General features: G+C 41.3%; 1 protein-coding gene across 2 annotated transcripts; it reads right to left on the reverse strand.

Moving 5' to 3' along the window:
- Positions 1-36,969: 36,969 nt before the first annotated feature.
- On the reverse strand, positions 36,970-49,981 carry RBM24 (RNA binding motif protein 24). 2 transcript variants are annotated; one of them, XM_072729073.1, is made up of 5 exons: positions 49,242-49,981; positions 48,003-48,126; positions 47,746-47,835; positions 46,535-46,589; positions 36,970-39,865 (listed from the first exon to the last, which is right to left on the reverse strand). In XM_072729073.1, the coding sequence occupies exons 1-5, from the start codon at positions 49,407-49,409 to the stop codon at positions 39,502-39,504; spliced, it is 801 nt and encodes a 266-aa protein (XP_072585174.1). In that variant the 5' UTR covers positions 49,410-49,981; the 3' UTR covers positions 36,970-39,501. The 2 variants fall into 2 exon arrangements, with proteins under 2 accessions (XP_072585174.1, XP_072585175.1); XM_072729074.1 differs by lacking the exon at positions 47,746-47,835 and having other exon boundaries at positions 49,242-49,933.
- Positions 49,982-72,089: the final 22,108 nt, after the last annotated feature.

The raw sequence follows: 72,089 nt of genomic DNA on the forward strand, positions 1-72,089 counted from the left end.
AAGGAATTTTTACATGTTAAAGTAAACTTACAGGATCGTGGGGAGTGGACAAGATTGTCTTTTGCCTTAGCAAAGTATTAACATCGAGGCAGCTGAGTTCCTAGAGGAAGGTCACTCCGCCTGTTTCAAGGACTTGTCAATGAGCTGTAGGTAATAAGGAAATTTAATTTTTCTCTTGCCTTTGTTTCCACATTACTTACTCAGAGGAAACCACTGTGAAATTGATGTGCATCCTTCTAGATGCTTTTACAGTGTTTACACATACATGCATTAATATACATACATTCTTTCTTAAATATATATTGGGTGGTGCTTTATATTACTTCATTTAATAAAATACCTGAGGATCTTCCATGATGGTACACATTCTCCTTAATGGCTTCAAAAATAGTCCTCAATTTACTACTTCTCTATTGTTGGATATTTAGGTTGTTGCCAAATCTTTGCTTTAATATACAATGCTGCTATGAATATTCTTTTATCTTTAGGCAGATGAGAAATAAATCATGTAATGGAGACTCCTAGAAATGGAATCGCTATCTTAAAAAGCAGGCAGTCTTTAAAATCCTACCAAATACTACACATTTTCTCCAATTTCTATTTCTTTCCAGAGTATCTTATAGTATTCTACAGTCTAACAATGCAAAATCTGGTCCTACAACAAGCAAAATTTGGCTGGCCTGGAAACAGTTTGGAAACATAGACTCTCAGGCCCCATCCAGTCACACTGAATCAGAATCCACCGTTTAACCAGATTCCCAGTTGATTCACATGGTCATTGAAGTCTGAAAAGCACTGTCCTTTCTAGTCTTTTCCTCACTAAAATAAGATATCATCAATCTACTTAATTTGTACCTATCCTTCAGGTACTTTAAAAATATTCTCTACAATTTTGTCTGGGATCTTTACTCGATGCAAAATTGATAATTCACAGAATACATCCTTTATCAATATGAAAATAATATTTTCTCCCTCTCTAATCTTTTGGCATGTTGTTCATTCTCTAAGACTTCTTAAGGACAATTGACAGTTATTTAAAAAATTCATCTGCTGCTTGCCTCTGTTTTCTGGGGCAATATGGATCCAGGTGTGAAGACCTAAGTTTACTTAGAGCAGTGAGGTGCACACTGTGTTTAGGGAAGTAAGTTCACAGACCATCTAGAGGATATTTAAGAGCCATTGGAGCTCCTGGCTGGCTGGCTGACTCAGTTGGAGCATGCGACTCTTGTTCTCAGAGTCATGAGTTCAAGAGCCATTGGAAATAGTGTGCCACCCTTGAGAACTACTGCTTCAGGGGAGCCTTTAACAAATACTCGTGGAACTGCTACCTTCCTTCCGTTGATTGGTTCTTTGGAGGGGAGGGGTTGCCCTCTCTGCCTTCTACCTCCCTCCAGTTCTCAAGGCAAAGAGCTCGACTCCCTTCCAGTCTTCTGGGGGAGGGAAGACAGAGCTGGGCTGACTGGAATGGATTGTTCCTGGATTATTGCCTAAACTGACCTTGCATATACCACCTTTTGAGTCCATCTTTGACCTTCATGCTGCTAATAAGTGTTCATTGAATGCCTACTGCACCCCAAATACCATGCCTTACACACATCAATTTCCTTAGTCCTCAAAGCAGCCCTCTGAGATAGATACCAATATTAGTCATTTTCCAGAATGGGAATTTGGAGATTGACCAAACAACAGTAAATGGTAGAATTTAACTTGACTCTTTATACCACTCATACCTCCTGCAGGTGACAGACAAAACTGGTCAGAAAAGGAGTCAGCAGGAGTGAGCATCTTTCATGCAAAGCATCACTTCGATATTAAATAGTTTTATACAAAGTGTTACCATCTATGGTATTAGTGACTCTGACAATAAAACAAGATTGCTTGATAAACATAAGGAGCATTCTTGGGTCTATTTGTTCCTATAAATACTCTGTTTCCTGGGGAGCTTAAGGATCAGAGTTGACAACAGTTCCTATTTCTAGATTTCTTGAAAGAGTAAGTTAAAGAAAAATAATAAAACTCTCAATTGTCAACCCTTGTAGAGATTGCTGTGGCTACAAGGGGTGCCGGGTTCACCATTATGGGTACCTAACCTCCACAGTTGTCCTTGAGTCCCTCCCTTCTATGTCCGTTTAGTTGTAGGTTCCATCAAACCAGTTTTAAATTGAATATAGAATAAAGATAGATAGTGATAGAATAAAGTTCTGTCACTACAAATGGCTGGTCTTCTGTTTTTGATATTCAAATATTACAGACATGCCTAAAAAGTGCTGCTCATTTCAAGGATGTGATTTCAATTTTAAAGGAAGTCTCAGTTTGAAATCAACTTCAATGAAAAACTCATATTTCCTTCTCAGCACTTTTGGGATGAGGGCATATGAATGTGTGGTTATCATAATATATAAGACCTTTTTAAATTATTGCTAAAAGATCTGTGATACTCATTTATTGAAAGATTTCCTGAAAGCTAGAGATTCTATTCTCTCAAACACTCAATATACTCTCGGCATTAATTTAGACACCAAGAGAATCTGAAAGTAATGCATGCATTACTTAAAAGCCTCCTTGGAGGCATTTCTTGAATTTGAGCCTCATCATAAGCATACTTTCCACATAAATATTAGGTAGGTGTACACTGTTGGCTTGAATGGCTTAGATATTATAAAATAAAGAGTGAAAAGGAAGGATAGCAATGATATATAAGTATACATTAAAAATTATCCCCAGGGCACCTGAGTGGCTCAGACCATTGAGGGGCAGACACTTGATTTCGGCTCAGGTGGTGATCTCAGGGTCCTGGGGTGGAGCCCTGTGTTGTTGGGCTGTGTGCTCAGTGTGGAGTCTGCTTGTTGCTCCCACTCTGCTCTTCACCCCTGCTTGTGTGCACACTCTCTCTCTTTATCTTTCTCTCAAATAAATACATAATACATACATAAATAAATAGAATCGTTTTTAAAAAAAGATTTATTTATTCATGAGAAACACACAGAGAGAGGCAGAGATGCGGGCAGAGGGAGAAGCAGGCTCCCCACAGGTTGCCCACCGGGGGACTGGATCTTGGATCCTGGGATCACGCCCTGAGCCGAAGGCAGATGCTCAAGGACTGAGCCAATCAGGTGTCCCTAAATAACTAAAATCTTAAATAAATAAATTAAATAAATAAAAATTAACCCCAAAAAGGAGAGGAAAAATAATGGAAAGTTATTTCACTAATCAAATGCCATATGTTCCCTCTTTGATGAGTTTTCCTGACTTGAAGCCCCAAGGAAATCTGTGAGGGAAACATTTATAAGAGAAACAAAAGATCTTACAAAACTATGCAAAAAAAAAAAAAAGTTTACTTGAAAGGTAAGGATGATGAACAGAGCTGAGGGAAATAATATATTTCCATATTTTGTTCTTGGGAAAGAGAACACAGAGATACTCTTGCAAAGTCAAATGATGGCTTGGGTAATTTAAAAAATCAATTAAACTGGAATATGCAGAAGTTTCTTAAATTTCTCAAAATAATTTTCATAAAATGTAAAATCATGACTTTTGTATATATGTATACAAAATATACATTGTAAAATGAGTGTCAAAAAGTTTAATTTTTTAATTAATAAGGGAACAGATTAAGATGTTACAACCAGTTTCAAGAAGAATTTTAAAAGTGGAGGCTTACATAGACCGAACTGGCTCTTTCTGCTGGTATGAGAGAGAGCAATTGTCTCTCCCTTAACAGAATTTATTTGTAAGTCTATTAACAAAAAATACTTCCATTGGGATGCCTGGATGGCTCAGCGGTTGGGCTCTGCTTTTGGCTCAGGGCATGATCCTGGAGTTCAGGGATCGAGTCCCACATCCTGCTTCCTAAGGGTAGCCTGCTTCTCCTCCCTCTGCCTATCTCTCTGCCTCTCTGTGTGTCTCTCATGAATCAATAAATAAAATCTTAAAAAAAAAAAATACTTCATTGTGTTTGTTATCTCCAACTCATTGAGTTGTAAAATAGCTCAAAGATAGTAAAAGACACAAGCCCCAGAGACCCCTACAGATAACCCAAAAGAATGTGCTTTAAGCAGAACATAGCTTTCCATTGGAAACACCCTGTAAACTCTTGGTACAGTTCAAAGTCTTTAACAATTTTTTCTCACACAGATGATGTAGAATCAAACATAATTATCCTCATTCTTGGGGCACCTGGGTGCCTCAGTCAGTGAAGCATCTGTATTGGGCTCAGGTCATGACCCCAGGGTCCTAGGATGGAGCCTTGGGTTGGGATCCCTGCTGGGGGGTCGGCTGGGGGGGGGTTAAGTAGTTGGGGGATGGAGTCTGCTTCTCCTTCTCCCTCTGCTGCTCCCCTGCTTGTGCTCTCTCTCAAGTGGATAAATAAAATCTTAACAAAAAAAAATTATCCCTATTCTTGTCCAAAGTCCTTAGTATTTCTGATGTAGAATGTAGCCTTGTCAGATTCGTCGTCATTCCAAATAGAGCAATGGTATACATACAGCTATTTTTGAGTGGTGAAGACTCATCTTTTATTTGCAGAAGCAGAAGATTAAAATGGCCTTTGAGAGCTCAGATTCCCTCTGAAAGTGTGCATCTCATGTGGTATTATAATGAGATCATACTAGATGGAAGTGGAGATATGGAGATGAGGGAATGTCAGAAGCAGAGAGATGGAAATGGGGGACAGCAGACTGAATCCTTGGTGGGTCTAGCCTCTGGGGTCATCAATGAAATACCAAGAAACCCTTCAAAGATTTTCAGTATTTCTGGAAATTTGTCTGTAAATTCTTCTACACCTTGGGAAATGGTATCTTTTTTTTCCCCTTTTATCAGATCATCAGATTAATTTGTGTTTCTCAGAGGAGCCATTAATTTTCTGAGTTATTCTCTTTTGACGGCTCCAAGAGTTGCATATAGGTGGCATAAACCTCCTCCCTTCATGGATTCTCTCTAATTTTTTCATCCTGAAGTTCAAATTGCCTGCCTACCACCGATAATAACGGTAAAGCACCTTCAGATATAGCTCTCATATTCTGATCAAAGCTATTTCTCTCAAGGTGATTCATATTCTCAGGCTCTCAAAACAGTGCAAACATTTATGTAGTTGCTAATTTACCAGCAGAGCTTCAGCTGTACCCAAGGCCAGAAATAAAATTAGAGCGGTGAACTAATTAGCATTGTATGTACTAAGAGAAATTGGCAGTTTTTCTATTTACCACTTGAGAAAGGAAGGGTGGGGTCTGTCAAGTTTAAAACCCAAAGCAGGGACAAGTTTCCCCTCAAATCTTGAAATTCAAATAGTATTACCCCTGGCAGCATGCAATATCATCTTAAAGAAGTACGAAAATTGTCACCAGAGAGCCAATTGCTCTGCATCTGGGAGAAGGAATTGAGTGTATTTTGGCTTTTGAGCTTTTCAGAGCAACCAAATTGCTTCTCCTCTGACTGAGAAGCTATAATTGTAGCTCTGGTAAAAAAAAAAATTTTTTTCTTGAGACAATTTCTTCTTTTGAGAAGTCTTGATTAGATTGTTTACCTTTCACTTAACGTTGTGCACACCAGTGAAGCTTTGCACAAAAGCACGTTAGCGTCTGTACTGTTTTATTGCAGGATTTAAAAGCTAATGCTCTTTGGGCTGTCGCTTCTCCTCTTGGTTGAAGTGAATTCACTCTGCAGAGGAATTTATCACTTAGGACCGTTTGGTCTGACTGCCTTTCAGAAAGCTTTGTAGAGGCGATTGAGAATGAGCATGGTGGAGTGGAATAGAAGTGGCTCTAGAGGCATTTTGTCATCTATTTTTTCTCTTCTTTCTCATTTTTTTTTTCACATGCTAATGCTGGTGACTAAAAGCATCTTTCATTCCTTATGCCTAGCAACTGATTTACTTCAGGAAAAGACAATTGTGTTGCAGTAAAGGAGAGGAATTTTGATTCTCATCAGAGGTTAGCATGGATTCTTAAGCTACAACAGTCTGGGTTTGAATCCAGCTTGGTCTTTAACAGCTGTGTGACCTGGGATGAGTCACTTCACCTTGTTCTGCTTCCTCATCTGGAAAACAGGGGTGATGACATTCGTGCCTAGCTCAAAGGGTTATTTTAGAGATGCAATGAGTTGAGTTTTGTAAAGTGCTTAGATCACAGCTTGGAACTTGGTACGTGTTATATATTTTGAATTAATTAATAAAGTTAAAATAAATGCTTTCAATTGTGAAGTCTGGAAAACAAGCTAAATGCCCATCAGTAGGATGCTGGTTAAATCATATACCACTTTCATATAGGAGTATAAATGAAAGCACCAAAAAACATGGCAAGTTCCCTTGTCTAATACGGGAAAATCTCCAAGGAAAAACACATACAAATAATATGTACATAAGAATATGAGTTCTGAAAGCACACACAAGTAACCATAACCAACAACTATTCCTGAGTGGCAAAGAGAGACTTGGAAATCCAGAAGGCTTCTAATTTATTATATACCCTTTGTTCTACTAAATATATTTAATCCAGTTTTGGTTATTACTTTTTCAATAAAAATGTAGTAATTTATAATTTTCTTCAAGAGAAAAAGAATAATTGTGAAAGAACTTAATGTAAACTTAAATTTGTTACTTGAAAGAATAAAGACAAAGACAAATATTCTAGACTACTATGCTGGTTTTATTTGTGTTAAACACATTTTGCATTAGACACAAGTATTTTCTTTGGGGACTGGAAGTTGACGCTGGCAATCCTCAACCCTCCTCCTCTTCTCGAAGGCATGACTTGGGGCTATGATGAAGTGAATAACTCACTATAATTGAGGTGCATTTTATTACTTATAAGTATGGCATTGAACATACTTCAATCTATCTTCCCTTGGGAGTTTTGTTCATTTTTACAAGGGGTGGATCCTTGTTAAGAGGGTAACAGCAGAACCAGAAAATGAATTGCTGCGAGGAAAACACAGAAAGTTAGTGGTTTTTTATAAACTAATAGCCTGCTCACCCCAGACGTTTTCCCCATTAGTCTACTGCAAGACCTATAATTCTTGTCAACAGTCACTCCTCAGGGTTAAGGCATAGACCCTATAGACAAGGTTTTTAATGAAGAGCAAACCTGGGATGCTTGGGTGGCTCAGTGGTTGAGCATCTGATTTCAGCTCAGGGCCTGATCCCAGGGTCCTGAGATCGAATCTCCCATCAGGCTCCTTGCAGGGAGCCTGCTTCTCCCTCTGCCTATATCTCTGCCTCTATCTCTGTGTCTCTCATGAATAAATAGATAAAATCTTTGAAAAAAAAAGAGCAAACCTTTATGCATAGAAGGCAAGAGGTGAAGAAATTGAAGTGGAGGAGGTTTGGGGAGCTACTGTGAGTATGGATTTCAGAGATACCATCAAGCATTCACGTGGTTAGAGTTAGGTTTGGATCTTGGCTGTGATACATGTTCACCTTGGGAATTTTTTTAAAGATTTTATTTATTTATTTATTTATTTATTTATTTATTTATTTATTTATTTATGAGAGACACAGAGAGAGAGAGGCAGAGACACAGACAGAGGGAGAAGCAGGCTCCATGCAGGGACCCCAATGTGGGACTCGATCCCAGGATTCCAGGATCACGCCCTGGGCTGAGGGGAGGAGCTAAATCACTGAGCCACCTAGTCCCTACTTTGGGAATTAGCTCACATACTTAAGCCCCATTTTCTACTCAGCAAAATGAGGATGATAATACTTGGATGTATGATAATGCAAAATACCTTGCTTTGGTATATTTTCCCAGAGTCTAGAAGAGCACCTGGCATATAGGTGTTCAATAAATGTTTGTTGAATAAACAAATGAGGTAATATAAAGCTACTCAAATGTAGAAGGTGACAAGTGTAGATTAGGTTTCTTTTTTGGCTCCTGCAGGGCATTTGACAAGGTTCTTTGTGATCCGTTCCCCATGAAGATAGAGGATTATGGGCTGGAGGCAAGGATTGGTAGCTTCCTCACTGGCTGTGATCAAGGGTAGATGAACGGGTTACTGCCAGTTTGGCGATGGGTTTCAAGATTTACCATGGGACTTTGCCCTTTCCACCCTATTAAACATTTTTGTCATTTACTTGAATAAGAGTATAAATGGTGTGGTTCATCATATATTTAGACAACTCCAAGCTGTAAGAAAGGATATATTGGAGAAGAGAATCAAGAAATTTTGATTGATTAACTTGAGGAACAGAATTAAATGGGATTGAAAAAAGGATATATTTAAGGTCTTGCATTTGGGTCCCAAAAACCTTTAAACACATGGACATGATGTAGGAGAGTGTTTAATAACTATGTATGTGGACAAGCCACAAAAGTCTACGTATCAGTAGACTTGATACGTATCAACTTCAAATATTGTTTGTATCAAACAAGTCCTGCCATGTTGAATTGCATTAATGGAAGCACAGTATCAACTCAAGTTAGGCATGGTTCCAATTTACTCTGGGATTCCTGTAAGGCCACATTTGACTCTCACAATCCCGGGTCAAAAACAACATAGAAAAATTAATTTGAAATTAGAGATGAGTGATCATGACCGTGAAGGGGATTTGGCAGTATGTGTACGAGGTCTGATTGAAGAAATGGAAAATTTAGCCTGAAGGGAAAAAAATGAGGATATTTTAGGCTGTCATATAAGGAAAGAAATTAGATTTGATCTACAAGGTACCAATAGGTAAACTATCCTGTTTGTTTGTTTGTTTATTTATTTAGATTTAATTATTTATGGGATGCCTGGGTGGCTCAGTGGTTGAGCGTCTGCCTTCAGCTCAGGGCATGATCCTAGGATCCTGGGATAGAGTTCCTTATCCAGCTTCCTGTAGGGAGCCTGCTTTTCACTCTGCCTATGTCTCTGCCTTTTTCTCTGTGTCTCTCATGGGTAAATAAATAAAAGAAAAATATTTATTTATTTGAGAGAGAGAGAGAGTGTGTATGTGTGTATATGCAGGAGCTGGGGGAGGGGCTGAGGAGGAGGGAGGAATCCAACCTCCCTGCTGAGCAGGAGCCCAACAGCAGGCTGGGGCTGCATCCCAGGACCCTGAGATGAAATTTGAGTTGAAATCAAGAGTAGCATGCTTAACCAACTGAGCCATTCAGGCGCCCCCCAGGTAAACTATCTTTAATGGAGAGATTTAACAGAGAGATTAGATTTTTCTCTTACCAGAATAAAGATGAATTTTGATGAGTCAAAACTGATGGTATAAATAATAGTGGCTTTTTTCACTACAAAAAGAATGCATGTGCTTTTAAAAATTCAGAAAACAAAAAATGTTGGAATATAAACGTTGTTAATATTTTTAAACCTCACCATCTGTTTAAACTCAAGCATGCTAGTACATTGTTGAAAAAAGTTTTGAGTTTAAGAGTTCACTAAACTTGGCAGATATTCATACAGCAGTTGGTCCAGGGGTCTGCAGTGAAGTTACAGACAGGCTGGCACTTGGTTAAATAACATTTCGGGTTCTTTTAAAATCTGAGAGCCTTATATCTTATTATCTTGTAAGTGCGAGAAGCATCAATTCTATTGAGATCCTAGCTCTGTCACTGACCTTGGCTCGACCGCCTGTGAATATGTGAGTGTTAGCAGGCTTTATCCACTGCTGGTTAACTAGAATGGAAAGCTGATGTAGTTGCCAAGCAACCCAGATTTGGAGAAATATGCCTCCTTTTTCTAGTATACCAGATAAGTGGATAAACAAACATTCTTTTGAAATGACTCAATCTTCTCCAATGAGTATACCTATAAAATGAATGAAAGAACCAAGGCAGATCTTTAGGTAATTCAGGACAAAATTTTCTATGAATAAACAATCTAATAATTTAAAACCCCAATGGCTATACCGATGTGAATCATTTCCTCTATCTTACATCCTAATGTGTGAGTAGTATAGTATCTCGGCAGCTCTGTGTTTGTCCGTGAGCACTCAGTATGCAGCGTAGCAACAGACATATAGAAAGAAGACAATAGAATCAGTAGTTAAGTGTGCAACTGTATTTATTCTATAATTTGGAGTTGATTTGTGAGTTGGAATGTCTTTTTTTAGAATCTTGGACCACAGTCAGTAGCTGCTAGCAAGACAATGAGGTCAGTTTCTGGCAGCAATGAAATGGTTGCTTCCCCAACTAGACTGTGAGCTCTTTGAGGGCATTTATTTTTGTATTGCACAATGTCCAGAAAGCATAGAATACTAGACCTTAATTTATTATGGTTACAGATTAAATGTCCTTGCCATAATGTATACTCACATTTTCCAAGTTTATGGGGGACAAATATATATGTAATACTAAATAGATATAATAAAACATGAACCAATCAAGTTACCTGAAATGATGCAAGTGAATCCTCTGAATATATTTACTACTCTGGTGATACTTTAAAGCTTAAGCTGGGATAAGCATTCTCATGGAACAGTGGTAAAATACTGATATTCATTCATCCAACCTTTTTTCAACAATTCACTGCCACACTTGCATTTAAAAGATGGCGGTGTTTCAAAATATTAAGTGTTTATATCCTGACATTTTTCTTTTTCTGTTAAAAATGACATACATTCTTTCGCAATGAAGACAACCATCATTATTTTTATAATTTAAGAAAATCAAGGAAGACTGCAACTATTTCCAGTAGAGAGAAGAACATCATTCTCAGTGGTGCTAACCCAGCCTCCATTAGTACCCACAGGGCAGGGGGTGAAAGGGGAGGGAGAATGGAGCGAAATCCTGAGCACTGGGGCTGACATCACCTGTTCTAGAGGTGGCCTGGAGTAAAAAGCTGGCAGCTATCCCTGGGTCATGGATGAGGAGCCTGGGGTGGTTGTAGTTACAACTTTCCCCCTCCGTCTCCATGCCACACAACCTGCTGAGCCATCCCAACTCCCGCCCCCAACCCACACCCCACTCTCAGTGATTTCTAAGGGTTTTGCATTGCTAACAGCTTTGGGAGTCACTGGATCCAAGAGACACAAGAGGAAGGGAATGGAGGAAAGTTTTCTCATCTCTGAGCAGGGCAACCTGTTTGAGGGGGAAAAACTAGTTGGGCTCTTTAAGAGCAAGATCCTGTCTCTTTTGCATCCTTAGCACCCCATATAGTGCCTGAACTCAGCTGAGGGGGAGGACTGTGGCCTATTCTCTCCATAAAAGGGTGTGAGGGATTTTCAAGCTTATCAGGATCAGGGATGTAATTTTACTTCTGCCACTAGTTTACGGTCTTGGAAAAGTGAGCTAATCTGTGCCGCGATTCTCCGTGACACACATAAGTAGGTTGAGTTGTGTGTTCTTTACAGTGCTTTGCCCTTAACCTTTTGCGTCCACAGGAAAGCTTATGTTTCCATGGAGAAGAGCAGCATTCTACTGGAATATTCTGTTCATATCATCGGTAGCACCTGTCAGCACTTTCAAAGCTCAAACCTAAGACTCATAATTTCCCATGTTAGAGGAACCTCGTGTGCTCACAATAAGAAATTAAGGAAAGCACGCAGAAAACGAGGTAGCACTGTAATAATCCTGGGAACTCTGAAATCAACTTTTAGGTGAAAGTAGCTATTTACTATAATTTGGTGGAAGCCAGCCTGGAGGCCTACTAACAAGGATATAATGGGACTCTGTAATATATAATAAGTAGCTTTCTCTTAGGAAGAGGATCCTTTATCATGTTTAAAGGCTTCTACTTACTTACGGAGGTGTGAAAACATTGACTTTAAAGAATGTATAGGTTTCTTTTAGGAAGAAGTGCCAAGGAAAAATGAGAAGCACAATACCAGTATGGTTTGTTTGTGTGCACATACAGGAGAATTTTTGAAGTCCAATTAATTCTTAATTCAAGGCGTTGTCTTAGTAACCCCTATTTCAAGATGCTCAGAGCTTGCAACATAATTCATAGCTTCACCAAGGCAGGAGAAAAATAGAAAAAGACAGAACCTTAAAATACCTTTGCCAATTAAATCCTGAATTATTTTTGACTCTGAGAATAGTCAGTCATTTTATTTAAGCAGTTAAGGATGATAAAGAACACATTGATTCCTCATGCTTCCATACGTTCCCATTACTTCACAATCTTCAATGTGTTTTAGGGTTTCACCTAATCTCCTTTTACCTCCAAACCCAAGATGTTAAAAAGAGATACAAAGACCAGCTTGATATTGGATCTATACCCTGAAGGCTAATGCCAACATAATGGAGTTCATGACCCAAGTCACCAAATTCCCATAAATCCCAGGATAATCTCAAGCAATATATAAGATATGAAGAGCAAATGATATGGTACAGTCATAAACCATGCACCCAAACCACCCAATACTTCCTTGTTCGTTCTCTGTAATGAGAAGTTGATTGTTGAGGGCACAAAGATCAAGATGACTGCATAGGTTCAGAGCAACCTCAAAGGCTTATTCAACATTCCAAAATCCACCTTTAAGTAAGCCTTTGCTTATATGGTAGGCTCTTTTTTTTTTTTTTTTTTTAAGATTGTATTATTTATTTGAGAGAGAGAGAGGGAGAAAGAGCATGAGCTGGGTGAGGGGCAAAGGGAGAAGCAGGCTCCCCACTAAGCAGGGAGCCCAATGTGGGGCTCAATCCCAGGTTTCTAGGATGATGAGCCAAAAGGCAGATGCTTAACCAACTGAGCCACCCAGGTGCCCCTTTTTGGTAGGTTCTTCTGGAAGGTTCTGTTCATTGGTTATTAAAAAGTTATTCCTAACTCACTTTTCCTGGACATCTCCACTACAGAGGCTTAAAAGCTAAACATTTGCTTTTTGTGGCTTTTTGTCTAGCTAGGGATTTGTCATAGCCCAGGGCCCATGTGAAAAGCAGAATTCTGCTGGCATTTCTAGGTGAACTTGCTGTTTATTCTTTTAAAGAATAGATGTCCTAGCAAGACCTTTCTTCTTTACCCCTCATTGCTGTCTTGAATGCAGGCATGATGTCTGGACCTTGATAACTTATGTGGTCACCACAAGGCCATAATCATAAGAAAAGACCAAGAAACTTTCAACAACACATGCCACTGGATGAATGCCAGCAGCCACCTACTTCCAGAATTTTATTATTAAAAAAAAAAGCCCTTATTCGTTTAAGGTACTATAAATTGGGTTTTATATTGTTTGCAACCAAAGCATCCTTACCTGATAGTGTTTTATATGTGCCTTTTGTAATTCCTACAACAGTCTGCAAGGAAACCTTTACTATCCCTATTTTATAAATAAGAAAACTTAGGCACAAACAGTTTAAATTGCTTGTCCAAGACTACACAATGGTCTCATCACTTTGCTAGTGTTTCCAACTGTTTACATAGGTTTCATTTGCTGGCTACACATGAATGCTTCATTCACTTATAATGTTCTCTCTCCCCTCCTCTGTGTTGTATTATTCCTACCAGAAAATTTCAGTTCTAGCCTACTTCTACTACAGCCTGCCTTCAAGGACTCTCCTCCATTCTGTTTCCTCTTCTGTAAAATCATGGGCTAGCTTAGAGTTTGAAAGTCTCTTCAAGACCTAAAGTCCAGGGATGCTCTCATGTCCACATAAGACTGTGAGCTACACAACACCAGGGTTTGTGTCTTTGTTCATTTTCAAGCCCAGAGTGCTCTGCCCCATGGCAGATAGGCAGTCATTGTTCTGAGTACGAACGGTTTAATTAAATTCCTCTCTACAGACCAATAAAAGAAGCATAAAAAGAATGGTCTAAAGTACCATGGGGAAATGTTATGAGGAAATATTAATTCAAGCTCATAAACAGGAGACTGGAAACAATACTTCTTAGAAGAAAGATACCATACAAGGGCAAGATTCATTCATCTTCTCGAGGGATGTTTGTTGCATATCTCTCATGTGTCTGGTCTCTTATGAGCATGGAGCTAGTTGGGATTTTATAAGAAGTCGGCATTACAGTTGGGAGGATGTGCATAAAAAGTTACAGTGCAGCACAGTGAGTGTGATGATACAAGGACATATTGGGGGAGAGAAAAGACCCAGGCAGCTCCAAAATGGAAGGTGATAGCTAAGCTACGTTTTGAAGGATGATTACAGATTTCAATAGCAAGCAAGAGAGATGGGGGCAAGGATGACTGGCTGAGGAAATATGTCCAAAGCCACCCAGGCACATAACATGTTTGAGAACTGTAGAATGCTGAAATATAAGAGCAAGGGTGGGGTGTTTGCGGAACAGTTTGGAGAACAAAGATGGTGCCTAGTTATAAAGGATGGCATAGCCAGGCTAGGGGGAATGAACTTATTTTGGTAGGCAATGTGGAGCCAGAGATATGATCAGATTTGAAACTTTAGAAAGTTCATTTCGCAATATGAATTTTGGAAAATGGCCAAGGCACAGTAGCTTCCCTGTTATTTGATGTCCATAAAATGATTTATATTTATCTAGTCCATGACCAAGAGTGATAGAAGGTGACGGAAGACCTAAAAGGAGAATGTGGAAAGTTCTAGGGATAAGATGGTGAACTAAGTCATGGTGATGGATATAGAAGGGACAATCATAAGTGATGTCAAGGAGATAGAAGATAATACTTGATAACCGATTGAGTGATAAGGCAGAGAAGATGATGAACAAGAGTATAATTTTGGGAAGCTAAGCACAAGGAGGAAATTTTGTCAAACCATATGATTAGATTTGCTTTGGATGTGTTACATTTAGAATGCCATGCCATATCTGAGGGCGAGATGTTTAGTAGAACATTGGACAAATACAAGTCTGGTGCTTAGAGTACAGAGATCCATGAGGACTTAGGAAAGTCATTCTCAACCCTTTGAAAACCATCATCTCCTTTATATAATTAGTAGTGATGCCCCTACAATAAATATGCCCAACCGACTTAGCCACCCAGGCGCCCCATCCAGGAAGGTCACTGTGGTAGGAGCTGCAGAGGGAAGAGGAGAGTTTGATAAAAAGATAATGAGATCTGCTTTGATGCATTCTTCCTGAAAATGTTGATGTACAATAAATATATAGTATACTTACATATATTTTTTTTAAGAATCCAAATAACAGGGACGTCTGAGTGGCTCAATAGTTGAGCATCTGCTTTGGCTCAGGATGTGATCTGGGGGTACTGGGATTGAGTCCTACATTAGGCTTGATCCTGCTTCTTCTCCCTCTGCTTATGTCTTTGCCTCTCTCTCTATGTCTCTCATGAATAAATAAATAAATAAATAAATAAATAAATAAATAAAATCTTAAAAAAAAAAAAGAATCCAAATAACAAGATCACATGGGTGGCTCAGTCAGTTGAGCATCTGACTCGGTTTCAGCTCACATCATAATCTCAGTTTCATGGGACTGAGCCCCATGTGAGTCTCTGCGTTCAGTGGGGAGTCTACTTCTCCCTTCCCCCCTCTCCCCCTCCCCCTGCTCATGCAGACTCTCTCTAAAATAAATCGATCTTAAAAAAAAGAACCCAAAATAACACCAGGTAAAAGAGAAATAAAAGGAAATCAGTTTATTTTTTGAAATAAAAATGTAATATTTACAGAATCAGGCATGACTACCTTTACAGTGAACATATATATAATATGTATATACGATTAGTTCCTGCAGACCACATTCATTTGTTCATTCATTTAATAGCTATTGATGGGATGTCTTCTATGTCACAAGTACAGTTTTAGGTACTGAGAAAACAGCAGTGAAACAAAGAGATGCAATCTTGTTCTCATGGAATTTACATTCTCTCACAGGGCAAGACAGACAAACAAATATGTAAGTAAATAATAATACGTTTTTTCTTTAAGAGAGAGAGTGGATGAAGGGAGGGGCAGGGGGAGAGAGACAATCTTAAGCAGACTCCAAGCCCAGCATGGAGCCCAACATGGGGCTCAATCCCACAACCCTGAGATCATGACCTGAGCTGAAACTGAGTCAGATGCTTAACTGATTGAGCCACCCAGGCACCCCAATAATAATATGATTTCTTGCGGTGATGAGAGCTATGAGGGAATAACAAACTCCTGGGAGGAAGGGTGATTGGTGGAGGAGGAGGGCTATTTCAGATGGCAAAGTCAGGGAGAGTCTTTCCCAGACACTGAAGGTGAGAAAGAGGCAGCTAGCTGTAGGTGTCAGAAGTGAACTAAGATGAAGTGACATTGGGTGTATCTGAGGATTAGAAAGAAGGCCAATGTAGCAAGAATGTCATGTGTTAAGGTGACAACGTGGAAGAAAGCACAGGTTATATCATGTAGGACCTGAAGGTCAAAATAGGAAGTTGAAGTTTTGCTCTATTTTTTTTTTAAAGATTTTATTTCTTTATTCATGAGAGACACAGAGAGAGTGGCAGAGACACAGGCAGAGGGAGAAGCAGGCTTCATGTAAGGAGCCCGATGTGGGACTTGATCCCTGAACTCCGGGACCATGCCCTGGGCCAAAGGCAGACGCTCAACTGCTGAGCCACCCAGGCTGCCCTGAAGTTTTGCTCTAAATGCCACATGAAACCACTGGGAAGTTTTAATCTGAGGTGTGGTATAATCTGATCTACATTTTAAAAAGTACGTTCTGGAGCCTTCCAATTAGTGATAGCATGGCAGATTTCCTTTTTTTTTTTCTTTTCAAGATTTTATTTATTCACGAGAGACACACAGAAAGAGGCAGAGACATAGACAGAGGGAGAAGCAGGCTCCCCACGGGGAGCCTGATGTGGGATTCGATCCCAGGACTCTAGGATCACAACCTGAGCCAAAGGCAGACGCTCAACCACTGAACCACCCAGGTGACCCAACATGGCAGATTTCCTAAGTGAAATCTAATCTCATTAAAATAGGAAATGAATCCCTTCCATTAAAAACAACTAAAAATCCTGGATAATTTTATATTTCTAATATATTAAAGATCTTGCAAGCAAGTAAGGAATCTGCAGATGCCAAAATGAAACAAAAACGGGAATCCTAGGAGGTACATCCCTGGAACTGGTTTTTATCCTAAGTGTGTTTGCACAACTATAGTGAACTTTAATCTTTGTTTTGCTTAATGCTCAAGGCACACAAAAGTCTAGGGTCCACCCAAGTTGGAGGGTAAAAGGATCCTCCCCCCTAAAGTTCAGTTCCTAAAAGGATGGATCTTAAAGAGTGAACAAGAAAAGAAACCACAGTGCAGAAAGAGAAAGCAGGCATCCCATACATAGAATGTTAATAGGAATATAAAACAGTATTACCACTTTGGAAGATGGTCTGGAAGTTTCCTATAAAACTAAACATAATCCTATGCTATGACCCAGAGATTCTATTCCTGAGGTCTTTACCCAAGAGAATGAAAACATATGTCCCAAAATTGACTTGTACGGGAATATTCATAGAAGCTTTATTTATAATAGCTCCAAACTGGAAACAGCTCAAGTGTTCACCAACACAAGAATGGATAAACAAATTGTGGCGTGTATATATACAATCGAATACTAGCTAGCAATAAAGCAAGAACAAAATACTGATGCACTTAACAATATGAATACATTTCAAAAACATGCTAAGTGAAAGAAGCCTCACACAAAAGAGCACAGAATGTATGATTCTATTTATATGAAATTCTAGAATGTACTAAACTAAGAAGAAAAAAAAGCATAACAATTCATGCTTCTAGAGGTTAGAGATAGGGAACATAGACTCATTGGGAAGGGTAGAAGAGTTTCTGGTGTTATGTTAATGTTCTATATCTTGATAAAATTGAAACTCATAAAACAGAAAATTATAAATCTGTGCATTTCATGTAATTTAAATTTTATTCTCCAAAAAGAAAGAACTGTAAACAAACATTGACTCAATTAATAATATACATGTATGCTGAAGGGTGGCATGTACTTTCAAATACTCAAAAACACACTATGGGGCAACAGAAAAAGGGAGTGGATGTGTAGGAAAATATGTAGATAAAACAAACAGAGTAATGAAAGTGATCATAATAAAATAATGGAAGAAGAAAAGTATGAAAATATACCCATCTTGACTTTGATGTAAAAAATAATTCATAGTATCTGAAAGGAAGAGTTTCATTCATGGTCCTAGGTTGTAAGAGCCCATAAGAAAACTGGGAGAAACAATCACAAGAATCATTGTTTAACCTACGACTCAAAAGATTCTCTTAGATAAAGTTGGAAAGATGATGAGCTCATAAAAATGTCTCAGAACACAAAGAAACAAGAGGCCATGAACATATTCACATAGAATATGTTTAATGTTGAACATGTTTTAAAAAGTTTGAGAGGCTTACACTTATGAGCAAAGAACAAGAAACTAAAAGATTTTATCCAGTAGGTTGGACAAAAGGATATCTACGAATAAAAGGAAAAGTAATGGAAAGGTAACACTCAGTAGATGGAGTGATAGGCAGGCAGAGCTGAAGATGGAACTAACCAGGAGACACCTAAACCTCAGCTCAAAAAGATGGAGAGATAGATGATAAAGACGTTAAAAGTCAGGAGGCCTGGGTAGCTCAGTAGTTGAGCATCTGTCTTTGGCTCAGGTCGTGAACCCAGCTTCCTGGGATTGAGTCCCGCATTGGGGTCCCTGCAGGGAACCTGCTTCTCCCTCTGCCTATGTCTCTGCCCCTCTCTTTCTGTTTCTCATGAATAAATAAATAAAAGATCTTTTAAAAAAAAAAAGACATTAAGAGTCAAGGAAGAGAGAGACGGAAGGTCCAACATATATTGAATTAAAGTTTTGTAAAAAGGCAGAGAGAGAATGAGAGGAGGAAATGGTTTGAGATAAATGCTGAGAACTAGGAACAGAATTATTAAGATATCAATCTTTGGACTCAGGATACCCAAAGTATTGTTACAGGATTTTTTTTTCTTTGAGGGCCATGATTCTCGGTCATATCACTTCAAGGACGAAGAGGTAGACCAGACGAAGAGTGGTGGGCAGCAAAGCAAAGTTTATTGAACAATAGTACAAAGGTCCCGAAGAGGGAGGGAATCTAGGAGGCTTGCCATCAGAGTTTCTAAATCGTTTGGGTTTTTATGAGCTTATTGATGGGCTGTTTTATGCATTGTGAAACTAAATTTCAGGACAAGTGTAAAATAAATACATTTCTAGCTGTATCACTTCTCGCATTTCACTGACCAAAGCAGTTTGGATGATTATGCCTCATATCAAGGTTTTGGGTGTCCAGGAAGAAAGGAGAACCAGAAATCCTGATGAGCATTAGTTTCTATACTATGTAGGGCAAATTCATTGGTGGCAAAAAACAGTGAAAAGCAAGGCAAATAAGGAACACAAAATTTAAGAGAATGGCTACCTTTGGAGGAGAGAAAAGGATATGACCAAGGAAGAGCCTACGGGGGGCTTCAAAAGTATTTATTGGTACTATTCTGTTTCCTAAGCTGAGTGATGGGTGATTCTGGTATTTGTTTTATTACATATACAAGGTATAAATTCTGTGTTAAGAATTACATATGTATTTATATATAATATTGTAATTTATAAAACATCCATATTTATTTTACATAAAAATATATATACACACAAACATATATTTTAAATAGGTTCCACACCCAGCGTGGAGTCCAATGGGGGACTTGAACTCACAGCCCTGAGATCAGGACCTGACCTGAGCTGAGATCAAAAGTCAGATGCTTAACCAACTAAGTCACCCAGGGGGCTCCTGGAATGATAAATACATGTTTAATGAGACATTGTAAATATATAAATGTATGGCAAAAATATATATTGAAATAATATAAATTTAACAATATATAAATATAAAAATAAAATATGTGATATATGAAAACAAATATAGGTTGATCGTTAGTGCTGTGTACATACAGATACAGGTATTTGTGTATTAATTAGTTAATTAATCTACATGGTTGTTTGATAATAAAAACACCACCAGATCACTCTGGCTATTTTGTGGGGTGAAAGTAGGGAAAGCAATGGGGAGACTGTTGCAATAAACCAAATGAAGCATGAGAGGAGCTTAGCCTGCAGTGACAGTAATGGAGATTTGAGAAAGTGGCTGAATTCATGATGTACTTTGGAGCTGGAGCCAAATGAGAAATCGGATTTGAAAGTTGAGGAAAAGATAGGACATGGGAAGGATTGTTACTATTTCAGTCTGTACGATGAGGTGGATGGAGATGTCATTAATTGAGAAGAGGTAGATGGGGAAAGGAAACGTTTGATGGACGCAAGCAAGAATTCTCTTTCTGACTACTGCAGTTTTGATACCTACTAGATATTCAAAATGAAGATACCAAGTAGACATACAGATAGTAGCACAATCTAGGGGAGAGGTCAGTGCTTGCCATGTTCTTGCTCAGGGAGTCCTGAGCAAATAGTCATATTTCATCATTTGTAATGTTAATAGGTATGAAATGTTTAATGTATATAATAACTAGCTAGTTATATAAATTATGGTATCCATAATGGAATATTACATAGTCATTGAACAAAGGCTTATATTCACACAGACTGATACTAAAGGTGTCCAGGATATATCGTTAAATTAAAAAAGCAAATGGCACATGCATTGTATGATTTGAGTAAAAAATAGTCACATTTTATGCCTGTGCATGGGTGGCAAATTTCCGGAAGAAACATAAGCAGGTGTCAAACGTGGTTACTTGCCCAGAAGTGGGGTAAACACAAGATACCTGGAAAGCTGATTTTTCTTCTCTTTTGTTATCATTTTAATTTTAACTTTGAATATGCAATTTATAAATAAATACCAAGTAAATACCTGATTTTGTGTATGTGATGATTGTGGTGGTGGCTATGTGTTTTCAAATGGTACTTTAGGTTATGATCGGAACAGAACCAAACTAGGGAAGTAGAGCCCTGATTTCCTCACTGGCTCTGTGTGTGATGTGGGATGACAGCCCTTTCTCTCACTTTGGCTTTAATTTTCTCATTAACAAAGCATCATCACTGAGCAAAAGGATCTCTGCATTCAAATTTCTATCTGGGCTAATTTTACCTTATGTTGTATTCTATTCAGGCTTATTTATGTATGCCATACATCAACGCATGGTTCCAAATACTCTTTTTTTAAATCATTCTGATCCAATCCATCCAGTTCCATTCAGTTCAACCAGTATCATTTATGCAACAGTATGTCTACTATGTCCCAGGCACCATGTAAATGACAAGATAATAAAAGACAGTCCTAATTCTCACAAAGAGTCCCTGTAGTTGGGGAGGTAGTCATGCAAGCAGTTTTAATACTCATCTAATAATACAGAAGCTGTAGAGGTTAAACAGAGGAAGCAGCGATAAGCCTTATCTGGGAAGACCAAGGAAGGTTTCTTTGGTAGACTCCATTAGAGTTTACCAAAAATGTCTTCCCAAGAGAAAATTCTACTTTCCCAACTCATTGAAGGCATGCTTGGCCACGAGACTTGCCTCTGCCATTGGAATATGAGAAGTGATGTGTATCACATTCATGCAAAAGTTTAAGAACTCTTTGTACTTTGCCACATTTCTTCCCTCTGTCATGACTAGTCACATACCAGATGGTTTCTGCCCTGGTATCCTGGTGTCAGCCAACCATGATGGCCTTGTTGTTTGAGTGGGATTCAAACTTTGTGATTATAAGCCACTGAGATCTGAGGATCTATTTGCACCGCACATCTGTAAGGGCTAATCTATGATATTGGGCTGGGTCGTCCAAACAAAGAAATGCCAGGCAATAACTTACTAAAATATTAGGGCCAGAAGCATCAAAACTGTATCCTTCATGGGCAAGGAGTCTCAGGATAAGTACGAGGAAGGAAAGCATGCTACATTGATTGCTCACCTTTATTCCAGAGGACAATGCATTTTTCCTTCAGCGAGTGATGAGGAAACAATTTTTGTCACAGTCTCCCTTTTTAGTTAGTTGTCACAATGGCAAAACTAAATGTATACATAAATTAGCCACACTGTAACAAGACCTGTCCCTGTCTTCAAGGTGGCTCCATCCTAAAAAGGGCAAGTCAAACACTGGACTTCATATAGAGAGGCTCAAAAATCTATAAGTGAAGGCAGGGTCGTTCTGTTGTTCAGCCTTTTGAAGTGAGGATGGAAAAGTCTGTTCCTTGGTTCAGGCTGCTCCTTTGAATTTCCTAAAAAAAAAAAAAAAAACACTACCATCTAATAGGAAGTGGATGATGTGGAAGGGGAAATGTATCTGGGAGCAAAGACGTCAGTGAAGATATCAGGCTTTGGGGCTCTTGGAGCACCTGCAACTCCATTCAGATGACAACACAAAGCATTTCTTTAGGGCTCTTATGACTTCTTTTTTTCTTACCTCTCCTCTTTGCTCATGAAACTGATTTTTTTTTTCAGATAGAAAACAAGATAATTGTATATTTAAGAAAAGATACAGTGCTTTAAGTTCATGACCACTAACCTTTGCAGACCTTGAGAATTGCCTGGTAGTCCTATTCTGGTTTTCTCAACCATCCCATTCTCCTAGCCATTTATTGTAAACCTTCTCCTCCCTCCTTAACACATAAAGTTTTGGTACTCATGGTGCTTAAATGTCTTGGAACACAGAAGGCCAAAAATGAGTAAATAAGCAAATCTATTTTTCAGAGAGGTGATAGAGGTAATGACAAAAAATAAAATAGGAAAAGGGATTGAGAACAATAGAGGTGGGTAGGAGGGGGTGGTGTTTCTGACTGGCTAGTGTGGGAAGTTTCTCTGATAAGATGACATTTAAACAAAGAACAAGAGGATATAATGAAATTAGCCATGTGGACATGCAAAAGGAGATCATTCTAGGCATGGGGAACTACATATGCAAAGGTCCTGAGGCAGGAGTATACTTGCTGAGTTCAAGGAAGAGTGTGGAAGAAAGTGTAGCTGAAAAAAAAATGGAAAAAGTAAGGGGAGAGTGGTAGGAGATGTAGTCAGAGGTGGCAGGGAGCAGCCAAAACACATAGAACTTTGTAGACCATCCTCACCTTTATTATCCTCACTCTCAACTAATGACTTTACTTTTTATTTCACTGATAAAATGGAGCCAATCAAAAGAGAACTTTTACCTCACCACCACGTCTATCAGCCTACCTGCATCTGTATCCTTACAGTTTTGCTTCTCTCTTCCTACCTTGGGTGAATGCCCATATTCCAGTGTCTCTACTGGAATACCTCATCCCCATCTCTGCCTATTGATGACAGTGCTCCTGCACTGTCCACTCTCCTGTGTTATTAATATTTCCCTACCAGGCGATGCTTTCTTGCTATAATCTTCTATCTTTCAATACCCTCCTTTGACCCGTCCATTCTTTGTTTCTCTTCACAGAAACATTTTCTTTGCCTGTCTTGTCTATCCATCTCTAATCCTTTCATCACATCCATTCCTGAACCCAGGACAAGTCGATGTTTGCTCCTGCCCCTCCACAGAATTTGTCCTGTCAGGTCACCAGTAGCCACCATGTTGCCAAACCCATTGTTCATTTCCTAAATCTCACCTTTCTTAGCTGATCAGTAGCACTTGACATGGTCCATTACTTCCTCCCTCAAGAGGCATTTTCTTCCAGGGATCTCTTAATTCCCCTTGGCAGCTGCTTCTTTTATGTCTCCTTCCCTGGAACTTCCTTTTCTTCTTCACCTCTCAGCATCAGGACACGGCAGGGCTCAGCACTCAGCCCTCAGCTCTCCTCTCATTACCATCAATACTCATGCCATGGGTGGTCTTACCAGTTCCTGTCTTATCCAACACTTATGCCATGAGTGGTCTTATCCAGTTTCAGTCTTATCCAACATTCATGCCATGAGTGGTCTTACCAGTTCTGGTCTTATCCAACACTCACCCCATGGGTGGTCTTATCCAGTTCCACAGGAGAGATTCTGTGAAGGCGTGGTGGCAAATGTCAGTTTGTCCTGGGTTCAGGAATGGATGTGATGAGAAAGGAAAAGCATTTTTAGCTTCATACGCAATTCTCAGGATCTCAGGATAAGTTAGATTTTTCTGCAAACCACCCTCAAGTTTCAATGCGTTAGAACAACAGAGATTTTTCTTTCATTGTCAGTTTCCATCCTGAGTCAGCAGAGGCATCTGTCACTCGGGAACCTAGGCTGACACATGTGTCCACAGTCCCCTACCCAGGAAAAGGGGCCATGGTGAATCACACTCATAAAGCTTAAAGCTTCTGCTTGAAGTGATGTAATCATTTCTGCTATCAAGTCATTGGCCATATCAAGTCACATGGCTCTGCCAAACTTTAGGGGGACAGAAAGTATGGTCCCATGGTGGGCCTAGAAATATTGGTGAATGACTCTAATGGTTACAGTACCTCTCATGGTTTTCTCTCAGACTCTGACAACTCTGCTAAACTAGACTATTGGATCAAAGTGGATCAAAGGGCCTACTTGGCATCTTCTCTTGGATATATGTGAAATAATTCAAACTTCATATATCCAAATCAAAATTCTTGATTTCTCTCTCACCCTCACCTCATATCACCAAATTTGTCACTGTCTGACTTCTTGGTAAGTAACAACCCCGCTCTCCCTGCTATTCAGGCAAAAATCCTGGAGTCCTCTTTGACTACTTTCTGTTTCCCAGACCCATGTTTATCTATCTGCAAGTTCTGTTGGCCCTTTAATTAAAATATATGCAGAGTATGACTTCTTCTCGCCTGCTTATAATGTCCATTCCAGTGTGAACTACCATCATCTCTTGTGAGGATGATTGTATTAACTGGTTTCTCTATTTCCCTGGTTGCCTCCCTATATATATCCTATATCCTTGATGCAGAAGTTAGAGTAATCCTTCTGAAACATAGTTTTATCTCGACTCTCCTGGGCTCAGAACCTGTCAGTGGCTCCCTATCTCATCGCAGCAACATCTAAAATCATCATGGTCTATAATGTCCTACAGCTGCTTTAGAGAAGATGCATTCAACATCTGACTCCCCTTTCAGCCAGCCTAACTTGTTAGGGTCAAAGTCTGGTCAGAAACACACTTGACCAATTTGTCAGTTATACCTGAATTTCTAAAAAAAGAAAGGAAGGAAAGAAGGAAGGAAGGAAGGAGGGAAGGAAGGAAGGAAGTTAGGAAAGAAGGAAGGAAGGTCAGTCTATAACATTCTGCTTCCTGCCACTGTCCTGACCTCATCTCTACCACTGTCTCCTTACTGCCTCCACTCTAGTCACTCTTCCTTGAACACACCAAGCACACACTTGCCTCAGGGCTTTTGCACGTGCAATTTTTTCTTTTTTTTAAAGGTCATTTTTTACGAAGATTTAATTAATTAATTAACTTATTTATTTATTTGAGAGAGAGCACATGAGAGAGCACAAGTGGTAGAGAGGAAGAAGCAGGCGGCCCAACAAGCAGGGAGTCTGATACAGGACTCGATCCCAGACCCCAGGGTCATGACCTGAGCCAAAGGCAGATGCCTAACCGAGTGAGCCACCTAGGTGCTCCGCACATACACTTTTCTGTGGCCAGAATGATTTTCCCTCTAATGTCCATGTGGCTTGCTCCCTTATATCCTCTTATGACCTGTTTAAATGTTGTTTTATCAATAAGACGCTGATAATATGCTACTACCCTCTTCCCATCTCTATCACTCTTAATCTTTTTCTTTTCTTTATACTTTGTTATTACTTTCTACCTCCTGAAATGGGATATTCACTCCATTCTTTACTTTTGGTCTCCGTTGCTCCCAAAATGTAAGCTTCATGAGCACCACAAGTGAGTATTCCTATGTCCCCAATGCCTAAAACAATGCCTAGCACATATTAAACACTCAGTAAATATTTTTAGATGAATAATTAAGAAAAACAACAAAATATCTAACCTTTCTTGCATGGTTACTCCTTGAATTGCTTTATGCCTTATAGGCATCATCTACACTTACAGAGAAGATACAGACTTAGAGTAGGTATGTAACTTGCTTACGGTCACTGGGCTGACATAGGGTGGAGCCTGGTCCAAATCCCTGCCCCTAGCCATCATCCCTTAATGACCTTGTCCTGCTGTGATTTTGGCAAACTCCTTAGTGAGCAATCTATTAATGCACTCTTAAATTAGAACCTAAAAGTAAGGAAGGATTAATAACGATTAAATGTCACCATAAAGAAGAACTAGACAGACCTAGAGGATTATGAGCTTTAAATGGAATAAAAAGTAGATTTGGGAATTCTGTTGATTTTCTGTCTTTCATTTTTTTTAAAGATTTTATTTATTTATGAAAGACACACAGAGAGAGGCAGAGACATAGGCAGAAGGGGTAGCAGGCTCCCTGCAAGGAGCCTGATGTGGGACTCAATCCCAGACCCTGGGACCACGCCCTGAGCCAAAGGCAGATGCTCAACCACTGAGCCACCCAGGTGCCCCTGTCTTCCAGTTGTAAAACCACCCAGATAACATTTTCATACATAGTGACCTGACATAAGGTCTAAGGCTCCAGAATAACTCAGTGCCCTTGACCAGTCTTAACGATAAACAAGCAAAACTCTGGCCAGATATCTTCTTCCCTCCCTCCCTTCTTAAGGAGGTATAACTGACAAATTGGTCAAGCATGTTTTTTGACCAGGCTTTGACCCTAACAAATTAGGCTTGCCAAAAGGAGAGTCCTATGTTGAATGCATCTTCTAAAATTGCTTCTGATCTAAGCTATCTGGTGATGTAACTGGAAAGTTCAGAGAGTGCTGTGTCAGTCTGAGCATATTCTGTTTCCCTGGAACAAGAGCATCATTGGCTCTGTCTTCTACGAACAGCCAACATTTCTTATTAATAGGGTTCTTTCTTCACTGGGCCATGGATTATTGATAGAGCTCACGGTTAGGCAAGGCCCCGGTCACCCTAGACAAACATGACACAGCTCTTTGGCCTCAGTTCGGCAGGCACAAATGTCCCCTTGCAGCGGCCCATGTGCATGCTCACCCAGGACAATGTGAAGGTGGCTATTGTTCAAGCTACATATCAAAGGAAAAGCTCCTTTTCTCTGGCTAAATAAGTAAGAAAAAGGGGAGGGGAGGGACACTGGCAATTGTCATTGCCCTAAATGGACATCATTGCTGATTGTCTCTTAAGTTGACCAGGAAGCTCTTTTTGGATCTGGAATTCTTAATTGCAGACCATTTGTACCAAAATACTTTCTCTTCAAGCTCTCTCTTATATCTTTCTTCTTTTAGTTTAGGCATTTTTATTACGTGTAAAAATGCACTAAAACATGCAGAGTGCATGTTGGTTGGTTATCGTTCAATTATTTTCCCATCTTCTTTTCATACATATTTTAAGAGCTGCTCTGTTAAAAGCACAGTAGGAGGAACTTGAACTACTGCTAGTCATAGTGTTATTATAACTGGAAGGACGGGATCCTGAGGTTACCAAGCCAAACTCTTTACAGATAAGGAAATAAGACAGTAAAGTCAAGTGGCTTGCCCAAGCCCATTATGGTGGCTTGGAAGGCATGGACTGAACTTGTAGTCTTTGGCCTCTCAGCCCTGGGTCCTTCTAATGGATACCCTTCTGGCTTCCTCTGGATGTGGTTTCCTGCCTCCTATTATCACGATTCACTTTATGCTCTTTAGATCTAGCTCTTTTTCCTCTAACTTCTACCCCAATTCTAGGATTTTTAAAAATTATTTTTTAAAGATTTTATTTATTTATTCATGAGAGACAGAGAGAGAGGCAGAGACACAGGCAGAGGGAGAAGCAGGCTCCATGCAGGAAACCTGACGTGGGACTCGATCCCGAGACTCCAGGATCACGCTCTGGGCTGAAGGTGGGGCTAAACTGCTGAGCCACCCAGGCTGACCAAACTCTAGGATTTTGGATGCACATCCTAAGAACTGGTGAGTTGGTTACCAAGTTTAGGAAAAGTTTCAGTATCCTCAAAAATTGGGTGATAAACTACATGTGATAACTATTCAACATGTCCTATTGACATCTACATTTTTATTTTATTATTGAAACTAGTCAGTAATATGTCAGAAGTAACCTCTTACACCTTTCTTATATCCCTGGAGGTCTGCTACTTATAACACACCAATGCCTACATTTCAAAAAATGGACAAATATAGCCATAGGAAAAGGAAGAAAATATGATTCTTCTTATTATTATTATCATTAATTTTACAAATTAGATATTGGGATGAAAAAGGCATTAAAGATAAATGAATTCATATTGAAAATAAAAATGTTGGGCAGCCCCAGTGGCACAGCAGTTTGGTGCTGCTTGCAGCCTGGGGTGTGATCCTGGAGAACCGGGATCGAGTCCCATGTCGGGCTCCCTGCATGGAGCCTGCTTCTCTCTCTGCCTGTGTCTCTGCCTCTCTCTCTCTCTCTCTCTCTCTCTCTCTCTCTGTCTCTATGAATAAATAAATAAAATCTTTAAAAAATATACTTAAAAAAAAAGAAAATAAAAATGTTGTTAATGTGGCAGCTTTAGAGATGTCACCAAAGACTTTTTATTCTTCCCTCAAGAGGTAGGGTCTAAGTCCCCTGCCACTGAGTCCGGATGGGCCCTCCTGACTCCTTGGGAATCCACAGTGGTGGAAGTGATGCTACTTAACTTCTCAGATGAGGCCAGGAGAAGTCATGCGGCTTCCACCTTATTCACTGTGGTTCTGGGCTCTTGTGTAAGAAGGCAGGCAGGCAGCTCTGACACTGCCATGCTGGAGGCACCATTAGCAAGTAATACACCAGGCCGGCTCCAGCTGTTCAGGCCACCAGGCCTTCCAGTTGGCTTGGCCATTCTAATTATGGCTGAAGATTGTAGGGCACAGAAGGGTTGTCATCACTGTGCCCTTTCTGAATTTCTGACCCACAGGAGCCACTTGTATAAGCAAATTTCTGTTTTTTTATTTTACACTGCTAAATTTTGGGGTGGTCCATTATACTGCCATGGATACTGAAGCTTTTAAATAGTTCAATGCTTCTCTTCGTTCAAACTCATAATTCTTCACACCATGGTGCATATTATTTTTATTTTGCCACCCTCAAAGAATACTTTGTCTCATTCTTCACTGCACTTGCATGTTCATACAGTCTTTTTATAGCTTTCGTGCTTGGATTCGTGTCTGTATGAACTGACATCTCCTCTGCGTCTGGAAAATCTATAAACAAGTCCGAGGTCTACACAACTTGACATAAATGAAATCATGAAAATGATTAATATATGTTATGAGTACAACTGCAAATAATTCCTCTGGAATAATTTGAGGAAGACAATTGATCTGTAAAACAGGGAAAATTTTAATTTTAAGAAACCAGTTCCCACCATTTTAGTTACTCCTACTTTATTCTATAAGGGACTTTAAAAAGTAATTTATTCAAAGATTTGGGTAAAATAATGTTCAGGAATGTTAGCTGCTACATACCGGCTATCACATAGAAGCAAAACTGCAGAAACGTAGTGTATTTAACATGCTTTATGCAGAAGAAATGCCCAATAATGCCCAATAAAGAGTTGGGTTGATTATCATTGTAATAGAATGGGAAATGGGAATGCAATTCCAACATAAACGAGAGTGAGAATGACTCTGGAAATGAAAAATAATTACAACTTGCATTTTTAAATTGCAATGCATGATTTGTCTGTCCAAGGGCTAGCAAGCACTGAACTGTAACCTGGAGATGTGTGTGTGCATGTGGGTATCCATTCAACTGTTCTTTCTGGTAGACTATCATCAATGCAGATTTCGACAGAATCCATTCAGATATAGCAATGGATTCTGAATGAGAAAGCAGTCAAAATGAGTAAATCCAGCTTGGATCAAGCTCACCTGTTCATTTTCCCCTTACCCAAGAAGCTGGACTTAATCAAGTCTATACAAAGTTCCCATTTTCTTCAGAGCATGGTGGGTGTGTATTTCTGTACGATAAAGAAGTTTGGCTTCTGTATTGGTTGATATCATTCTTTGGAATCATAATCTTAACAGCATACTAGCAACACAAATATGTATTTACAAATTTGTCCAATTTTCCTGGGTTAATGTAGAAGAGAGCAATACTGGTTAACCTCAGAGGAAATTAGGGGATTACCCAAAACATCTGTACTTTTGGAGCATTTTTTGAGTAGGAATAAGGGACTGTCAGGTGCCTAGCAGTGTGCACCTGGAAGCTGGCTCTCTCTGCTTTGCAGAGGTCCTTAAGCCCTTATCATATAGTTTTTAAAAAAATCCTCCCCCCGCACCGAAGGGGTGTCTAGGTGGTGCCTGGGTGGCACAATCGGTTAAATGTCCTACTCTTGATTTCATCTCAGGTCAAGATCTCTGGGTCATGAGATCAAGCCCCACATTGGGCTCTATGTTCAGCACGGAGTCTGCTTGAGATTCTTTCCCCCTGCCCCTCCCTCCCGCCCCCCTGGCTTGCTGTCAAGTGCTCTATCTCTCTAAAAATAAAAATAAATAAATCTTTTTTAAAAATCCCCCCAACTGAGATTATATTATTTTTCTTAAGCACTCAGAATCCATCATATTAAGAAAATCTGGTAGCCCCACAGGAACCACTAAAACTCCCTTACAAGAGTTACCCCGGGGAGAGACAATTACATTGATTATACAAGCCTGGAATCAACTAGAGGTGGTGGTAGTTGGCAAGTAAAGCCAAATAGATTCCAATATGAAATTTCATATTCTAAACTAAATGCTCCAGCTTGTAGCATTTACATTTCTGTACACAGTGGGGATGCCAGTTAACATTTTATCCAACTGAGAGGGTGTTACATAAACTTGGTGAGGCTGCAGCCACAGAGAATCTGCAGTTCTAAAGGGGAGAAATCTGTTTGGGACAATCAAGAGCCCTGTGGTTCTCTTTCGCTTTTCTCTGTGCAAGCCTCTGGGGTGTCTCTCATCCTTTCAGAAATGCACAGGTTGATTCATGGAGCACAGGTTGTATGAGAGCTGCGATGAAATTTTTTTTTCCCTTTTAGATTGCAGGGCTCATTTTGAAAATGCATTGTTAATGATCGTTTGGTCCCTTCCCCACATCGGCATGCTGAAATGTCTCATTCGGAGAGAACTGAGAGACGACCACTGTGCCAAAAGTGGCAGCTGGGAAAGATTAAAAAGAGAGAGAGAGAGAGAGAGAGAGAGAGAGAGAGAGAGATAAAGGAAGCAGGGGCTGAGAGGTAAGAAAGACAGCTGGGAGATTTGAGGGACCGTGCCTCCAAGCAGCTGAAAGAGACAGCAGTCCAGAGAGAGACTGTTTGCGAGATAAGAGGCTTTGTGCAAGCTGAAGAAATATGCCAAAGATGATAAGAAATGCAGTCGTTATGAAAGCGTGAATTGTCAAGATTCTCGGTGTGCCCTGGACAGTAAAGATGGTCCACATGTGCGCTTTAGGGAACAAACACAGTGACTTCTTTGGCCAGCCAGCTTCCCATCTCCAGCCCTCTCCAAGTGAGGACACCAAGCATTCCTCTTACTCAGCCATTCCCAAGCTGCCCTGGCTCCTGTTTCTGGCATTATTTCTTCTTCAAGTTCTCTTTTTCTCCTTTGTCCTTTCTCAATTTTCATGGCGACGGTCAAGCTATTAATGGCACATGACTTGAACTATACACATCTAATGACCACATTTTGCATTTAAATCGAATGTGGTGGTTGTTCAAATTGGCAGTGTTCACTAAAAGTTTATAATTAATTGACATTCCTGGACATAGACTCTTACTCAATTTTATGGTAGTTCATAATGATAAATCACAGTATAATATCTTTCCCATAAAAGCATGAGTGGATGGAGGTCAAGATGATAAATAACCAGGACAGTCCTTAGCACTACAACTAAACAAATGTTGACCACAGAACTAAATTTAAAATAGAAGCTTGGAGACATTTATGTTATACAACTCATATTAAGCATTTTAGTCATGCATATAACTTGCCTCAGGTTCTTGGATTTGGTTAGCCTCATAGTCTGCTGAATCCAAGGCATGTTTATTAAACTCCCCTGAGAATTTCTGAGATAAGTCCTCCAGACACAGGAAGAGATTGCAAAAGTGGCCCAAAGGTGGTTGGTCTTTGGCATCATCCAGACTCGGGGGTCATCTCCCAGTGCTACCACCTTCAGTTGTGACTTCAGGCAAATTATATCAGCCTCTTTGTCAAATGGAAATGGTAATGCAAAGCTTACCATGAGGTTGTGAGGAATTAAGATAATGTATGCAGCGTCTGGCTTAAGTGGATGGATGCCCAGCCATAACGTAGACATGTACGGCAAGGAAGCAAACAATGGGAATGAAGAGAAGAGTGTTCCATCTGATGTTGCCTATCACCAGTATTCCTTCTCTAATACGGATCTAGGAGATGGAATGCTTCTTTGCAAGAGAAAACAAGGGCTACAGGGAAAGGATCAAACAAAGGACCCATGAGGTCAAGGCTTTATACTGACAATGTCCCCCTGTGTTCCCGTGGAACTTCGGACACTTAAGCTTCAAATTTGCTGGTCATGCTGTCCCAACACATTCTTTTTCCATCGGGCAGTGGTTTATGCCATCCAGATTGCTGTACATGGTCAATGACAGAGCATATGGAGTGCTTTGAGAGTATTATTGATGAAGTAGGCATAGTATGGAAAATTGGCATCAGAAGATTTTTTTTATATGGTGCCCCAATGACAAGCAGGTACATTAAGTACAGTTAGATGTCAGGCTAAAGGTCAAAAGAGTGGATTCAGTTGTGATTGGGAATGGACCAAATGTGTTCAGGGCAATCCTGGAGGCTTTTTCAGCTCCTCTGGAATCTTCCATCCCTGTTGTTTCCAGTAATTCATATCTATGTACAGAAATTTTCCTTCCATTAATTCAGTGGTTGCTTGCTCATATGCAACAGGAGACTGAGGACAGGGAAGCAGTGGCTCCCTCTCAGGAGCCCCAGGATTAATGCAAAGGATTCCCTAGGAAGCGGAGAGTCAGGAAACAGCATGGTGAGGTGAGATGCATACAGGTCACAGTTTCAGGTGACTCCACCTTGAAATCCTGGTTGTGCACCACACAGACATTGTGACTTTGGGCAGGCTGCTTACTGCCTTTGCACTCTTCTCTTTGTCCAAAAAAAAGGGCTACTATCCCCTACCTTCCATTGCTATGAGGATTAACTATAAGTACCTGGTACATGGTATGTGGTTCGTGGTGCAAGGCTGTTCCCTTGCGTCCCTTTGCAAACTTGCCATCATATCTATTAAGGTCCACCATCAACAGGTATGGACCAGCAACAGGACAGAAACAGCATAGGCCAAGAAAATACCGATGCTGTGAGCTTGAGTCTCACCACCAATAACATCTTACTTCTTTTTAATTTTATTTTTAAGTAATCTCTACACCCAATGTGGGGCTCGAACTCACCACCCTGAGATCAAGGGTCGCACGTTCTACTGACTGAGCCAGCCAGGTGCCCACAAACGACGTTTTCATGTGGTGGAAGAAAGTACACTGGATGGCAAGGTAAATCTACTTCCTCTAATCTTCCTCCTGTTTCTTCTGATTCTCTTCTCTGCTTAAAATGGGAAGTGACAGATAAAGAAGGTCAATGTTCCAGGCCTCTCGAGGTGCAAGATCTATGACGAAGCTCCATCTAATCTTACCAAAGGCACTACATTTGCCTGTTTCTAAAAGTTTTCTGCTACAAAGAATATACTCCAATCTTTTTAATGTCTAAGCCTTTCCAAGTTCAAAAACTCAGCTGTTGTCCTAAATGTCTTTTATTTAATTAGAAAACAGAATACCATATATCCAATTATTGATCTTTTCTTTTCTTTTCTTTTCTTTTTTTAAGAGAGGGAGAGGGAAGGGGCAGAAGGAGAGGGGGAGAGAAAATCTTAAGCAGGCTCCACACCCAGTGGATCCCAGAACCCTGAAGATCATAACCTGAGTCATAATCAAGTCAGATGCTTAACCAACTGAGCCACTCAAGTCCCCCCAGTTATTGTCTTTTAAATGATTCCTCCAGTCTCCATCCCCAGATGGAGTGTCCTGCCACCAAGCAAGCCACCTCTCCCTTTCTCCCCTACATGGTCCCTTTGGTGGCAAGCCTTGCCCCTTGTGCTCCAGCCCACGTGACTCACACTCCATCATCTCATCCTCTTTCAGGGATGCTTTTAGGAGATGCTTTTGATCTTCATGCATTTTTTCTTCATTATTTTCTTCTACATCTTCACAGCCCTCTTTTTTCCAATGTTAAAATGTACAAGGTGATTGAATGCAGGACGGAAAAGCATCCCCTGAGACTCTCCAAAGGCACCCTCTGTATCTATTGCCCCTCATCTGAGGCACCCACAGTATAAGGTGGTAGAGCCAGGGGTCAGGTACAAACAAGCTCATACCTGGTTGGGACTGTCAGATGAACATTGTTTTAAAATAGAGCTAAAACACACTTTCTACTTGGCAAAACTATGCTTTTGTGTTTCAAAACTCATTTGGGAAATCAGTTTCAGATATTTGCCCTTTTATGAACACATTATCTGAGCTATTAAGTGGGGGGGAAAAGACTGGTACTTCATCCTCATTGTAATCAGAATTACCTCCAACAGTGGCAAAATGGAAAACAAAGCACACCCTCCAACTCACTTAAAGTATATTAACAGCTCAGTGGTAGCATCTTGGATTGAAAAAAACAATAGCATCCATCTTCTAGGAGAGGAGTGACTAGAAAAAAAAAAGGGACTTTAGAGACTTTTTCTTCAAAGAAGCTGGTCAAAGGTCAAGAATGACCACATACTGTGCAGTAGGACATGACTGATTTATGTTATCAAATCTATAAATGTATATCACTTTTCTTATCTAAAATTTCGAAAGTGCTTATACACGTCTTGTCTGACTTCTTTCACAGTTTGATTTACGATTGGGGTTTCAAAGCCTCAAATTTAAAGGACTTGGCTAAATCCATTATTGAACTTGTGAAATTCAACTCAGAACAAATACCCCAAATGAAACCTCTTCTGTATGAAGCGCTTAAGCAAAACAAGTTAGAATTTCCATGGAAACAGTCTGGAACTCTTGAAGGAGAAGAGAGGACAAAAGTAAGCATGAAAATGCATTTATTTATTTTTTGGTTCCTCTTCACCTCTGCCCCTCCAAACCTCAGGCTGTCATCTTAATGAACACTTTCAAGCCTCAGAGGGAATTAAGCACAATATTTGACAGAGGAATGAGGAAGGAGCTAAATATAGCTCCCCTGTGAGAGAAATGTATTCCAGAATCTTCTCTTCTCCCCTTTCTTTCCCTATCTGGGCAATCTGTCCATCTTTCAGCGTTATTTTTGTGCTGCTCCTGTTGCACAGTAGCTTTCGCTGTTACTTGGTTGGGACCAAATAAAGCTAACATCATGAGATACAGGATTGTCCTTCTTTGGAAGGCTCATTCAATGTGAGACGATTGAGATCAATTTCCAAATTAATAGTGTATATACATTTGTACAATTTCCATTTGCCTAATACTTCTGAATTTTTAGAAAGCTTTCATGTAACTGATCCACTTAACAATATGAGAGGTAGACAGAGCCACTATGTGGGGTGCTATCAACTCACATCTTAGCAGGGTAATGGGTTTCAAGATCACCCTGATGGCAAGTAGAGGAACCAGGACTCAGCTAGCTCTTTGCTTCTTGGATCCACTCGTTTCTGTACCTCTACAAATATAACCCGCCTGCCTGACCACGGTAGACATTAGGCCATGGCTATTATTAGATATTAAGAACTTTTACTTGTTTATAGAAATATATGCTGTATTATAAAGTAAAAATCTTGCCCTCTCTCCAACTGCTAATATTGATATTAGTATAGATGAGAAACACCCCCAGAGAGGTACAGCCAAGTGTAGGTGGGCTTTTGGCTTTCCTGAGTATGGCTATTTTTGACAAGCTCTTCCCAAAACTGTCTGACCTATTCTTCATTGATAAATCAAATAGTGTTTCATTACAGAACTCAGCAACCAGCATATGGCTTACTGAGGGCAACAGTGACCTTTCGCAAATCTGAAAAATTAAATGTAGAACGTGTCTTTGTAGTAAAATAATCCTTGATGCACTGGCTGAATTAAGTAGCTTAGAAGTTAGTTTACTGATCTGAGATAATACCTTGAGGTGCCTAATATTCCTGCCTGGGGATAAGTTGGTCTCTATTTTTCTTTGGGAAATTAGAGGCAATTAAAATTTGAGATTGTGAGGGCTCCAGGATACTGGTTATCATAAAGTAGAAAGTGTGACAGGATCTGTTAGCACAACTTTCTGCTGCTCATAATTTTTGTCAAGGAACGGAGTTCAATAGAAGATCATGGGTTTGGTAAATACGAAGGCCAAGAGATCGACCGACAATTCATTCCATAATTAACATAATATACACACTTTAAGACAATCAGTATGCCAGCCAGATGAATTTTGCCATCAAAATGAATTTGATGTTCTAATACAGACATTATTAGATGTGTCACAACGGTGTCCACAAAAACTTAAAAGGCGACTTCCTTTTTGGTTAACTGTGGACTGGATCCCAGGTCTCTAGGATCACACCCTGGGTTGAAGGCGGTGCTAAACCACTGAGCCACCCGGCCTGCCCAACTTTTCTAACTTTTGTAGGGTATTACAAGTACTACAAATGATCACTTATCTAGAGCTTACTATACGTTTGGCTTTGGCCCAAGTGGTTGATACACTGCATTTAATATCTAAATAACCATGTGACACCAGTATTATTGTCCCAATATTATAGAAATCAATGAAAACCCATCCTCAAAGTGGATTGCAAAAAAGCAACCTACTCCATTCATACTGCTAAATAGTGGGAGATTCTAACACCGAATCTCAGTTTACTCTACTGCAGCTTCGGATGGACTGGCCCCCTCTGCAGCCCACTCTTTTGAGCGACCTTTGTTTAGTTAAAGCAATTTTCAGTGACATGAATAGTCTTTAGGATTCACTGTTGGGGGAGAGGACCTATATCATTCACTGAACATTAAGATAGATGCTGAGTTAATGAAATTTACTTAAAGGTGTAAGAACAGGGCATCTGGAGAGCTTTCTCCTCACCAAAAGTGTTACAGGTAAACCACGGCAATTCATGCTGGTTAAAAGGAGAAGTTGTTCTACCCTTATGATAAAATTAGAAACAATCAATGCAACAGAAGTTTTTAAAAATTATATTTAATACAAGTGAATAGATTAGAAGATCTGAAATGTTATAAAGCAATATACACAATGAATAAATAATTTGCACAGGAGAGTCATGTCTACATTACATAACACTGTCTAGTATGGGAATACTTGAAAGTAAATCCAGTGATAATGGAGAAAGTCCATAAAAATGCTAACCTGTCTTCCCTTGTATGAAATTGTTCAAGTATAAAAATCCAATACAGTGTAAAATAGTATTCAATTTAGTTTAAGAATAAAAATTGCAAATATTGCAGTTTCAGAAGAAAAAAGTAAAGCAGCATTTTAAAACTACATAAACTACATAAGAATAGTGTTAAACTAACGAAGTACCAATAAATGAGATCTACACGAGCAAAAACTCAGAGAAGGAAGCATGAAACTAGCAATATCTCTCGTTTAAAAAAAAAAAACCTGAAAACTAAAATAAATTAAAATGTGTTAATGTAAGAGTACTCTCTTATACAGTGCACATATGAATTTAAATAAATCCAAGTCAACATCTTTCGTTGGATAGGTTAATATTTAATATGCTACATCTAGACCTACTAAATAATTTATGCCATGAGATGAATACATAATTTTACAGTGTCACATCTAAAGTTCCTTTCTTTAGAGTGCAGCATAGTAAAACTTAAAAATAAATATCTTAAATAGCATTACTATTAAGGCACAGTATAAACCACGTTATCGTTAACCTTTGCAGAACTGTCATCCCGGTCACCTTGTTGTCTCGTGTCCTGTGTTCACTAATAAATAGTCTTAAATAGGACTCTGAAATAGATACTAAAAAGTGTAAAATTATTTTAAAAGGGGGGAGGAAGGGGGGAAGTAAATGTCCTTAAGACAGTTCTTAAGGGTTTAGCGTCTGCAAACTTTGCCTGCCTTTCATTGTTAAGCCACGAGTCAACACAATAAATAAAGAGAAGGCTGTTGTAGTAAAAGCCTGATCCTATTTCAGAATCAGAACTGCTGACACCAGCAGATACAAGTTTCCCAAAATTGAAACAGGATGGGGAGAGGGATTAGAATGTGACAAGCTCATCAAACAAGCACAAGTGATGTGTTCTTTCCAGAACTGTGTGTGTTATTGATTGTCTGTACAGCTGCTGCACCCATTAATTCCACATCACTTGTCCCACAGTCCCGCTCATCCACAGGATAGATGAGAAAATCGCTTTGGTGCCTGTCCACCATTTCACCCACTGCCACGCTCCCAGGTTGATTGTTCGATGCCCTTTTTTTTTTTTTTTTTTGAGAGAGTAAGAACTTTCTCTTCTTACCTGAAAAAGTTCTAGAAGCCATAGTGACTGCTAAACATGACAATCAGTAAGCTCTCACCATTGTGTGTGTGTGTATGTTTTTTTTGTTTCTAAAAAAATCTTTTTAAGGTAATTCAAGCTACATATTGCTCACTCTGTATCCCCTGGTTCGACTAGCTTCAAACAGCATTTCCTAACTTGTAAAAGGCAGTTTGCTTCCCTGATACTATAAAAAGAGCACAAATAAAAACCCCATTATAAAAGTGAAGTTCCACCGGGTCCCCCCCCCCCACTTTTGCTTTGCTTCGGGCTCTTTGGGATCGATTTCCAAAACTGCGTCCACTGCCCCCTCCTCCTCCTCTCTCTCCCTCCCCTCTCGCTCTCTCTAGCTGCTTTCATCTACGACACTACTGGAGTATAAAAAAACATAAGAAGAAGGATTCTGCGTGAAGATAGCATAGCTTTTTTGTTGTTGTTGGTTTTGTGTATTTGTTTCTGTTGGTTTTTTTTCCTCCTTAAAGCTGTGAAGTCGAGGTGCGCTCGCCTTACCTACTGCACAGCGGGCAGGTGTGTGGGGAGGGGGGAGGGGAGGAGAGGGAAGGGGGGAGAGGGAAGAATGGGGGGAGGGGTAAGGGCAGCTCTGGCCCCGGACCCCCTGGCCGCCAACTGATGGGCGGGCAGGTGCACTGGGGGGGGGGGGGGTAGGGGAGGGAGGAGGAGGGAGGGGGAGGGGTCAGGGCGGCTCCGGACTCGACCCCCTGGCCGCCTACTGCACAGCGGGTAGGAGAAGAGGGGGTGAGGGGGTAGGAGGGGGAGGAGAAGGGGAGGGGGGGAGAAGAGAGGGGAGGAGAAGGGGAGACGGGAGGAAGGGTTAGGGCAGCCCCGCCCCCCCCCCTCCCACCCCCTGGCCGCCTACTGCGCAGCAGGCAGGTGGGGGGGAGGAGAAGGGGGGAGGGGCAAGGGCAGCTCCGGACCCCGACCCTGACGAGACGGGGAGGGAGGGGGGAAGGGCAAGGGCGGCTCCGGACCCCGACCCTGCCCCGCTGGCCGCCTACTGCACGGCGGGCAGGTGGAGGGGGGCGGAGGAGAAGGGGAGGGGGGAGGGGGGCACGGGCATCCCGGACCCCGCCCCCCCGGCCGCCTACCGCACGGCGGGCAGGTGGAGGGGGGCGGAGAAGGGGAAGGGGAGGGGGCGGGGGGGGCGGGCGGCGGCGGCGGGGGCGGCTCCGGGCCCCGGGCGCCTACTGCATGCGCTCGGTCGGCAGCTGCTGCGGCTGGTACTGGCCGAAGGCGGCGGCGGCGGCCGCGGCGGCGGCGGCGGCGGCGGCCGTCCCGGGGGCGGCGGCGGTGATTGGCTGCTGCACGGCGTAGCCGTAGCCCCCCGCGGTGACGTAGCCGGCGGCGGCGGGCGAGGCGGCGTACGGGTACTGGTCGTAGGCGGCGGCGGCGGCGGCGGCGGCGGCGGCGGCCGAGTACTGGGCGTAGGCGGCGCCGGTGTAGTCGATGTACGGCGCGGTGGAGGCGGCGGCGGCGGCGGGCTGCACGTGCGGGATGACCACGCCGGGCTGCACGAACGCCTGCGGGTACACGTAGTGGGCGGGGATCCTGGAGGGCGAGAGGCGGGCACGCGGGTCAGGCGCCGCCCGCCGGGGCGCCGCGCCGCTCGTGCCGAGAGAGGACACAGACTCGAATTTAGTGGTGGTTACGAGCATAGGGTTGCCACAATATCTCTCCCGGCCAGCGCGTGGCTCGCGGGGCCCGGGCGGTAGCCGCGGTCGCGGAGCCCGCAGTGCGGGGCGCCCCTCCCCGCCGGACGCTGCCTGTGCGTCTCGAGGCAGCCAGTCCGAGGCTTTCCGCACCAGCTAGGCGAAGAAATTCAAGTGCAAGAGGCGCTGTGCGCGGGAGAGGCACCGAATGCACATGCTGAATTGATGGAGACTTTGCAAAATTTTGTAATGAGCTCATGCCACAGAACTGTGCAGCAGAGAGAGTGATTCTCAGCTGTGCGGATAATAGGGCTCAAGAGGTAATCCGTGATCGTTCAATTCCGTGGGTGGGTGGGCGGCTGGGGGGCGATTTCGCAAGACTAAATTTCCACAGAATCTGTAGGTTTATTATCATGGCAACCCTACTTGAAATTGCTATGCAGACTCAGCACACATTAATCTCTCTGCAACCTCAGTCACCCTTATTAAAAAATAATGATAAAAAAGAAGCAGGCGACAAAAGAAAAAAAAAGTTTAAAAGTTCACAAGTGTGGTAAACACAGCAGAATCACACTTCTCAAACGAACTGTAGTGCAGCTCACTCTATCACAAGAGGCTGTTGTGGGAAGCTACAGAAATGCTATTAACATTCATGGCAGTGATTCCCAAAGAGATGTGCAGCACGCTTTTTGCCTTTCTTTCTTTCTTTCTCTCCATAAAACTCGTAAGGACACAAGGGTCAACCAAACCTGTTTTGACTATCAGGCACCTGAAGGTCAGCCAGCCTGGTTATCTCTATGCAAGACAGACAGAAGGGGTTTTGGGGAAATGATGAGGTTGACGGAAAAGGTAGGAATAGGAATATTTCTAAAATGCATATAAACTTAAAAGATTTACATAACAAAATAAGGAAACATTTTTTTTTGCACAAATACTAACTCTTGTTTTATCCTCTAAATCAACAAGTTAGATTAGCACTTTTGTTTTAAATCTGCCCTACTCAAAGCTATTTGATACACAGCAATTGTATTATGCATTACCCTGTAAAAGTTCAAGAAACAAAATCAAGTATCTTTACAAATTATACATTCAGAAATCACATACAAGACACTGCAATGACCTAACAAGTTAATTTTGTTAAAAAAAAAATAAATCACAAGAGGTATTTTTTTTAAGAAACCCATGCATTTCAGTTCTCTTGCGATTCATTACTGCCCCTTTCAAATGCTACCATGAATATCTGATTTATTTTCATCTTTCTTTAAAGCAATCTCCATCAGAATCCCCTATATTCCTAAAAATATGACACGATAATGCCATCTGGTTGTTGGCAAAGCTGACTTCCAGGAAGTACAAGCAACCAGTAACGATCTTTACTTTAAAGAATTTTAAAGAACTCCAAACCGAAAACTTCACATAGAGATTTCCAAAAACATAGCTCTTGCTTTGCCTTCTCAGGGTTCTACTGAAAGTACTTATTAACGAACATCCATGGAAAAGATGAATTTATCAGAGGGTTGTGAACTTTGACCCGAATGATAAAAATACACTCAATTTTACTAGACTTGTAGATCTTTCCCAGTGCCAGGAGAAAAGACGTCATCAAGTGTTTTTGAGGACACTTAGACATGTTCTTAATTGCTTGTCAGAAACCAGATGCATTGGTCATGCACATACTCCAAACTTTTCTGTAGGTCAGGTGACTGACTCACTCACAGCGACAGGTGTGGCTTTATGAAACCCTGTCCCCAGAGGCCGCCGTGTCCACAGTGTGCAGACATGGTTAAGAGAGCCTACACTCATGCCAGTTTACATGTGGTGATAGACAGCAGGGGCTGCAGCAGGGCTATTTTTGATTCTGTCGTGCCACAAGGGTTTCCAGCGGGTAAAATGTCTTTATAAGGCCAAAGTAAAACATCTATCAGCAGCGAAGTCCAGCCAGTATGAATCTCACTGATACTGAGACATTAACCCCTGTACTCCCAAAGCTCGAAGGACAACGTGATGGTTACCAGGTTTGTGTCTTTGAATGAAGGCTAGTAACCAACAATCAGTGTGGCCTACAAAAAAAAAAAAAAGCAGGATAAAATTGTGTGTGGTGTGTGTGTGTGTGTGTGTGTGTGTGTGAAGAATGCACTAAAAGATAGGCAGTGTTGCTTACAGGACTCTTGTCTCCACACTGATTTTACATTAATAGTTTTCATTTGATAATGCCAGCCAATGAGAGTGGAGTGTTCCCTGGCATATCAGAATCCTACATGAAGTCTGGCAAGAGTTAGGAATACGTTTGGAAGGCAAATGAAACCCTAGAATCGTTAGGGGCTTAGGGAAAGGAGAGCCCAGAAGCCCATGGAGAGCCTCAAATGCCTCCGTTCAGGAAGGACAGCAGGAAAGGACCAAAGGCTAAGGGGGGGCCCTTCTGAAGCAATGCTTGCATTAGGAGGTCTTTTACTAGTTTAAGGAGCCCGTGAAGGCAATCTGGGATTCTCTCCTCCCGTCAGCTACCTACCAATATCCCTTCCCTCAATCAGTCACACAGGGTGTGCACCTAGCAGTTACAAAAACACAAGAACAAGCCAGATACCTTGGGCATTTTTCAAAGAAAACTGACCATACTTTTCTTTTTTAGGTCCCTCTGACATCTCTTTGTGACTTTTGACCTCCTAACTGGTTTCCTCTCCCAGTCTATCACCAGACTGCTGGCAAAGTCTTCATTTCATTCACTTGTTCATAGTAACCTGTGGCCCCTAACATGCCAAACTAAGTGCAAATTTCTTAAACTTCAGCATGCTGGGCTTTTTATGCTTTGGGCTCCAAAACATTTCTTTCAGTATTTCTTTCCACCTTTCCTTGAACCTGGGTCAGCTGGACTCCTCAATCCTCCCTGGACAAGGCACACATTTCTAGATTCTCACCTTTGCTCATGCCATCCCTTTGCCAGGGACACCAATCCTCATTCCATCTCTACCTGTTGAAATCCAAATCCTATCCGCCCTAGCTCTAGCACTCACTATGTATAGAGCCTTCAGGAATTTGCTTCACTTTCTGTCTCACATTTCTCACATCTGAAAAGAATCTACTATTTCCAACCCTGAATTGTTGTGCATTAAATAACATTATCTATGCACAGAGTCTGAGATGATGAATAAAGTAGGCACTCAGTACGAAAGTACTTTATCCTCCACCATCCTTTAAAATCTAGGTCAACTTTGACCTCTTTCATGAAGACTTCTTGGGTCCCACGAACCTGATGTCTCTCCTCCCAGTCTTAGGCCACAACCCTTCTGGGGGCTTCTCAGTTTTCTTACTAGACTACCAGAGAGAATAGAGTTGTGTCTTTTTGGCTATCACTTGACACAGAGGAAAGAACATGGCTTTTGAGGTCCTGGAACCAGACTCTAGGACTTACTAGCTCTGTGGCAAGTTAATTAACCTCTCTGTATCTCAGGTTTTTTTCACCCATGGAAAGGACATTCACAGGCTGACATAAACAGCCTGCATCCAATAAGTATTGTGGGAATTACATGATTTATGTAAATCTCTTATTATTACCAGACATGCAGCAGATGTTCACTTAATGCTACTGCCCCTCCTGCTCCCTCCTAGTGGCCAGTATAGGATCTAGTACAGTGCTAACCCAACTAGCATAAAACTGAGCACTTTTTAAAGGCAGAGTGAGTAAATGTTTAAGAGTATTTCAACTTGACCTAAACCAGCCTAAAATTTTCTACTCACAGATGCATAGTCTTTCCTCTCTCAGGTTTCAATAAGAAGATGCTTCTTGCAAACAAAGTATTTATAAGACATTGTTTAGCAAATACACAAGTTTCTATACATCTGCCCACTGTGTGACATCAAAAGTTCCTTCAAGGCAAGATTTTGGCTTGAAAAGCCCAGAGTAATCTGGGGGTCATTTCAGGACCACATTAAAAAAAAAAAAAAGTTCAGTTACTAGAATTTCAAGCAAGTCAAGTAAGATTAAAAATTCTCAAGCTTCTTTCCAGGCCTAAAATAAGAATGTGTGGCATCCCAACAGAATTGAGGATGACCAGGTGTGATTTGTTATGTACAGACTCTGGGAATCAGAGCAGTGTTAAGGACCCCTTAAAAAAGAAAAGAGAAGGCTCACTTGGTCCACCTGGAATGCCATCTATTTCTAATAAGAATCTCAAGTTCAAACAACTATGCAAGCAATAATAATCACCATCCTTTATAAAGACAGCTCAATATTTGCAGGGATGAATGACTAAAGGTTACTATCAAAGCATGCTTGATTTAAAGTTTCCACAGGACATTTTATTCTGGTTCTTATTTTCCTTGTGCTACTTTCTTTCTCAAGGATCCATGCAGACTACATTTTATTCTGGTTCTTATCTTCCTTGTGCTTTCTTTCTCAAGGACCGATGCAGACTACCACAGCCAGTCCAGAGTTCTATGTCTAGCTCTCAGTATCCTCCATAAACAGTCTGGCTTCTCTGTGCACTAAATCTTTTCTCTGGCCTTTGCTTATGCTCACCTCATCCTATAGCCCCCAGGCATGTCCCTTCCTCCTACCTGTCCAGGATATGCCCCACTGGTCCAAGACTAGTTAAGGACCCACGGAGCCTGGCCCAACCTCTCCAATTCACCTGTTTTCGTGCTATTCACGTGTTTTCTTTCTTTCTTTCTTTTTTTTTGTCACGTGTTTTCTTTTGCCCTTAACACCAAGTATTTTAGCCACTAATAGTTCTTGATTGGTTTGTGTTAGTTTTGCTTCCCCAACTGCAGTCTCACCCACTTAGCACAGAAAAAAAATTAACACAGGCTAAGACCTGTTGATCGATTTAGCTGTGTAACTATTTCAAGACTGTTATTGTGAGATCATGACTAAGTTCATCGCCACTTCTTAGGATGGCTGTTCTCTTCCCTATCCCACCTTACATGTGGTCTAGACCAATGAGGAGAGGACCTGCAGAAGTAGCTGGACCCATCAGCCCACACTATCTGTTGTGGGTACCTAGGATGGTTGGGATGGGGCACTGATAAATAGCTATGGATATATAAAGGCCCTTTATAATCATATTAGACAAAATACTCTTGCACAGTTTAAAAAGTAAGAGTTGGTGGTAAGGTGAAGTATCCCAGTGTTAAGAGGAGGGTTACATGAAGGTATTGATGGAAGACATAACTTGACCCTTCCAAGTCAAATGATTGTTACTTTTTCTGGTCTATCCTTGGAGACACACAAGGCAGATTCTAACTCTACCTCTATCTCTATTATCTCTATCTAGAATCTGACCTTCCAGGTTACACATGTAGATGCGTAGGTGCTAAGCTAGAGAAGAAACTATAGCTGAGGATAAAACACTTCTTGGACAATTAGAATATTTTAAAAGGAAGCTGAAACCTCTGATACTAGAGTTATAGCAGTGTTGTTCAGATAGAATACAGCAAAGCAGACCACAAAACAGTGGTCCGAATAAAGTTAGGGGATGGGGATCTCCCACTTACGATAGGGAGCTCAGAGGAGGGAAGCTGGTGATCACAGAGCCCAGAGGGAAGACAAGTACAAGCAGCCTGTTCTCCCTAGTTAGGTCTGAAAGGTGAAAGTTAGTGCTACTCTACTCAAAAAACTGGCTAGTGTCAGTGAAATCTGATGAGTGTTGTTGAACCTTTAAATCAGAAGGCCTAAAAGTGGATACACATTGCAAAAGAAAGAATCCCATTCCCAGTAAAACAGAAACTTAGGACATGCAAGCAATGAATCTGTATTCTCACAGAGGGAAATCACACAATTTAGCACTCACTACAAAAATGTGGTTAAGTGGAAGTTACAGGCTACAGCTTAAAAGCAAGAAAAAAAAAGGCCCTTTGCTTCCCATGGCAAAGTCAAAAGTCAACACTCCTCAACACCACCACCAAAACAAAAAACACAAAGAGCCCCTTCCCCGAGAAAAAGAAAAACACTTTCACTACAGCTCTTTTCAATTAAGTAAAAAGCACACAGTTTAGCTATCAACACCACTTCATTACTGTAATAAATAAAATAAAGCACACGGAGGTCTATTCACTATGGTGAAAAATAAAACAACAACACCAACATCCATGCATCGTTAATCACCATCTGAGCTTGTGTGTCTGAGTCTACTGGTTACAGAGTTTAATTCCAAACAGAACTATTCCACCTCTTATCATCGTATCCTTCTGATCAGTTAGCTTAACTGTATACGAGCCCTGTCAGGTTAGAAAGAGATAAATAACATTGAGTCACGTTGAACAGTAGTCATGGGCTGGGACATACTCGTCTCGTACACAAGTCCTACCTGGTATTTTTGTTTTTGTTTTGTTTTGTTAATCATAAGCTCAAAATTTGTCTGGTTTGGAGGCTGCATACTTGGTCAGTAACTTGACTCATCTAAAAATATTTATATTATCAGCATCAAAAAAGGTACAAACAAATATATATATATATATAAAAATATGTATAACAAGGAACATTCTGTGACATGATGGTCTTGTCTGTATATAACAAAGAGGCATGTTAACAAATAACACCTATCAAAACATAGGAGGGCCTGAATTGACTTACCCGAAAGGTCTTTGTATAAGGGCTGGATGAAGTTGTTGCACACCGAAGGCAAAACCTAACAATAAAACATACCACATTCTCCGTTTGTGCACTGTTCAGCATTTATTACTCCTACATGTAATATGCAATCACAACATTCACTCAGAGATGATCACCCTTCTTTGGATGCTTCAGAGAAAATATTACATATACATTGCAAAGTTCTCTTTACTAATGTTACCATTGGCCCAAGTAAAAATTTTAGTCGGCTACAGGTGGAAACTAAAAATTATCTACAAAGTTTAGTTGACAGCCAGTCCTACAATAAGACCTTAGAAAATTAGACCAGGGAAAAATTCTTGTGGATTGAAACCAGGAGCAACAGGACTTGATAATGAAGTTACATGTCGCAAGTATGCCTGCAATTCTGAATCACGATCTATTAAAAAAGTCTTTGTAATTTGGAACATGCTGGACAATGCTTTGGAAGATTATGGGTTTTACAGGTTATGGTATTAAATATTCACACACAAAAAGTCTCCTTTTCTGGATAGACACACACACAAATACAAGTTTTTTGTTTGTTTTTTAATACTCATGGGTATTGGCACATGCCCTCATTTTCCTGACAATCTAGTTTCCTAGTAAATCCATTTGGATGGAAGTGTCAACCTCCTTCCAAAATTTCAGATGGAAACACTTGAGTGAAGAGTACATGACTTAACAAAGTTGCTTACCCAAGAAAAAGATTGCCATTTGCTCAACAGTCAACTCTTAATTATTTGTGCTAATGCCAAGGGCAGTGTTGTAAATAACCCAGAAGGTCAAATTTTCACACAAAGGCCTGCTCCCTTTTGACAACTAATAGCTACATGACTTTGGAGTAAAACATTTCCCATCTCTAGGTGCCAGTTTCTTTTTCTGTTAACACGAGGGCCTGGGCATACATGAAATCTCCCCATTTTCTTTAATTATTAATAGTCTGTGATTTTTATGGTAAAGCTTTACTTTACCATCCACACCCCACCCCCCTACCCCCATGCTTCTCTTGGGTCAGCGCTCAAGTTGGATCACCAGCTCTGAGCACAGGGCCAAGTGGTGGTAGGAGAGACAACCCTAGGGAAGTATGACCAACCGGAGGTGACACGTTTGGCCCACACAGTCCACATGTGAATTATCTACAAGTGGTTAAAAACTGGAAAATAAAAGAGTAGACTGACTGTATGTCATACCTGAGCCAGATGAGTCAAGCCTAAGTCTGGATGGGTACAAATTGTCCAGACCCCCAAGATCTACTTTTGCACATAGGTACATTTCAAGTCCTGCAAGAGCCCGTTACAACATTCATTTAATGTCTTGGTAGAATAACCAGCCACCATTCAACTTTACTAACCACATTTACAATGTGTCTGAATCAGGGATTCATTCTGCTTAGAACGGGGGGGGGGCTCAAGTTGGGGGGTGATGGGGTAGGAGGAACATCCCTCACCTGGCTGCATGATCCTGGGTTTTGCTCCCAAGTATGCCAGGTTCACATTGGCCTTCCTGCCATCAATGATGGGGTTCGGATCCTTGCAGGCTCTTTCGGCAGCAGCTCGGTCAGCCATGGTGACCTTAGCAACATACACACACAGACATACGTACAGATCTCTAAATCAACCCCTGAAGGAAACCAAAAATTACACTGGAGAAGTCCTTCATGAGAGAACTAAGGGGGTTCTTAAACTTTTTTTTTTTTTTTTTCTGGAACTTACTCCTTGATCCCCCGTCAAAAAAAAAAAAAAAAAAAAGAGGAAAAAAGAAAACAGGAAGAAAGAAACACCCCCCTCCCCACACCCCCAAAGTCTTCAGGGCGCTAGTAGGGCCTAGCAGGGAGTGGGAGGCCTGAATTCCGTCTTGGAACTCTTGATCCTCCCTCCCCCGCCCCCCCCCCCCCCCAACACACACACCCCAGGTCCCTACCCAGCCTAAGAGGGCTGTTTGCTTTAAAGAAAGTCCAGCCTCACATCCGCCCGGTGCTCCCAACCTCCAGCAAGCACTCCCTAACGACAATAGCTATTGTCCTACTCTGGAGCTCCCTGCTCTCCGGCAGCTGAATTTGCACGCTTAAATCCCCAGGAGGCTTAATATGCTCTCTTTCAGTTCAGCAAAGAGCCACAGGATCATCTTTTTAAAGAATCCATCTTTGCAATTAAAAAAAAAAATGTGTGTGTGTGGAGGTGGGGTGGGGGTGGCATGAGGAGCAGAGCCCGGACCTCCTGGGGGAGGGGGTCCCCTCCCCGCCCCGGCCAGAACGCCCGAGCACACGCATTTTTACAAAGCAACAGCGCGCTGAGCGCCCGGCCTGCCCCCGGGGAGCGGCTCCGAGGGGCTGCGGCCCCTCCCTCAGCCCTGCGCGCCCGCAAATCCAGCCCGGGGTCGTCCGCGCGGGCCGGGCCCCCCGCACCGCAGGGCGTCGGGTCCCCGCGCAGCCCCGCCAGGCAGCGGCCGGCCCCCCTCCCCCGGCTCCGCCGCGCGCAAACTTTGAGCTCCGCCGGGAGCAAGGGGCAGCGCCGCCCGCGTCCGCGGGGTCCCCGCGTCGCTCTGCCGCTCCCCCCCCCGCCCGCTGCACGCCCCGACCCCAGGCCCCCGCCGCCCCGCGCCTCGGGCCCCGCGGGCCTCGGCCTCGCAGCCGGGCCCCGCGCCCCCCCCCCCCGACCTCACCCCGGCCCCCAGCCGCGCGACTTACAAATCCGTAGCCCCGGGACTTGCCGGTCTGCCGGTCGGTGATGACCACCGCCTCCTCGATCTCGCCGAAGACCTCGAAGTACTTGCGCAGGCTGGCGTCGGTGGTGTGGTAGGGCAGCCCCCCGACGAAGATCTTGGTGTACGTCGTGTCCTTCTGGGTCGTGTGCATCTTCGCGCCCGCCCCGCGGCTCGGGCTCCGGCTGCGGCTGCGGCTGCGGCTCGGGCAGCGGCTGCGCCTCCTCCTCCGGCTCCGCGTCTCCCGCACCCTGTCGCGGCCGCCGGGGGCCGAGGGCGAGCCCGGGGGCGGGGGCGGGGGCGGGGGCGGCGCGGCGGGGGCGAGCGGCCGGGGGCGGCCGGGGGCGCGGGGCGCGCGGCTTGCGAAGTCGCCAGCAGCCCCCGAGGCTCGGCTCCGCTCTCTCCTCCCGCCCCCCCTGCCGGTCACGGTACAAATTCTCCGGATCGTCCGGTGAGGATCCCGGTCTAGGGGATGTGCGGCGGTTCGCACTCACCCGGCTGGGGGCCAGAAGGAGCAGAGGGGGTGTCCTCGAGCGGAGAAGCGGGCGCGCAGTGCAGGTAGATTTTTTCTTTTCTTTCTTTCTTTCTTTCTTTCTTTTTTTTTTTTGTTTTTTTCCTTTCCTTCTTGGAAATTAGGTAGGTGCGTTGGGTGGGGCGCGGGTAGGGTCGGCGGCGAGCGCGTCCGGGCGCGGGGGCGGGCGGGGGCGCGGCGGCGGCGGCGGCGGCGGCGGCGGCGGGGCCGGGCGTGGGGGACTCCGCGCCGCTCGGGCTCGGGCTCGGGCTGGGGCTCGGGCTGGGGCTCGCGCTCCGTCCCTCCCGCCGCGGAAGCTGGGAGACAAGTGGCGAGGACGGCTCTCCCGTCTCTGCTCCCTTCCCCCGCGGGCCGGGGGTCGGCGCCCGGCTGGGGAGGGGGCGGGCCGGACGCCTGCGATTGGCCGCGGCCGCACCTGGGGTGCCCGGCGCCGCCGCCCCCCAGCTGTTGGGAACAGCTGCTTCGCTGCCGGCGCGGCGCTGGGCCGCGGGGCTCGGGCTCCGGAGCGGGCGCCGGGGCAGGGCCGGGCAGGGCGGGCAGGGCCGGGGCAGGGCGGGCAGGGCCGGGGCAGGGCCGGGCAGGGCCGGGGCTGGCTCTCGGCGTCGCCTGCTCTAACCCGTCCGAGGCCCGGGGACCGGGGCGCGCAGCTCTGCACAGCGACGCCGCGAGCTCTGCGCTCGGCCGCGGTGACCGGGCCCGCGACCCGACTCCAGGGCTGGGGGCCGGGAGGCCCGGGGCGGCTCGTGGGGAGCCCGGGGCCCTCCCTCCCGCGCGCAGAGGGCCGGCCCGCCCCAGTCGGTGCTCGGGCTCCGGAGACTGGGGAAGGAGGGTCCCTAACCTTCCTCGCCCCCCCCCCCCCAAGAGCCAGTGCTGGGGAAAACCAGAGAGGCAGAGCCAGAAGGAAGCAAAGCAAAACAAAACAAAACAAAACAACCACCAGTAACAAACACCAACCAGCGAACAGGTCCAGGGCTCGGGTGCGCTTGGAGAAAACCATTAGCTGTAACCGCTCGCGGCCGCAGCCAAGCCGAGACACCACGTTCTAGTTCGGGGGACCACACATTAGTCCTTGAGCTGCTGCACATCAAATTGGTGTTACCTCCCGACTTACTCCTCTCTAACTATTCGGGGAGATTGGTACAGATTTCTCATGATAAGTCTTTTTTCTTCTTCTTCTTCTTCTTCTTCTTCTTCTTCTTCTTCTTCTTCTTCTTCTTCTTCTTCTTCTTCTTCTTCCCGAAGCCAAGAATTAATCTATTTCCTAACATTTGAATCGCAAGAATGTTTGGTGACTTGACCTCAACTCTTTTACTGGGATGTACTGTAATTGTAAAAGGTGTAATTTTTGAAATCGACTTGTTATGTAACCACTCGTTTCTACCAGCAGACCTTTAAAGCGTTTGTAAAAAAAAAAAAAAAAAAAATACAGACTTTAGTGCAACCCAGATGTATTTATTTTTTAATATCGGCTCTTGGCAACTTCTTTTTTTTTCTTTTTATCAAGAGTACATTTAATTAAGCATAAAATCCTTGTCATGTTTGAGATTTGGATGAAGGTATTTCATGTGAGCAGAATATTCCACCCACCCCTGTTGCAGCATGATTTGCTTTTAAGTCATTTCCATCAGGAGTGTCTGCTGAAGTCCATACATTAATTGCCCCTGGGCTGCATCATTTATTTCCTTTAAAGCAGGTCAGTATGTTAACCTATTAGAGAAGCACATACTTGTGTTTCTCTTTCCAGGGCACCTTTGCAGTCAGCCCAGAAGGATGGGATACATTGCATTTGCAGAAGCTAAGGGGAATGCAAATATCCTCGTGCTTTTCACCTTGTTCCCTTCTGCAAGAAGTTGGCCTCATGAGTTTCTTTAAATTTGAACCCCTAGTCGGTGATAGGGAGAAATAAGAAACCTAAAGGTTTGGGGAAAGTGTTTTAAAAACCCTATTGAAGAAAAATAAGGTATTTTACAGGCATATGAGAGCCAGGAACAGAAATTGTAAATAGCACCTTCTTCTCATTGCTTAAGCAAAGCACAAGTTTGAAAGGGACTCTGTGTACTGGTATGATGAAAGGTAATTTTTAAAACTTAGAAAAATAAAGCAGGCTATGAAACAAAGGAGGCATGTTTTTTAATATTCAACATCCATCTTGCTGGGTCACCGAAGAATTACTGTACTTAGATGAAGCTCAGGCGAAAACTTCTGTGAGATGGAAACTACTTGCAGAGAAGCCTGAAGAAGCCTGACTTTGGCTGTCTCACCTCTCTTCTTACCTGGAGGAGGAGCCCACCCCGGAGGGGACTGTGATAATATCACGGGTGGAGGGTGTCTGGGAATGTAGCCAGCAGCTTGGATGTTCACTAAGTAAAGTGGTGAGATCTACAAGGAAATTCTGATCCCAGGTTGGGATAGCCGTGTCATAGAACTCGGCTTCTGGAAATAAGATGCTTCCCTGCCATGGTCCCAGAGAAAATAATGCAGCCACCCTCCCTGCACCCCATGCCCCGCTGACTGACGGGTGTGCTTTTATTCTTTCCATCCAGCCAGTAAATATTTGATAGTCTGGTTTGAAACTTTGTTTCATCCCATATGAAATGATGCCTGAATATTCCCGATTTTGAACTCCACAGATAATTAAAACATTACTAATCATCTGGTGTTATGTGATTGAGTGAGAACAAAGAGGAAAAGATATTCCTTATTTTCCAGAAGCAGATTTACACAGAAGCCCTAATGCCTACCCAGTTCAGCCTGACCAGCCCTGGAGCGCCCCCCACAGGCAGGCTCTGTGCTAGGGCGGGCGAGGCGTTCTAGACCTCCGGGTTTGTGTTACATCTGCGCAAAGGTGGGTACAGTTACAAGGGCCAGAACCATTCTTGGTGGGTTTGTGAACCTGAGCCATCAGACCATGTAGCCTTGGGGCCGTTAAAACCTTCCTGAAGGCAAACTTTCAAGGTTATTAAGTACCAAATATTTCTGTATAATTACCCATTACAAAGTCAAGTTTGAAAAACAATACTTGAGTAATCCTTTTGCTTTCTCAGCTGCTTTTGGCAGAGAAGAACGCTTGTATATTCACAGACCTTGTGCAATATGATGTGTACTTCTTTGGAAAGAAAGAACCGTAAAATACTTTAAAAGTTATAAATAGGTTCCAAGCTTGTCATATCCAAATTAGTACATATGGATGGCCCTGAATCCTTGGTTCCTACTCCATGGCAAGATCGATACTACTTTATTACTCACAGTAAATTATTGTCCACTTTGTTCAAACTCTTTATTTGGCTATTAAGGGACAGTACCACATGGACAGGTTTTGCATTCTTTTATCTATTTTCTCCTCCTCATTCCCTTAAATTAATCATGGAAAATCAACCCCAGGGCTAAGGCTTATGAAGAATTTTGAGAAAAGAAATAATATGAAGCTAGAGAAGCACTCCTCCGGCTCATGGAGGCGCCTGCTCCAGAGATAGCATTGCTTTGGATAAGTCACCCATGGGCAGGGTTGCTGCTCCTCCCCCTCCAATGCCACTGTATTTCCTGTGCAGCAGTGAGATCTTCTGCAGAGTTCTACATATAAACACTGAAGAAATATTTACTGAAGAAAATTGGTCGCCAAAGCCATCTACCTGCAAGCTTGACGGAGAAAAAATACGTTCTTTTTAAAAATTTTTAAAAAGATTTTATTTATTTGACAGAGAGAGAGAGAGAGAGCACAAGCAGGGGGAGAGCCAGAGGGAGAGGAAGAAGCAGACTCCCCGATGAGCAGGGAGCCGGATGCTGGGCTCGATGCAGGGCTCCATCCCAGGACCCTTGGAATCATGACCTGAGCTGAAGGCAGTTAACCCACCAGGCCACCCAGGCGCCCCCATACACATTTGTGATTAGAACTGCCCATGTGTAGTGTAGTTAGGCCAGATATTCTTTGTTTTGTTTTGTTTTGTTGTTTTTGAAAAACAAAAATATGGCTTCATTGACATTTTTTGTTTTGGTCATTTGGAAACATCTATCTTTTTCTGAGAGTCTGTGTGAACATTCTGATGTAAAGCCAACAGGTTTTCTGGCCTTTTGAGAGAAGTCCCATGATCAGCTGTATTTCTGTTTCTCTGGGTGGGTTGGTAATTTTCTCTTAGTAACAGATAACAAATGTGGTAATAGGTTATGCTGCTATTTTAGTGTGCAGAAGAATTGGCAGTCAGAAACCTAGTCAGTTCAGCTCACATCCACCTCTGGGCAAATTCTATTCATGCTGCATTAAACCACATCTAAGCTGGTAAGAAAGTGGAATGGAAATTTGTAACTGTTATTCACTCATTAAAGTCACAATGCTTCTTTTACATCAACATCCAGAAAACAGAAAGCAGGATAGGGTTCCTTGGAGAACGAGAGAAGAGCAAAAACCAAAGTAAGGAGGTCAAAGGAGCTCACTGCCAATGTCACCCTACCAAGAGTCGTCCCTTGCCCTCGTGGAAATGACATTAAGTGTATGCACACTTTAAAATCCTAGTATAGAAATCTGAAAGGCAAGGCAGAGAATGCAAACATTTTAAACCCACTGGGTGCTTCTTCACATTTTAAATTCAGGGAGTACTTTGGTTTTAAGTCTTTAAACAGAGAATCTCAGAGCTGCCAAGTTATTTTTACGGAGCGGATGATACTCTCCAAATGTATTGAATGACTCTCTCTTGATGACAGATTCATTCTAATGATGTTGCTTTTGTGCTGAGCAGAGGACACAGCGTGGTGGAAATAGCCCTGGATCCCCAAACCTAGGAGACCTAGGGCCTCACCCAGGCATCATGAACCAGCTCCACGATCTTGGTTTGGTTTACTCCTTTAAAAAATATGAATAGAGCTAGAAAAACCTGCAGCAGTCTTTCTTGAGTGGACACATGTAGAGGGGAGGACGCTGGTCTGACCCTTTATTTACAGATATGTTTAGTGGGTCACCTTGGATTTTTGAGACAGCCCAATGCTAACCCTCAAGTGCTATTTACTTTTAGTTTAAACTACTTGAGATCATTTTGTAAGACTGATATTTTCTTTGCTAACAAAGGAAAGGCACATTCATGACAGAAAATATAAAAATGCAGAAAGACATACAAAGAAGAAAGTTGGGCGCCTGGGTGGCTTAGCTTGTGATCTCAGGGTCCTGGGATCAAGCCCCATATTGGGCTCCCTACTCAGTGGGGAGTCTGTTTCTTCTTCTCCTCTGCTGCTCCTCCAGCTTGTGCTCTCTGTCGAATAAATAAATAAAATTGTAAAAAAAAAAAAAGAGAGAGAAGATAGTACCTCTCCCCCAATTCTATTCAGAATAATGTGTATTTTTCTAATGTCTAATATCAAGTCATTTCTTAAACATAAATATCCACATGCAGGTATACAAATATGAGTTACCCTTTACATTCTGTTTTACTATTAGCTTTTTTCTACTAATAGTCTATGGTGAATATTCTATTATTAGTTTCTTCAATTCATTTTAAATGCCTAAAGAGCATTTTATCATGTCAATGACCCACACTTTGTTTAAGCAATCCCCTTTTGTTGAGCATTTATGTTGTTTCCAATTTATCCCTCTTATTAAGGGCTGAAATTAACATCCTGTAGATAAAACTTTTTTTTTTCTAAGATTTATTTATGAGAGTGAAAAAGCATGGGGTGGGGGGGCGCGGAGGTAGAAGGAGAGAGACAATCACAAGCAGGCTCCACACCCAGCACAGAGCAGGATGGGGGCTCCATCTCAGGATCCTGAGATCATGACCGGAGCCAAAAATCAAGAATTGGACGCCTAACTGGCTGAGCCACTCAGGTGCCCCTTTTTACATATTATTGATGATTATTTCCTATGGCTGGTTCTATAAGGGACTTTGTTTTGTCCACCATTAAACCTCTGACTCTTAGAACAGAGTTTGGCACGTAAGAAGGGCTCAAATCTTTCTTGAACAAATGAATACATTCTTGCACATTGATGTGTTGGAGACGATATGCCCGTAGTTCAGTCTTTTGATGCATATTGCCAAATTTCTTTTCAATGGGTAGTATTAGATTTTATTTCTACTAGTGATATATTGACATCAATGTTCCCAGAATCCCCACTGACACTACTATGGAAGATAGAATAATTTTTTTGTTTGCAAGTAAGAAAAATCCTAAGTCACACCAACTTAAGTAATAAGAAGGAACTTCCTGTCTCTTATGATTGAAAAGTCCAGAGGCAGAGCAGGCTTCAGGTATGGTTTAACCCCACATCACTAGGACTATGACTCGGTTTGTAGAGATTCTCCAGTTTGGTCCTCCTCTGGTGGTCAGCTCTATTGTTCAGCTGATTCCTTCATGGTAGCAAGTTGGCTTCCAGCAGCTCCCAGAGCCATGAGCCTCCTTGTTCTCATGTAGGGGAAAATGTCTTCTTTTTGCCCCTTTCTCGAATAAAAGTCTGATCTTTACATTATATCATCTTAGGTTGTGAGCTCACATTTGAACCAATCTTAGAAGCCAAGGAATGTGACTTGCTAATTTGCCTGGGCCTGGCTCCATTCTGTTTTCCCATCACGAAAGAAATCCCTGATGCTCGGAGGTCAAATGACCCCAATTTGCGCAGATCCATGATGGTCCATCCCTGGAACTAGGGAACCCTACCGAACTCCGTGGTTGTGAGTCTGGGTTCTTTTGGGAAGAAGAAATGGTAGAAATAGTAAAAGAAATGTTTTGGAAACAATAAAAAAAATGATCACAAATATTGGCATTTAATTTTTTAAAGGTAGGAATTTTCTATAGTAAAAATGCTCTTATCGCTTAATCCTTATCCCCATGTTTTTGGATCACTTGTTTTTCTTTTGAGAGCTGCCTTTAAAAAAAAGGTTTTTGTCCTTTGCCCTTCAATTTCGAAGAGCATTTTAAAGAGCTGTTCTGATAGACCCATGCCATGTAACTCATTTTGGAGTCGAGAGTAATGGCTTCTTTCTGTAAAAGAAAGGACTCAACTGGGATTCAAATGAACTCTTTCGTACCTTTGAAAAAATATTTGTTAAATTTAGATATAACATAGATATAATCAGTTGCACAAGTTGAAACATACGCATGTGTACAGTCATGTAACTGCTACCCAGATAAAGATGGAGAACATTTTCATCAGTTCAAAAGATTCTTGTGTGTTTTTTCCCAATTGGTAACCACCTGCAACACACACACACACACACACACACACACCACTCTTGCTTCTATCGTCATGGGTTCATTATGCCTGTCCTTGTCTTTCATGTAAGTGAAATGATCGAGTATTTATGTATACCTTTGTATCTGGCTTCTTTTGTTCAATTCACAAGCATAGTTGGAGGTGTTAACACCTCTTTCTCAGGAGTTTAAGGAAGCAGGTTTCAGCATGGGGAGATGTTGAGCTGCATTGCAATCTCAACAAATTTCAGCCAACCCTAAGGGGAGTTCTGAAGCTGGAATGACCATTCAGGGTTAAGGGAGCTATGATTTCACCCCTTCTCAGTGATCCAGATTGGATGTGCGCCCCAACCCCCCGACTCCCCTGAAAGGAGGCATGACCTTTGGTGAAGCAGGCATCTTTAGCCAATGTATTTCTCATATGAGGTGACCTGCCAGTTGGAGGGTTTAGCTTGTGGCACTTCCAGCCCCTGGGAAAATGTGGAGAGTATGGGCAGCGCATCACATTGTCCTTTATAGTCTAGCCTGTGCCTCTTGGATTTTCCTCATATCATTTATGGGAAACAACTCCTCCATGAGTCTGGTGCTCTTTTTTCCTAAAAGGACTTAGATGTGGAAGATTAGTGGGATGAACTATAGCCTCCGTGGCCCCAGGGGACCTTGGAGATGCAACTGATACTCATTTTTACCTTCTTCACTCTTCTAGATTCCACTCATCCTCAACTAACCTGCCACTTAATTGTGGTGGTTTGCTTAAAGTTTCCCAGAGAAACAGAACCAATAGGTTATGGATATTGGATATACGGATGTATGGGTATGGATATATATGTGTGAATGTGGATATATGCAGAGAAGGTGGGAGGAGTTGATTCATGTAATTAGGTTCTGACAAGTCTGAAATGTGTAGGGCAGGCTAGCAGGCTATGAACTCACACAAGATTTCCGTGTTACAGTCCTGAGGCAGAATTCCTTTTCCAGGAAACCTCAGATTTTGCTCTGTGGGCTTTCAAGTGATTGGACGAAGTCCACGTATATTGTTGAGAATCATCTTTAGTCTATTGATTTTGTCATTTATTTACTTATTTGAGAGAGAGAGTGAGAGAGCATGAGTGAGGGGGGACAGAAAGAGAGGGACAGGGAGAAACAGATTCTCCACTAAGCAGGGAGCCCACGGATCCTGAGATCATGACCTGAGCCAAAGGCAGGTGCTTAACCAACTGAGCCACCCAGGTGCCCCGCCTTTAATCACATTTATAAAATAGCTTCATAGCAACATCTAGACCACTGTTTGGCCAAACAACTGGGCACCATTGCTTAGCCAAGTTAACACATAAAATTAACCAACATGGGGTGTGATCAAGAGACTCAATCCCTAAGAGGTTGAACCGTTGGTCACCATGTCCCCTCTCATGATGTGGCTGCTACCATTGTCCATTCATCGCCAGAATAAGGCTAGGTAGTATGAAGAGGCATCCAAGTTGATCATGTGCCCCTGTAGTGCACCGGAGCCCTGTTTCCTCCTGATGATTACATCAATTCCCTCTATCAGGGGGATAACTTCCCTTCTTGTCTGATCCCTTGACATAAAGAGCTCAGATGGCAATGGTAACTTAGAGTTCTTTGTGACTCTCGCTGTGTCTCCTAGCCTAGGATTTCTCTTTGGAATCAGGACCTTTATACACACAGAGCCCAAAGTCAGTTGTAGGGGCAAGAAGCAGAAACCCACTAGAAAGTCATTGAGGGGGGGTGGTAATCAGGGCCATTCTTGATTTCATCCATTGGTTCTCAGACTCACTTTGCACCTATTGGGAAAAATAAATAATAGTAAGTATGTGGTCTTTGTCTTCAGCTCCTGGCACAGAGCTCCTAAAACCCTAGGAATTTACTGTCTTTTGTATGCTAATAAGATGACTGAGGGAAGAAGGGAGGCTATATAGTTTCAGGATGGGGTTTAGTCACTAGAAAAGCCTACCTCCATTAAAGGGTTAGAACTTTCAGCTCCATCTGCCCTCAATATCTAGGGAGGTGAGAGGACTGGAAACTGAGTTCCATCATCAATGGCCAGTGACTTAATTGATCATGTTTATATAACGATACCTTCATAAAATCTTCTAAATAACAAGGTTCAGAGAGCTAGGAGACTGGCATATCTAGAGAAGACATGGGACTTTGCTCTGTGCATCTCTACCATTTGACTGTTCCTGAATTGTATCCTTTATAATAAGCTAGTAGTCATAAGTGAGGCACTTTCCTGAGTTCTGTGAGCCTGAGGGGGTGATCTTGAGAACTCCTGAATTGTAGCCAGTAAGGCAGAAGTGTGGGTCACTAGGGACCTTACTTACTGCTGGTAAACGAGGCGGGGGCGGAGTGGTGGGTCTGTGTTAACTTGGCAGGCACTTACATTTCTGACAGACAATTCTGCCAATATTTAAATTTAGATTTTTTTTTTAAAGTTAGTGGATTTTAATTATTTTCTTACTCCTACAAAGTAGTCATCACTCTAAAGCGTGGACTTTCTGGAGTCCCATCTGAATGAGTGGAGTATTCATTAAGGTCTTTTCCATTTGAATGAGCCAGGATGTTAAGATCTTTGTAGCATTTTGCAATCTCTGAAATCTTTGCTTTATCAATTACAGCCCTCCCCCCTCACGCCCTCCCCATCCTCACCACCCCCCAAACCTGGCAACCAAAAGCAGGTGTTTAAAAAAATATAGGCTGTTTTCCTCTTTAAGTTTGTCCATTACCTTAAAATCCAAGGACAATTTTTACGTAGATTTTTTTTGGCTCGTTATCTTCATTTCTCCCTTATCTGCTACTTGCCTCCCGCATCTCAGCATTCTTCACAGATCAAACCCTGATCTCTGCTACTTCTGCCCAATGAAACTGACCCTTTGTGTTTGGGTCCCATTTCCCTGTACCAAGGATTGGAAAACAACTTCGGGGAGAAATCTGGAGTGAATAGGACTCATGTCAGGAATTCCCATTCTCTCGAGAATTGTAGCCCTGAATTGCTTGCTGTCTAACGTCTTCCAACAGTTGTTTTATATATTGTGTCCAATCTTTCTCATTCTTATTTAGTGATGCCAGTTACTTTGTCATGGCCTGAATCAAAATTCCTTTACATCAATTATAAATATAAATACTGTTGGTACAGGATGAGGACTGGGTGATATGATATATGTTGGCAAATTGAACTCCAATTAAAAAGTAAAAAATTAAAAAAATACTGTTGGTGAAAACTCCCTTACACTATAAATATTTATGTATTTCTTTATTTTTTAAATTCATCAAACAAACATGCCTTGAGGCTTGTTTTATAGCTATTAGTCTACTAATGTTGAGTTTCCCTCAAATTCTTACCAAAAATGCAGGAGATTTTCCTTTGTATGTTTGGAATGTACATATTCACACAGGAAGACGTATCAGAGTAAATAAATACTTCATACTAAACTTTTGCCTTAGCCAAAAGACAAGAAACTATTCATTTTCATGATTGAATTTTGAAATATCAAAACAATAAAAAAAAATCATGGGTTTATCAAAGTCAGCTTCCAGATTGACCTCCTTTATCCATCAACTTCTGGGCAAGTTGTATAAAATTGATTTTCATAGAGCATATTGTTATTAATCACAATGCTCAGGAATAGTGTGAGTGAATTAAGATCAGCAACACAAAGAAGCAAAATTAATAGTGCAAATATGTCTTTCAAGGCTCACGGTATAAATCTTCACTGCCTCAGACATTTTTCTCCTTTCTGCATAGAGATGTAGGTTTGTCCTTTGCAAATAGAGCTCTTGGCCACCAAGCATGGGAATTTTATAGCCAATGATATAAGCATTTGCAACCAGTGCTTGGGTGGGCATATGTGAATTTTCTAAGACAACATGGGAGGGAGGAACTAGAAGTGTCCAGCAAGGCCATGTATACCCTCCTGTTCTGTCTACACTGGATTGAGGAGAGACACAAAAGATTGGGCTGTATCTAGACACGTGGTTTCACCGCACAATGATGGTGTTCTTACACTGGTTTGGCTTTTGCTTTTTGGGTGAAGCTTCATAGGCCTGGAAACATCATTCCAGATATTTTCTCTGACATCTTAATATTGATTTTTCCTCAACCAGCCAAATCCCTGCATCAGCACAGGTATATGTCCTTGTTGTGAGAGGCAACTTGAGAAATTTGGAACTAGATGGGAGAAATAGAGGAGACAGCATGGCAACCAGTTGATGGACTGCAGAAGTGTCAATTAAGGAAAGCAGGCAGTCCACCTACACCTCAAAGTACTCCAATTAGGAAGTAATTAATCAGGCTCTGACAAAGAGACAAGTGCCAATAAATTAGCGAAAAAGCGCAATACAGGGTCAAACACAGTCAGGGTTTATGTCAGATTCCCACAGTGGTTCTGAGGGGACCTTGTACAAATCAAGAAGCCTTTCTGCATTATGTTTTAAAACGCATAAACAGTAAAAGTAATGTTATGAAGATTGATATACATGTATTTATAGTTATGATTAAGAGATCTCTTTTCTTCTGTGTACAGAACAAAGCAATTTATCTAATTATATCCACAAAACACAATGAAATAACCCAAACATTCTATGAAAATAATTTATTTTGGTTTATGTCTTCTGTTTCTATTTATATTACCCTATGAATGTATTTGTCCCCCATTTGTCTATGAAACAGTAACATTTTCTACTTGCACCAAGAATCCGTATCAATATAAGATGTCATAATTAAAACGCTTTTCATTTCAGAGGACAATTTAAGGGATGAATCAGTGGCATAAAACTTATTTAACTTAAGCAGCTAACTGCACAATTGGTTATTTTCTAATCTTTGAAAGATATTTATAAAATATTTTTCCTTATGGCTTTAAAAACAGATTTTTTTCCCTAATTGTATGTCTTTTCCAATTTCAGCTTTCCTTCTCTTTATCTTGCATACATAAGGATGAAAACTATCACTATTTTTTTTTATTAGATAAAAAGACCAACAAGGAATTTCACACGAAAAATGCAAATAAACATTTTCTTAGGATGCATTTTACTGGACACCTGGGTGGCAGGTTTATTGCCTGCTTTCAGCCCAGGGCGTGATCCTGAAGTCCTAAGCTGGAGTCCTGCATTGGGCTACCTGCATGGACATGCCTGCTTCTCCCTCTGCCTATGACTCCGCCTCCCCCCCCCCCCACCGTGTCTCTCATGAATAAATAAAAATAAAATCTTTAAAAAAAAAGGATGCATTGTACTTCGCAAGCAATATCATAGTATCAGGTACCAAAATAAATTAGCCTAGTCCAAATATTATATATATGTGTGGGCATTAAACATTTACCTTTTCTTGAAAATACATTATTTGTTTATTTATATATATACTTTCTATATACAGTGTATATATTTATACATTATAAATATTGTATTATATTATTATTATTATAAAAATGTACATTTTTTCTGTTGATGTTGAGGTGTCATTATCTCAGCCATATTATTAATTTGGGAAGAAAGAAATATTTATGATTAGTAAAATATTTCAGGTTTGGAGTTTGTTTTTAAATGTTAGAAAACCCTGAGGACACCTGGGTGGCTCAGCGGTTGAGCATCTGCCTTTGGCTCAGGGTGTGATCCCAGTGTTCTGGGATCAAGTCTTGTATCAGGCTCCCTGCAGAGAGGCTGCATCTCCCTCTGCCTATGTCTCTACCTCTCTCTGTGTGTGTTTCTCATGAAATCTTAAAATCTTAAAGACTCTTAAAAGAAAAGTTACAAATCTTAAAATCATAAAAGAAAATCTTAAAATCTTAAAAGAAAAGTTAGAAATCTTAAAAATCTTAAAAGAAAAGTTAGAAAACCCAAATCTACCCTTTATTTTCCTGGAACCATCCTGGATACTTTCCACAAAACTCTCTAAATGCTGAAATGCATTCATTAAGGATTTAAGAACTACCCTCAGAACATCCTGATCCAATAGACAGGATAGGTTAAAAAGATAGGTTATTCTATTTCATTTCTTACTGGTTTAAGGAAGAGAAGAACTTTCCTGAAAGTGATTGGTGTGTATGATTTCTTTGCCACTCTTTTATTAATATTAATTTGGTGTATACACTTGTGTTATTTTATCTTAGCTCAGTAAAACCTTGTTAAACTATTCTAACCAGGAAGAAGAGGGGAGAATATGAAGATTTCAAAAGAAATGACATTTTAATTAACTATAAGTAGCATCAAAAAAGCAGGAAGAAAGGATTGTTTTTTCCCACTTTGAAATCAATGAGCTGCTCAGCATTATCCATTTATACATGTCAGAACCAAAGGATGTGTCCCACATAAAAGGATTGTATCTGGAGAGGTTGCCTATGATAGTGTAAAACTCTAAAAAATGTGCAATGTGTTAGGAGTGTTCAGAACTTCCAAATTATCATCTCTTTTTCTTGGTCAAGAGGAATCAGAGGGTCTAAACACCAGTTTCAGAACATACTGGTGGAGGAAGAGTACTTCAGCGATGGCAGAGTGAAGACCTTTGAAAATGTGTTCTCACATAAAAGCAACAAGAATATTAGTTAAAAAAAAAAACATAGTGAAAATTAGTGTTTTCAGAATTCTGGAAATTTTCATCTTCTTTCCAGTTTCATAGTAATCCTAAAAACCTAGCAGCCCCTGGAAGGGACAAAATGGTGTTAGAGTATCCCCCCAAACCACCATTCCCAGAAAATTCTCTTATTTGACCTTTCTGATGGCTCCCTGAAAAATCTCCACTCACAGAGCTTGTCTTGATTTGACCTCACAGAGAACTCACCCAGTGCAGACAGCTTTTTTCCTAGGGCACTTGTCAAAAAATTTCAGTGACACTTGTTCAACATTGTAGCTGCCTGAGGTCATGGTAAGAAGGGATGACTACAAAACTTAAAAGAAAAAGCCTGGAATGAGATGTGCATAGGGAGCTTTGAAAAACTTCCATGTTCTTGAGAATCTAGGATGCCACATGCATAAGCAAGATTATGCAAGTACATGACCAGGAAAAACCTGAGAAGACCCCAGTCTCCCATGTTTGGTTGACCTTGGGCAAACATGAAGTAAAAGCTAAACAGAGTTTTAAACTCCTGGAACATTGAATGACTATCTCGACAAGACATAAAGCTTCTTAGGAAAGGCTGGGAGACTTATTTGTTCAAGGCAGTTTGGGAAATTTACCTCCAATTGTTAGATGACAACGAAACTAGCCAGGCTGAGACTTCAGTGGTTACACACAACAAAGAATACACACTTTATGAAATTAGTTCAGAAAGTCACTCAACAAACAGCAGCAATAAAAACAATAACAAACAGATCCAAACGTGGGGGCAGAGGAATCTGAATTCCAGAGTCAGTACACTGTATTATTTTAAAAGTCCAGTTTTAACAGATTTCTTTTTTTAAAAAATATTTTATTTATTTATTCATGAGAGACACACACACACAGAGAAAGAGGCAGAGACACAGGCAGAGGGAGAAGCAGGCTCCATGCAGGGAGCCTGACGTGGGACTCGATCCCGGGTGCCCAGGATCACGCCCTGGGCTGAAGGCGGTGCTAAACTGCTGAGCCACCCAGGCTGCCCAAGTTTTAACAGATTTCTAACAAAAAAATTATGGGTCTTGCAAAGAAATAGGAAAGACCATACACAGAGGGAAAGAAAAGCAGTCAAAATAAACTGTCCCTGAGCAAGTACACAAGTTGAATTTACTAGACAAAGCCTTTAAATCAGCTATTTTAAAGTTTTCAAAGAACTTATAGAAGCCACATCTAAAAAATAAACAAATAAAAATGTAAGTTATGAGACTGGTGTCTTACCAAATAGAGATTTTCAATAAAGAGACAGAAATCATTTTAAAAGCATCAGATAGAAATTCTGGAGTTGAAAAATACAATAAATGAAATAAAAAATCTGCTAAAGAGCTCAACAGCAGATTTGAAAGGGCAGAAGAAAGAGTCGCTAAATTGGAAGACAGAATGGAGATTGCCCAGTGAGATGCAGAAAGTAGAGGTGAAATAAAAAAATGAACACTCAGGGACCCATGGATACCACAAGTGTACAAACATATGCTTGATGGAGTCCCTGAAGGAAGAAAGAAAGACAAGAATAGGAAGGATATTTAAAGAAATTATGGGTGGGAAGTTCCTGAATTTGATGAAAAATACCAAGCTGCATATCCACGAAGCTCAATAAACTCCAAACAGGAAAACTCAATGACGCCCTCACCTATACACATGTCATAGTCAAACTGTCAAAAGCTCAAGGCAATTGTAATACAGTACAAATAAAACACAAAATCAGTTGTTTCTAAATGCGTGTAATGAATAATCCAAAAATAAAATTAAGAACACAATCTTATATAAAAAATAGTGTCAAAAATAAAATTCTTATGAATAAATTTAGCAAAACCAATATGACTTATACATTGAAAACTAAACATCATTGAAAGAAATTAAGGAAGACCTACACGAGTGGAAAGACATTATATGTTTGTGAATTGGAAGACAATATTAAGGTGACAATACTTCTCAAAGTGACCCACAGATTCAGTGAAATCTCTTTCAAAATTCTAGCTGCTTTTCTTTGGAAAAATTGACAAGCTGATCCTAAAATTCATATGGAATTACACAAAAACTCGGAATAGCCAAAACAATCTTGAAAAAGAAAACAAAGCAGGAAGGGGTCAGGTCATACTTCCTGATTTTAAAAGTTACTCTGAAACTGTTGTAATCAAGACTGTGTGGCACTGGCATAAAGCTGGACATGTAGATCAGTAGAACAGAGTTCAGGGTCCAGAAATACATTTATTAGTCAACCAATTTTTGACAGGTGTGCAAAGAAAATTAAATGGAAAAGGGATGATTTATTCAACAAAGGTACTGAGACAACAGAGTATTAGAGCCCTAACTATAAGAGGTAAAAGTATAAAACTCTTAGAAGGAAAAATAGAAGTAAATCTTCATGATCTTGGATTAGGAAATGGTTTCTTAGGTTTGACATCAAATATACAAGCACCAAAAGAAAATACAGATAAATTGGGCCTCATCAAAATTAAAACTTTTGTGTCTCAAAGAACACAATCAAGACGGCGAAAAGACAACTCACAGAGTGGGAAAAAATCACATAGTTCTAAAGAACTTGTAACCTGAATATATAAAGAACTCTTAAAATGCAATAATAAAAAGACAACCAACTTTAGAAGCGGGCAAAAGACTTAGACATTTCTCCAGGGGAAAAAAAAAGATATGCAAATGTCCAACAAACCCATAAGTCATTAGTAAATGCAAGTTAAAATCACAATGAGATATCATTTGCACTCACTAGGGTGGCTAAAATAAAAAGACAATAGAAAGTGTAGACAAGGCTGTAGAAGGATTGGAACCCTCATACGTTGCTGGTAGTAATGTGAAATGAAGCAGCTACTTTTGAAAAGTTTGCTAATTCTTCAAAAAATTAGTATAGACTTACCACATGAGTCTGCAATTCTACTCCTAGGTATATACTGAACAGAATTGAAAATGTAAGTCCTAAGAAAAAAATCTGTACCTGGATGCTCTTTTAGTACCATCATTCACAATAGGAAAAAAAAAAAAAGAAATAATCCACATGTCTATCATCTAAGTAATGGATAAAGAAATGTTGTATATCATATAATGGAATATGATTTAACAATAATGTTGGATCAACTGTTGACCCATGCTACAGCATGGATAAATCTTGAAAATATTATACTAACTGAAAGAAGCTGTATGTAAAAAGCCACAAATTATATGATCCCATTGATACAAAATATAATGGACAATCTATAGATACAGAAAGTAGATTAGGAGTTGCTAGGAGGAGGAATACAGGGGCATGATTGCTAATGGTTTTGAGGTTGCCTATTGGGTAAAGAAAATATTACAAAATTGGGGCACCTGGCTGGCTCAGTGGGTAGAGTATGTGATTCTTGGTCTCAGGGTCATGAATTCAAGCCCCATATTGGGTGTGGAGCCTATTCAAAAAAATACATATATTTCAAAATCTGACATTTGTGATGGTAGCATAACCCTGTGAAAACACCAAAATAATTATATGTACATTTTAAAGGGGTGAATTGTATAATATGTAAATTATACCTTAATTAACCTGTTATTAAAAAGTAATACATTGAGAAAGTGATACCCTTGTGAGCATGAGCCTTGTTAGAAGGGATCCACTTGGGTTATTGAACCTAGAATGACAATCAGAATCGACTATAGAATATGGTGATTCTTTAAAACAAATAATTGGAGTGCCTGACTGACTCGTGGGTAGGGCATGAGACTCCTCATCTCAGAGTCATGAGTTCAAGCCCCACGGTGGGCATAGAGTTTACTTAAAAGATAAATAAAAGAAATAAATAAAAATATTTTAAATAGAAGAGTGTATTATCACCATGGGCATCTGTATTCATCAGGATTTGCCAGAGAAACAGAACCAATAGGATATATATATGTATATATATCTATACATATATAAAAGGAAATCTATTTTGAGTAATTGGCTCATGCAATTATAGAGGCTGAGAAGTTCCACAATCTGCCACCTGCAAGCTAGAGACCCAGGAAGGCTGGTGGTGTAATTCATTCTGAGTCCAAAGCCCTGAGAACCAGAGGAGCCAATGTATAAATTCCAGCAGGAGGGCAGGAGACCAATGTCTTAGCTCAAGCAGGCAGGCCGGAAGGGAATGAGCCCTCCCTTCCTCCATTCTTTGTTCCATTCAGCCCACTGGGGAGGGCTGACTTTTTTCTTGAGGCCACTGATGCTTTCATCTGGAAACACCCCCACAAACACACCCAGAAATAGCATTTCATGTGGGCAAACATGGCCCAGTCGAGAGGACACACAAAATCAACCACCACAGCATCATTCTGATAGTAAATGGTATACTTATTTGATTGGTTCTGTCATTACTGACATCATTTCTTGACTTCTTTTTCTGCAATTGCCTAGGAGCTGATTGGACCAGTTGGACAGTTAGATCTTCATCAGTGTTGTCAAACATTTCATTGAGGAAAGACTGTTTTCCCTACAACCAGTTAAAAATTATGAATCCATAATCAAGCCTAATAGATAAGGTGGAAGATTAAACCAATCAAGCTGCATAACACCATCTTATGTTAAAGATGAAGTTTGAAGGATGTTTCTCTCTATGGTTGATAACCTGTGTAGGCTGCAGTAGATCAACCCCAGTCCACCAACTCTGGTATACAAGGCATGCTGCTTTCATTAAAGGACAGTATAGATGCTAACGTGTCAGACGGAGCTGCCCGACTGCCTGGTTCGACTCCTGGCTCTTCTTCTTACTGGCTAGCCATAAACACATTTTTTTTTTTTTTTAGTATTTCTTAAATTTTGCCCTGCAATGAGGAAAATCCCAAACAGAAATGGCAAGAATGTTTTCAGTGTCGGTAGCATCATTGGGATCAGTGAAATAGCTTATATTATGGTGACTAGTCTGATAGCTCTCGTTATCATATGCAAATTCCAGTGTGTTCGTAAAAGTAGCCTCTTTACTTTGTGGCCTTGTTTTTATATAGGATCACAAACTTTTAAAAAATATTTACTTATTTATTTTGAGAGAGAGAGAGCGAAAACTAGCATGAGCTGGAGGGGCAGAAGGAGAGAGAATCTCAAGCAGACCCCATGCTGAGCATATTGCTCGATGTGGGGCTTAATCTCATGACCATGGCAACAGTTACTGGAGAGGACAACTAGAGGTCAGGTGTGCGGGTTAATATGGGTCTTGTTCTCATTCTCCGTATACTTCTTCAACAAGAGACTACATTTGACCTCAAGCTCTAGCTGTCTGCTTAATATGATTTGTCCAGCATATTTTTCAGTGTCACGTGTGGGATTTGTCATTCTTTTTTTTTTTGTCTGCTATTACGAAGCCTAGTGTTTTAAACTTGTTTACTGTATCTCTGCTCTATTGAGTTTTGGATGGTGTACTTAGCTTGTTTCATTTGGGTGTTTTTGACAATATGCTTTTCCTAAAAGAATTTATAATAATGGTATAGTATCTTTCCTGTGACAGTCCAGGGTATCTCTAGTTAGCCAAGAATACCATTAAACTTTCAAAACCAAATTAATTTTAATTAAAAAAAAAAAGACTGTATATAATGTTTCCCCTGATGATATTGCCAGGTCCTGTCCAAAGTAAGGGTTGCCAGATTTAGGAACTTGAAATACAGGTAAATTTGAATTTCAGCTAAGCAACAAATAAACCCATTGTTGCACAGGACATACTTACACTACAACAAATTCTTCACTGTTTATCTGAAATTCAGATTGTGCTGGGTATCTTCTATTTCATCTGGCGATCCTAATTTAAATGCTTAGAGTCCATCACTGGATAGGAGATTCATGCTTTCAGAGAGCTTGCTTTCTTATTATTTTTTTAAAAGATTTTATTTTTTTGAAGCAATCTCTATACCCAATATGGTGCTCATACTCACAACCCTGAGATCAAGGGTCTCATGCTCTACCAACTAAACCAGCCAGGTGCCTCCATAGAGCTAGTATTTTAGAGGGGGAGAGTTGGACAAGATAATAAGCATAATTAATAAATAAACTATGTAGTATGTTAGAAGAGAAATGCTTTAGAGTAGGAGGAGAGCAGGATCCTTTAACCAAGGTCAAAGATGGAGGGAAGGTTCTCATTTTCAGGAGGGGAGTTGCTGAGATAAGCCTCATTGAGGGGCAAGATTTGAACAAGGACTTGAAACATTCCTCCAGAATTCAGAGCAAGAGTATGGGCAGGCTGAGGGATGGCGTCTACCTATTTGAAGAACAGCAAAGGACCAGCTGCCTGGAATAGAGTGAGGGGTAGGAGAAAAAATGGAAAGCCAGATCTTAGAGTAAGGACTTGGGAGCCACTGCCAAATGCTGACCAGAGCTGCAATGTGACCTGACTTATCATCTTAAAGGATCTATCTAGACTGTGTAGGGCGATATGAACAAAATCAGGGATACTTTTAGGAGGTGATCACAGCTATCAAGATGAGAGCGAGAGAGCTCAGACTGTGGTGGTGATAGTAGTGGTGGGAAGTGGTGAGACTCTGGAGATGATATCGCCAGTTGAAACAACAGGATTTCCTACCAAGTGAATATGGGATGTGATGGAGAGAAAGAACTTGAGGATTACAAGGGTTTTACTCTAAGCAAGGGCTTTATGAATAGTATCACTATCATGGTACCTCTCTAATATACTGGCAAACTACAAACAATTTGGAGTCAATTTGCCCTCCTGACTGAGCTGTACCAGCTGTTTCCTGACAAAATGTCTTTGTACAGATACAGCCTCGATGGACAAGGTGGACGGACAAGAAGCCTGTCCCCTCTACCGTTCCCTTGGAGCTTCCTTGATGCATCCCTCACCTTCCCCACATTTGGCCATTGAAGGACACCAAGCTGTGCCTGGTGTTAGGCTTTTAGTAGAGGCCACAGAACAATACTGATGTGCCAGTTGTGTCAACACACCAGGTAATAATTAGCCCTGATCTTCAGGCTGGGATCATTTATGAGGAACTGTGTGTCGAAAGCTCTAAGGACTGATTGTGATTACCTTGAAGTGTCATTTAAATAATACATTAACATACGCTTGTGGATGCAGCTTAGAGCACCAACTCCTGCCTCTTTGGGGAAACCTAAAGACAACCAAAGACTATCATGTACTATGAATAGATTTTTATGGAGACATTTTATTTTACTCCACCTGTCAGGATAAAGAGTGGGGCAGACAGCCTTTCAGCTTACCAAATGTTACCAAGCCCTGAATGCTTCAGCCTCAAGTAATTATATCCTTTTTATTTATTGATAAACACCAGATGCCTGTCATGTCAGAGATCAGAGAATGTCAAGGAGTCATTCATTAGACTCTACTACAAAGCCTCCCTCATTATGCTCCACTTCGCCCATTCTAGCTAAGCCTTCACTTCTGAGGACCTCTGTCTCTCGGGGCTTTGCAACGGGGCATTCAACTCAAATAGCTAGTCTTTGATAGTTGAGGCATGGGTGGTATCATTAATATGCGACTCCCTTTACCCAGTGATTTGCCCTGAAGTGTGTGTGGGAGCCATGATTCAGCTAATTTTAAGAGAGAAAAGATAATAAAAATTATTATAATTAGCCCAGAAATATATAAGTAGTCCTTGAAACATTTCACTCTTCCTAATTGCAGTTTACATAGACTAAATTTAAAATGGATTTACATCCTCTAAGCCTACGTGAGCTAGACAAGAGGGAGTCTTATTTGGTGTGACATATGGCAGGGGGATACTGTTTGGGGATTAAAGAGAAAATATATTGTAGCATTTTCAGTAAGAAAGGGCCCTGCTTTTGGTATAAACACATGCGATAATAATGGTGATGATGATCATAAGAGAAACACCACAATAACTAATCACTTACTAAACTTGGATTATGCGCACATACTACTGTAGGCACACCACCTGTGTGAAGCCTCTTAATCCTCATATGAGGTATGTATTATTATCATGCACATTTTACCACATGAGGACACTGATGTCTTAAGAGCAAAAGTAACTTGCTCATTCATGGTCACATTGTCAGTAAGCGGCACAGTTGGCATTTGAATCCAGATGGTCTGATTCCACACTTTTAACTTCTATATGATATTAAATAATACACAAATATCAATAATAAAATGATATGCTGCTTAGCTTGATAGAAAGGGAAAGGCCTTGGTGCCAGAACAGAGAAGAGACTCAAATTGGAGTTATAAAAAGAAATGGAGGAAGTAAAGGAATGCCTGGGTGACTCAGTGGTTGAGCATCTGCTTTCGGCTCAGATCATGATCCCCAGGGTCCCGGGATTCAGTCCCGTTGGGCTCCCTGTAGGGAGCCTGTTTCTCCCTCTGCCTGTGTCTCTGCCTTTCTGTGTCTCTCATGAATGAATAAATAAAATCTTAAAAAAAGAAAAAAGAAACACAGGAAATAAATCTCCAGGGAATATCAGACCCAAATACAGATCCTAAGAACCAAGAAGGATTTTAATGTCCATGTAGGGAACAGGATACATAAACTTGCACCTGTGTAGGAAGGGGAGTTTATCAGAGCTGAGAATATTGGAGGCTTGCCTC

This window comes from Vulpes vulpes, chromosome 12, assembly GCF_048418805.1.
Source record: "Vulpes vulpes isolate BD-2025 chromosome 12, VulVul3, whole genome shotgun sequence".
In the NCBI taxonomy this organism is placed as follows: Eukaryota; Metazoa; Chordata; class Mammalia; order Carnivora; family Canidae; genus Vulpes; species Vulpes vulpes.

What these genes read in the sequence shown, in the direction of transcription:
- RBM24 (XM_072729073.1), bottom strand. Translation starts at nt 49,409, where the DNA reads ATGCACACGACCCAGAAGGACACGACGTACACCAAGATCTTCGTCGGG. An exon ending in AGTCCCGGGGCTACGGATTT is followed by an intron (nt 48,127 to 49,241) that starts GTAAGTCGCGCG and finishes TATGTTGCTAAG; the next exon opens with GTCACCATGGCTGACCGAGC. An exon ending in ACCCAGGATCATGCAGCCAG is followed by an intron (nt 47,836 to 48,002) that starts GTGAGGGATGTT and finishes GGGCTCTTGCAG; the next exon opens with GACTTGAAATGTACCTATGT.